This window comes from Peromyscus leucopus, chromosome 15 (genome assembly GCF_004664715.2).
Source record: "Peromyscus leucopus breed LL Stock chromosome 15, UCI_PerLeu_2.1, whole genome shotgun sequence".
Classification (NCBI taxonomy): Eukaryota; Metazoa; Chordata; class Mammalia; order Rodentia; family Cricetidae; genus Peromyscus; species Peromyscus leucopus.
The window spans coordinates 18,223,911-18,295,847 of NC_051076.1; the positions used below are offsets into that span (position 1 = coordinate 18,223,911).

At 47.5% G+C, this 71,937-nt stretch overlaps 1 protein-coding gene, 1 long non-coding RNA gene and 1 other non-coding gene across 3 annotated transcripts; all 3 read right to left on the bottom strand.

The window, feature by feature from the left end:
* Window positions 1-17,276: 17,276 nt before the first annotated feature.
* Sde2 (SDE2 telomere maintenance homolog) lies at window positions 17,277-34,376 on the bottom strand. Its single transcript, XM_028865439.2, is given in 8 exon segments — window positions 17,277-19,338; window positions 22,114-22,585; window positions 24,848-24,962; window positions 26,225-26,394; window positions 27,417-27,451; window positions 27,453-27,529; window positions 30,119-30,236; window positions 34,210-34,376. Coding segments are annotated over 8 exon segments (1,371 nt in total). The 5' UTR covers window positions 34,330-34,376; the 3' UTR covers window positions 17,277-19,074.
* Window positions 34,377-35,160: 784 nt separating this feature from the next.
* LOC119089142 lies at window positions 35,161-51,552 on the bottom strand. The gene is made up of 3 exons (XR_005092984.1): window positions 51,515-51,552; window positions 37,318-37,392; window positions 35,161-37,219 (listed from the first exon to the last, which is right to left on the bottom strand). It is a non-coding gene; the product is annotated as an uncharacterized LOC119089142 (long non-coding RNA).
* Window positions 51,553-53,175: 1,623 nt separating this feature from the next.
* LOC114690762 lies at window positions 53,176-53,279 on the bottom strand. Its single transcript, XR_003734123.1, has one exon. It is a non-coding gene; the product is annotated as a U6 spliceosomal RNA (small nuclear RNA).
* Window positions 53,280-71,937: the final 18,658 nt, after the last annotated feature.

Below are 71,937 nucleotides of genomic sequence, written 5' to 3' on the forward strand. Positions count from 1 at the left end.
CCAGCAGCCCCTAAGAGTTCTGTTGGGGAAATAGAGTAATTGGGCAATTAGCCAACAGCTCAAAGAAGGATGTGGATGTGGATTCGGAAACTTTTACACCGGGCAGATTGCTCAGGTGGGGGAGGGTAGCTACTTTTGTCATGAAAAGGCCAGACCTCCTCTCTTATTGTGGATCTGAGTGGGACAGAGTGTCTGGGGTGGGGTCAGGTCAGGTCCTAAAAGCAGAAAGCCTGTCAATAGCACCTCGGCTCCTGGAGAGCAGGGAACGCTGCTTTATAAAGCTCTATCAATCAAACCTCTCTCCCAAAGACGTCTAAGGTGGGGGCAGTCCAGACTGTTTACGAACCTCCATTCTTTGGGATGTTGAAGATGTGCCCACCCCTGCCGCCCCGCCCCCGCCGCCGCCGCCGCCGCCCCGCCCTTTGGAGCGTCTGAGGATTGTGGGTGTTCTGAGTGATGTACAAGTGCTGTGTAAAAACACAATTTCTTCACAGCTCCACGTGCGAGCCTGCTCCTTAGGACTGAGACACAAGCACCATTTTCTCCCGCCCCAGTGTGCTCCAGCCTCTGGGCCCACAGTCCAGGCCAAGCCAAGCTCAGGGGGGCATCACGGAGCCTCCATGCAAGCTACCCCTGGGCTTCAGGGCCGGCCCTGTGCCTTCCCTCTCCTCTGCTCCAGACACCATTTCCGTAGCCTACGGCAGTGTCACCTGTCACTTTCCACCGGGCAGGTGTGTTGCAGGAAGAGTCACCTGACTCTTGTGGGCTTCTGCGCCCCCAGCCTGGCCCTCGGCCTGGATTTCACCAGAGACTGGGTCCAGGGAAGGTAAAGGTTCTTCTGTTGGAGAAATAGGACAGACGGGACACTGGTGTGTCACAGCAGGCCAGCGAGGCAAATGTCTAAGTCAGACAGAGAGTCGGCACCATTCTGCTATTGATGGGAAGAAAGAAAATGATTGGGGGCGGGGAATTCGGAGGTACCACGCACAAAGCAACAACATTGACCTGAGATCTCTTCTAGGCTTTCTCTGAGCCACACCCTGAGTCCTGTCTGGAAATGGTAGAGAAGAACAGGCAAGCAAATGGTTCTTTCACTCTCTTACTATTCCCAACAGCATCGTAGTAGATCCAGAAAGTATCGCAATACAGAGACCTACCTATTGAGTTGGAATTATCCGGGGACTGGGGAACAGCTCAATGGTTGGGTGCTTACAGAGCTCTGGGTTCAATCCCTAGCACAGAGAGGGAGGAGGGAGGGAGGAGGGAGGGAGGAGGGAGGGAGGGAGGTGGCTCATGACCTCCCACACCAATTCCCAGAATTCAACTGCCTCTTCTGGCCTTCCTGGGCACCTGCACACAAGTGTTACACACCCACACAGATATACACACATACACATAAATAAAAATCAAAAAGTAAATGAAAAAGAATAATACAAATCACACAGGATTTTTAGGGGGGCTGTAATTGAGGCAGAGAGCTTGCCTAGCATGCTCAAGGTCCTGGGTTCAGCTGCCATTCTGCAGACCGAGGGGAAGAAGACATTAGCCACGGAAGTCCCTCACCTTCCTTTAAAGCTGTCACCCACCAATGTCCGCGTCCCAGACCCCTCTCTGTATCTCCCCATTACCTGTGGAACTTTCCACATCTACGACTGGGGGTCCGGTTGCTAGTTTGGAATCCTCTTTTCTTCCTTTCTTTCATCTTTACATGGTATACAAGCGTCTCTGCCATGGCCAGTCACCACCGCGGCACCTTCCTCTCCCTGTCAGAAGCCCCTTCTGCTCAGCAGCCCAGCTTCAACCCTGGTAGCCAGCCCAAAAGTTGGCATGCTGGTCCTGCTCACTTTTTCCTCCCCTGCATACACCCCCATCCCCCTCTAACTCATTTGACGTGTATGTGTGTATGTGTATGTGTGTATGTGTGTATGTGTATGTGTATGTGTGTATGTGTGTATGTGTATGTGTGTATGTGTATATGTGTGTATGTGTATATGTATATGTGTATGTGTATGTGTGTATGTGTGTGTGTATGTGTATATGTGTATGTGTATGTGTGTGTGTGTATGTGTATGTGTGTGTGTATGTGTGTGTGTGTATGTGTATGTGTGTATGTGTATGTGTGTATGTGTATGTGTGTGTATGTATGTGTATGTGTATGTGTATGTGGTATGTTGTGTATGTGTGTATGTGTGTGTGTGGTTTGTGTGTGAAAGGATGAAACGGCACTGGTGGGTCAGCGGAAGAGTCACAGCTGTGGCGGAACTCAATATTAGTTTTTAGAGCTTTAATGGAGGGAAACCGGGTGCGGGGGGGGGGGACACAGGGGAGGGAGGAGAGAGCCAGGCCTGGTGGAGAGGAAACACAGGAAGAGAGGCGCAGAGAGAGAGAAAGAGAGTGTGGGGGTGCAGGGGATGCACGTCCAGCTTTAAGGCTGGGACGCAGTCGCCCACTGATGACATAAGACATTAAATCTGGAAGAGTGAGAGCAGGATCCTAACAGTGTGTAGTGTGTGTGTGTGTGTGTGTGTGTGTGTGTGTGTGTAGATGTGTGTGTGATGTGTATGTATATAGTCTGGTGTGTGATGGTAGTGTGTGTGTGTGTATGTGTGTATGGTGTAAGGGGTATGTGTGGTGTGTGTATATGGTGGTATGTGTGGTGTGTGTGGATATGTGTGTGTGATGTGTATGTATGGAGTCTGGTGTGTGATAGTGTGTGTGTTGTATATGTGTGTATGGTATAGGGGATATGTGTGGTATGTGTATGGTATGGTGTGTGTTGGTGGTGATATGTGTGGTGTGTGTGTATGTGTGTGTGTGTATGTAGTATGTTGTGTGGTGTGTGGGTTTGTGGGTGTGTATGTATGCATGTGCTCAGAGGAAAACTTGGAGTCAGTTCTCTGCTACGATGTGGATGGTGGAGATCAAGCTCTGGTTGGTCATCGGGCTTGGCAGCAAGCACCTTTATCCACGGAGCCTTTTTTGCCAGTCTCCTTGCTCGTCTTGACCATTAAAACATTTCTCATGCCCGGCATGGCGGGCACATGCCTTTAATCCCAGCACTCGGGAGGCAGAGCCAGGCGGATCTCTGTGAGTTTGAGGCCAGCCTGGTTTACAGAGCAAGATCCAGGACAGGCACCAAAATTACACAGAGAAACCCTGTCTCGAAAAACCAAAACAAAACCAAAATAAACAAACAAACAAAAACCCAAAACTAACCAACCAAACAAAAAGCAAAAGAAGAAGAGGGCAAGGGGAGGGTCAAAAATCACTAAGTGTGAGAGCACCCAGATTCAAGGCAGCCCTCCCCAGAAGTTAACAGACGGGACTCCTTCTCAGTGCCAGGGATGGAACCAGAGGCCACACAGATGCTAAAACAAGCACTCTACCCAGAGCTGACCCAGCCTGACACCACGTTAACGTGGAAGAAGAGAAAACAAAACAGTAAGCAGAGCCCCTCCTCCGCAGACAGCCAAGTCCTGGCCAGAGCGGCCCTGTTGGCTCGCCCTTCCCTACAGTCTAACTGTGCAAGGGCAGGTGGGCGGGCGGCTTAGATACGCGATAACCAGCTCGCAGCTCTGGTTTCACTTGGCAAAAAATACTGGGCTGATTCCCTTCCTCCTCTGGGGATCTCTTTCTCCTGCCCTCACATGAGCTCTTGGCCTTTTTTCTTCTCTCTGTCTCTGTCTCTGTTTCTCTTTTCTTTTCTTTTGTTTGTTTTTTGAGACAGGGTTTTTCTGTGTAGCCCTGGCTGTCCTGGAACTTGCTTTGTAAACTAAGCTGACCTCGAACTTAAGAGAGCTGCCTGCCTCTACCTCTGCCTCTACCTCTCAAATGCTGGGACTAAAGGCATATGCCACCGCCAACCAGCATTCTACCTGGTTCTAAATGTCTATCTATCTACCTATCTATCTATCTATCTATCTATCTATCTATCTATCTATCTATCTATCTATCTATCTACCTGTCTGTCTGTCTGTCTGTCTATCTATCTATCCAGACAGGGTCTCACTTTATTGCTCTGGCTGGCCTAAAACTCCCTATGTAGACCAGGCTGGCCTTAAACTTACAGAGATCTCCCTCCCTCTGCCTCCCAAGTGCTGAGATTAAAGGTATGTGCCACCTTGCCCAGACTGATTGCAAAATTTTAAACAACTGTCTGTATCTATGGGGTAGCATACAAAGTTTTGATGCATATATATGTCCTTGTAATAATAAGGTCTGGTCACCTCAAACATGATCATTGCTTTGCAGGAAGAACATTCAAAATCCTCTTTCTAAAAATAGGCATGGTGGGTGGCTCACCCCTGTAATCTCAGAACTTGGGGAGCCTGAGACAGAGGGTTGACATGAGTCTGAGGTTAGCCTGAGCTACGCAGGAAGACCTTGTCTTAGAAAAAAAAAAATCTCTCCTCCAGCTGTTTTTGTACCACACAGTACCACCTGTTGAGCTCAGGGCCTCCCGTTCACTAAGCAGGCATCCACCCCACCACTGAGTTCTGCCTCCAGCCCCTGCGACACAACTCAGTGACCAACTATAACCACACATCTACACAGTAACACATCAGGAGGACCTAGTCCTCCGGTGCTGCTGGGACTTCATAGCCCTTAGCTACCCTTGTCCTACAGTCTGCTCCCCTGCCTCCCCAGGCTCTGGGAGCCACTGCTGCCTCCACTTCTGACAGACAAACTTTTTCGTTTCCACATATGAGTCACTCAGTATTTGGAAGTGGAAAATTTTCTTGTTTCCCCTTTTCTCCTCCCCTCCCTTCTTTTTCAACAGACATGGCTGGCCTCTGGGCCCTGGCTTGATCTTCCAGTTGTTGGGACTATAGGTTCGTGCCACTCCAGCCTGGCTAGAGAAGGGGGCTATCTCAGGCTTTTTGGTTATGGGTCCGGAGTCTATCCGTATACGGGATGAAGGCTGGGGAGAGGTTATTGGAGGATGTGGCATTGATAGTAAAGGCCATTGCCCCAGACTCTGTAATTCCCCGGGCTGGGGATAACACGGGGAGGGGAGATTTATATTCCTGACAACTAGAGGTAAGGTGTGTGCTGGGCAAACAGATACGCGATACTGACTGTGGGGTCCGTTGGGAATCACTAGGCTAAGCCGTCCTTTGGGAACAGATTCCCTCACCAGAAATGTCAGCTCACTATCAGTAGATCAGCTGCAGCTGGCAGGGGAAGGGAACAAGGGTTCGGAGAAGCCCTATCAGCTTACCCCTTCCTGCGGGCTCACTAGGGAAGGTGACATCCCAGCCACCAAGCACGTTTGCTTCCTCTGAGCTACCCTGCCGGCATTTGGCCTCCTCCTGGAGAATGCAGAGGCCCCGGTGGGAACCGTTTGGGGATGCGCCACACACGATCACACAGCGTAGAAAAAGCAATTGTCTCCCCTCCACCCTCTCCGCTCTGCAAGGACAGCCTCTGGGGGCTTTACCCCCCACCCCCAACCATAATTAGATTTTTTTTTCAACAATGGTTTCTCGACATTCTTTGCTGTGAAAAACCAGCATTGACTTCTTTCCCTCACTCTGCACGCGTCTTTCCTCTGCTTCATTTACTTGTTGATTGAGTGATTGATTCTAGGGCTTGACCCCAGGCCTCTGCACATGCGAAGCAAGGAATCTACCAGCGAGCTGCTGATTAAATGATACTGTTTGAAGACAACCCCAACTCCCTATTCAAGAGCCCTCACTCCTTCATCTCCACAGCCCCCTGCAAATTCTCCCCAGGTAATTAACCACTGCTAGCATTTCTGTATTATTCTTCAGACATTTTTCCATAAATTAACTTCTTTTTTTCTTTTCAGTCTTTTGAAATGGATAGAACTCATTATGTAACCTGGGTTGGCCACAAACTCCCAATAATCTTCTTGCCTAAGCTTTTTGGAATGCCGGTAATCAATTAGAGGTACAAACAAACATGTGTATATAACATATACATAGAGAGGGAGAAGAGAGTCTCTTTTCTTCACGAGCCTGACCTTAGGGCTCGGCTCTGCTGCCGTACCCACGATGTCCACCCCCACCCCCAGAACTATTGCATTCTTTGGCGGTGAAGGGCAGGGTCTATGCAACCCAGGCTGACCTCAAACTCACAGTCCTCCTGCCTCAGGCTCTGGAGTACAGGACCTCTGATTATCACAGTCTTTTTTTATTTTTTATTTTTGGTTTTTTTCGAGACAGGGTTTCTCTGTGTAGCCCAGGCTGGCCTCGAACTCACAGAGATCCGCCTGGCTCTGCCTCCCGAGTGCTGGGATTAAAGGCGTGTGCCACCACCGCTGCCACCACCGCCCGGCCTATCACAGTCTTTTTATGGCTGAGTCTTGTTCTGAAGCAAGGAAGCGTTCCTCTGATGAACTTGTAGATTTTTCTCCACGTTACAAACAGCACTACAGGAAAACTCTGCGCCTCTGCATGGGCATTTCTCGAGGATAGGTACTGGACACTGAGTGGAAGGGTGTTCGTTCAGATTGTATGGCTTGGCCAGCTTCTTGCTGATTACCCTCTAAACGCTGGTCGAGAGAGTCTTAATTAAGCACCTACATTTAGGGCCCTCTAGTGTGTGGGTGGAATGGAGAGGAATCGACTAGCCTTGCCTTTGTCTAGCATTCCTCTGATTAGCAGTGAGAGTAAATAACTTTCCAATGTTCCTGACACTTAGGTCGCCCCTCCCCCCCTTCTCTTTCTTTCTTGACAGGATCTCACGATGTGGACCAGATTGGTTTTAAACCTGCAATTCTGCCCAGCACGGTGTCTCAAGCCTTAATCCCAGAATTTAGAAGGTGGAGGTACAGAGTGGGTTTTAGATCAGGCTGGGCTGGGCTGCTAATTAAAAAAATAGAACAACCTGCAACCCTCTGCCTCAGTGTGGGGATTACAGATGTGCACAACTCCAGTTCTGCTTTCCTATTCCAAGTGTGTGGGGATTACAGATGTGCACAACTCCCCACTCTGCTTTCCTATTCCAAGTGTGTGGGGATTACAGATGTGCACAACTCCAGTTCTGCTTTCCTATTCCAAGTGTGTGGGGATTACAGATGTGCACAACTCCAGTTCTGCTTTCCTATTCTAAGTGTGTGGGGATTACAGATGTGCACAACTCCCAGCTCTGCTTTTCTATTCCAAGTGTTCATTTAAGAACATTTTCAGCCCGGTGTTGGTGGCATGTGCCTTTAATCCCAGCACTTGAGAGGCAGAGGCAGAGGCAGGCAGACCTCCAACTTCAAGGCCAGCCTGATCTGCAGAGTGAGTTCCAAGACAGCCAGGGCTACACGGTGAAACTCTGTCTCAAAAAATTTTTTTTAAAAAATTCAAAGACTTATTTTCTTAATTATGTGTTTGCTTGTGTGGGTTGGGGGAGGTATGTGCACATGAGTGAGTGAAGGTCAAAAGAGGCTTTCGGATCCCCTGCAGCTGTGGCTCTGAATCCGGCTCCTCCAGAGTATGCGTGTGTACTCTTAACCACTGAGCCTTGCCTTTCAAGCATGTCTTTTCCTTGTTGTTCTGCAGCTCTTTAGAGACTCTGGACGCAGATCCTTTCCTGATGACATGCATAGCAACTATATTCCTCCATGTCACAGCTGGAATCTTCTCTTTTTTTAATTACTTCTTTCCAGGTTTATAGTGCCTTTATACTTTGTTAAAGTTGAATTTATTAACCCTCTGCTCTTTGCAAAAATCCTTCAATAATTTGCAAGACAGGGTTTCTCTGTGTAGCCTTGCCTGTCCTGGAACTTGCTCTGTAGACCAGGTTGACCTCGAACTCACAGAGATCTGTCTGGCTCTGCCTCCCAAGTGCTGGAATCAAAGACATGCACCACCATCGCAGGCCCAAAGAATGCTTTCTTAACCAGAGATGGTGGTGCACGTCTAAAACCTCAGCATTCATGAGGGTTGAGACAGGACTACCAGCCTGGGTTGCACAGTAACACTCTATCTCAAAACAAATAAAGCAAAGAGTAAGAATGCTTTCTTTAAAAAAAAAAAAAAAAAAAAAAAAGGGGGGGGGGGCTGGAGAGATGGCTCAGAGGTTAAGAGAACCGACTGCTCTTCCAGAGGTCCTGAGTTCAATTCCCAGCAACCACATGGTGGCTCACAGCCATCTGTAATGAGATCTGGCGCCCTCTTCTGTATACATAATAAATAAATAAATCTTTAAAAAAAAAAAAAAAAGATGTGCCAGGCGGTGGTGGCACACACCTTTAATCCAGCACTCTAGAGGTAGAGCCAGGTGGATCTCTGAGTTCGAGGCCAGCCTGGTCTACAGAGGGAGTTCCAGGACAGGCACCAAAACTACACAGAGAAACCCTGTCTCGAAAAAACACACAACAAACAAATAAACAAACAAGATGTTTTATTTATTTATTTTTATATATGTGTTTATATATGTGTATTTATGCATATATATGTGTGTAGATTCTGTCTGCACATACTTGCATAGATTGCGTGTATGTCTGGTGTCTGAGGGGGTTGGAAGAAGGTGCCAGATCTCCTGGAACTGGAGTTACAGATGGTTAACTGTGGAGCTATTCTTCCAGCCCCAAAATTGTCTCCTTTATGCCAACATCATAAACCTTCTTATCTGAAATTCAGGTTTGTTTGTTGTTTCTTGGTTGTTTGGTCTGGTTTTATGGCTTGCCGGGTGGGTGTTTTTTGAGATTGACTACGTAGCTGATGCTGACCTAAAAGCGGTGAGATAACACAGGCTGTGCTCACACTCGAGACCCAAGCCAGGTGTAGAAGTGCAAGCCTATACACCTAGCCCTGGCAGAGGCAGGCACATCGGGAGTTCAAGGTCATTCTCTGTTAGTAAGGTCAAGGACAGCCTGGGCAGCTGTCTCTGTTTCAACACCGGGCTATCCTCTACTCCGTCATCCCAGATGAAGAACCTTGAGAGCCTCCAGCCTGAGGCTCCAGAGAGCCAGGGTTACAGGCAAGCCCCGCTCTGCGCTTCTTAGTGGTTCCTTTTTTTCTTTCTTTTAATAACATCTTTCCTGTCAGAAGTCTCTTCCCTCACCATGGCACATGTTCTATCTAGAACTGCTGAAAACTCTCTATTTCACCTTGCCTTGATCGTCCCCGAGAGACTGGCTCATGCATCCTAGGCTGAGATGGCACTGAGCCCCCTCCCATTGGCTCCGTCACATGGGCCTGAAGAGTACCAGGACTGAGCATCCCCGCGGGCTTGTGTACATCACACAGATCCGTGCCCAAGGGACAGTATCTATGATCCCTAGGCACTGACCACAGGATGGTGTGGTCCCTTCACTCTCCCCCAAGGCAGCCCCCCAGCACACACAGCTCTGTCCGGGAGCCTCTGGGGTGCACAAATCGGCAGCCGGGATGTCTTGGATGTAGAAGCCCACACGTTACCAAAAGACTATAGAAACTTTCACAAAGAAAGGAGCCATTGAGGTGAGTGAAACCGCCTCCCCCCAGGGTAGTTTAGATGCTATCTGGACACCAAAAGGATTTCACTGCGGGCCAGGTCACTTCTTCCTTAATGTACACACAGGCATCCCAGGCCTGTCTCTCTCGTCCTCCTCATCTGAGGACCACACAGCATGGGCTCAAGGCTGGTCTCTGTGAGGAGGGACAGTGGGTTTGGGTTAGTTCAGTTGTCCTAGAATGAGGAGCCATCAGCCAGCTGAGCCCCAGTCCCCTCAGCCTACCACGGCTTAGTTCATAAGCAACAGTGCAGGGTGCCAGGGAGGACCCGTGAGCGCGGTGACCAGAGAAGCGGTTTCCTGAGCAGCTGTGACCACAGGTGCACACCACCCTTTCCAACTTAAAATTTAAATATAGTGCTCTCCATGGATTTTGTTTGGCATTCATTTTTTTTTTTTTTTCAGAACTGAGGACCGAACCACTGTGCTAAATCCCCAACCCCATCATTTTGCTTTTATTTTATTTTTTTACATTTTTTTCTAGTCTATTGAAGAGGGGGTGGTAGCCACATGTGAGCCATGACCCCACTATGGAGGTCCAAGGGCAGCTTGTGGAGGTTGGTGCTCTCCTGCCATCATGTGGGCCCCAGTGGTGAAGCTAGGGTCGTAAGTCTTGGCAGCAAGTCCCTCACTGGGCCACCTTCCCTGCCCTCATTCTGATTTTTTGTTTGGTTCAAGACAGGGTTTCTCTGTGTTGTCCTGGTTATCCTGGAACTCACTCCATAGACAAGGCTGGCCTTGAACTCAGAATCTGCCTGCCTCTGCCTCCCCCCGCCCCCATCCCCCAGTGCTGGGATTAAAGGCATGTGCCAACACTGCTTGGCTTCATTCTGATTTTTTTTTTTTTTTTTTTTTGAGACAGGGTTTCTCTGTATAGCTTTGCGCCTTTTCTGGATCTCGCTCTGTAGACCAGGCTGTCCTCGAACTCACAGAGAGATCCGCCTTTATTCTGACTTTTTAATGGTAAAGTCTAGTCTTGATTACTGAGCTTTTTGGCACCTTTAAATTTTGTATCCAAGGGGAGTATCACATGGACTTCACCTGGTCCCAGTCCTCGTGGGAGGACCTAAGTGGAAGACCTCCAAATGCAAGAAGGCCAGGAAAGAAAGGCCAGGGGGAGAGGAGAGGGCAGTGCTCAGAAGGGAGGCCCGCTGGATGGGGATGCTGCTGGAGTGCTCCCTCGCTCCCTCGCTCCCTCCCTCCCTCCCTCCGTGGTGGCTGAGGACTGGATGGGGGTGGTAAGGCCAAGGAGGTGACCCCTGGTGATCTTGCTAATGCCAACACTCTTTCCTTCTCCTTTGCCCAAGACGGCGGAGTCAGGGGAGAAGAAGCCTCCTGGAGTCCAGCATGTGGTGTCCGGTTGTGTCTGTGTCCGTCTGTCTGCCCACCCACCCCACCCCCAGTCTCTGAGGTTGGAACCTTGTGATGGTGCAAAACTCCCCTTGAGGACAAACTTTTCCAGGAAGAAGGAAATCAAGTCTGGAACCCTAGCTCGGTCACCGTCCTTAGAATACTCAAAACCAGGCCAGGTCGTGGTGGCGCACACCTTCAATCCCAGCACTCCACTCGGGAGGCAGAGCCCAGCAGAACTCTGTGAGTTCGAGGCCAGCCTTGTCTACAGGGCTTCATGACAGCCAGGGATACACAGAAAAAACCCGTCTCGAAAAACAAAACAACAAAACCCTTTGCCGGGCGGTGGTGGCGCACGCCTTTAATCCCAGCACTCAGGAGGCAGAGGCAGACAGATCTCTGTGAATTTGAGGTCAGCCTGGGCTACAGAGTGAGTTCCAGGACAGGCTCCAAAGCTACACAGAGAAACCCTGTCTCGAAAACAAACAAACAAACAAAAAGAATACTCAAAACCGGGATGGCGGAGAGTCCTGCTGTTACCAATCCCAGCCCAAGGGCTCCTCCGTCCTATCCTATGTCTCTCTAGGCTTCCGGCCATCACTTTCAGTCCATTCGGACAGCCCAGCCCACGCAACAGAGAACTTTGAGAAGGGAAACTGAGGCCAGAACACACAAACTCACCTTGCCCCAGGTCACTCAGCCTTAACTGGTAAGTCTACCTCACTTGGATTTGAACCCAGACCCCTGCCGTGGGCACCCTCCTGAAGCCTTAACCTCTCAGGTTCAGCACAAGGGCTGCTCTGGGCAGCTGGCTAAGCTCACAGTTCATTCAGTCGGTCAACATCTACCCAACGGCTGTGGGTCATCAAGACACCTCGGAGCTGGGGAAGTAAAGACTGTGGTTCTGCCCTTGAAGGGTCGTGTTTGGTAAACACTGTCTCTCAACAGAACATGGACCACAGATACGGTGTCTGGGCTGGGCCACCTGATGCTAAGGCGGAGAAACGTGGGGTTCACATTGGCCTCTTCTAAGCGGCTGTTTGCTACCTCTGAGGCTGGAGCCTTCTGTGTTGACTGGACCAGACTCACAGGCATAATCCTTTGACCTGGCCTGAGGACTTGTGCCACCTCTGGGCTGCAAAGCAAGGGTCACCCTGGCCATCCCACAGGACAGTAAGTAGCCAGATTGCTGTTAAGCCCCATATATCATATCGACCAGGCTCACAGAGGTGTTCATGATTCTGTGCTCAGAACACGAAGAGAGACAGGGCCTAAGTCAGTGATGGGCCAGAGGTGCTCGGTGGTTAAGATCCCTCACTGCTCTTGCAGAGGACCTACGTTTGTCCCAGCCCCCAACAGTGGCAAACACTGGCTGTTAACTCCAGTTACAGGGGTTTTGACACCCTCTTCTGGCCTCTTATGGTACTGCACACATGGTGTAAATACATTCAGGCAAAACATACCCATAAGTAAATCATAAAAAGGAAAGAGAAATAATTGAGACCCAGGGCACGGATGCTAGCTTCTTCCCACAACAGAGATCTCTCCACCAGTCCTCACTTCTTAGGGACCCAGTAGTTGTCCACCATAGTCTTTGTGTTGTGGACCAGGTTGGCCTTGTACTCAGAGATTGGCCTGCTTCTGCCTCCGATTAAAGGCGCAAGCCACCGCCACCACCCAGCTCCACCAGAGAGTCTTCAACCACACTACCCAGCTGGTGTCCAGACCACTTGGTGAGTCAGGTGACCATGGGCCACTCGTGTGTCCTCCCTCACATCTGCAGGGAAGGTTAATAGTCTTCTTCGTGAATGTTGGTATCAATCCAAACACATTTATTTGGAGCAATGGAGACGAACCCAGGGCCTTGTGTCTCACCATGCCGCTCTGGCTAGCCCCCAAATAGTTACGTAGCCCTGGCTGGCCTTGAACTCACAGAGATCTGCCTGCCTGCCTGTACCTCCTGAGTGCTGGGATTAAAGTCGTGCACTACCACACCAGGCTCTGAACCACAGCTTTGTTTTGTTGTTATTGTTGCTGTTGTTTAATGTGGATTTGTGTTTGTCCTGCATGTACGTCTGGGTGGGGGTGTCAGATTCCACGGAACTGAGCTGCAGGCAGCTGTGAGATGCCAAATGGTCAGGCCAGTGTGTTTGTCAACGGGAAGAGTAATGGTGCTGTGGACCACGCCCATAAACGCTTTATTCGTGACCCGCAGAACGTCAGAGAATGCAAGCGTTAGAGAGGTTGGGAATACAGCTCAGAGGTGGGGCCACAGCTTAGCATAAGGATCTAAGCTCAATTCCCAGCACCTCTGCGTCAGAGCCAACAGCCCCGACGCGTCCAGGCCACTTCCCCTAACCGCCTGCTGCCATGGTGGGGAGTAGGGGTGACTGCCACAAGCTTTTAGGGGATCCAGTGCCCTGCCAATAGCTGTCCCTCACCACTGTCCTCAGGCTCCCAAGCCTCACTTCTGGGAGTCGTTCCCTCCCCTTCCCCCCCACAACCCCGCCGCCGCCGCCGCTTCGCTCGCAACTTAGCACACAGCGCCCTCTAGTGGCCACAGGAAGTCTTTTTACTCCACAGTTTTCCCCTTTTTTTTAGGGTTTTGTCTCTGTGCAGCCCTGGCTGGTCTGTCATTCACTCTGCAGACCAGGACGGCCTGGAATTCAGAGACCTGCCGCCTGTCGCTGTGTCCTGGGTGCTGGGACTGAAGGCGCGCACGCCATCGCACTCATCTTCGTTTAGTGTATTGGAGACAGGATCTTGCCTTACCTGGCCTCAGATTCTCAGTATCTCTGCCTAACCGCCCCCCACCCCCCATGCTGGGATGACAGGTGCATGCCATACATGCCACCATGCCTGGAAGCAGTAGGTTTTCCAAGGCTGGTGGTGAGCATCTCCCTTCTTGTAGCTTTGCCACGCAGGCTCTGCCCTTCGGTTGGGCTGTATTTGGTAAAATGGCTCAACACTCTTCAAAGGCACACGGGCCTACGGGAGGTTTCCAGGCGAGGGTTCTGAGGGCAAGTGCTCATCCACCCTGAAGAACAACATACTCAGAATTCTGTTGTTTTATGGAACACGGTGTTAGAATATCACAGTACATCAATCCAGTCAACAAAGATGGTCCAGCACCTTCTATGTACAGATACTAATGAACTAGAACTCTGTACTCAAGGAGCAGTCTCCATATGGAGAGAGGCCCATTTTCCTTACATAAAATAAAGATATGCATGTGGGGGGGGACACCCAAAACAGCTTGACCACACAGCTGCCATGACAGGCTTAGAAGCCCAGACACAGCTTCTGGCAAGCAACACCTGGACACCCAGGAAAAGCCATGAGCTGACCACACCCAGGGATGGCCTGACATTCCTAACATTCCAACCATTAGATGAGGATAAGATGGCCAGATGTCCCTGAGTCTAGCGCACATCTATTTCTGTTTTACAGATACCCCTAGACAAATGTCAGCCAATGAGGGTCCTGAACACTGGAAATCCTCTCACTCCAACCTCTGCTATGATAAAAACTCTGCCCCATCTGAGCTCAGGGCTCTCTGCTCTCACCAGTGTGTCGGATGGACAGAGGGACCAAGCTCAGAGCTTGAAAATAAAGGCTCTTAGCTTTTTTTTTTTTTTTTTTTTTTTGGTTTTCGAGACAGGTTTCTCTGTGTAGCTTTGGCCTTTCCTGGACTCACTTGGTAGCCAGGCTGCCTCAACTCACAGAATCGCCGCTCTGCCTCCCGAGTGCTGGGATTAAAGGCGTGCACCACCAACGCCCGGCAGGGCTCTTAGCTTTTACCTATGGGATTTAGTCTCCGTGGTGGTCTTTTGGGGGTTCCCTCGATCTGGGCATAACACAAATCGAAGAGGTAACAGTGACATCTCTGTGAACATCTGGGGAACAATGTCTGTCTCGGGTGGGAACCAGTCAGAGCTGAGCTGACTGGAGCGTCTGGTTTGTTCAAAGAACAGCCCGGAAGTTACTGTGGCAGAGGCGTAGAGAAGATGAGGTCAGATCTCCCATCAGGCTTGAGGCCACAGCAAGTGTGTGGGCTGCGTTCAGAGGGAGGCGGGACCAATGGCAGGGAGTATTCTGAGGAATGACATTATCTGGGTGCACATTATCAAGCGTTTTTTGCTGACAGTTTAGGGAGCATGGGTCCACAGAGCGAACTCCACCATAAAGCCTTTGCCGACCTTGATCCACAGCTGGAAACAGTATGGGAGCCGTCCTGAAAGATGTACTGAACTTCAAGGGCAAGGATATGACCTTCCTCCTCAGACTCACCACATTCCTATGCCGAGCCAACAGAGTGGCCAAGTGAGGCCCTTGGCAAGCGTAGAAGTTTCTAGCAGACGCTGTGCAACAGCCAGGACCACACTCCAGAGGAGCACCTGTCTACACCTCTAATTACTTCAGATTGCTTCGTTTCGGGCTTCATCCCTTGCTCCCCTTTCTAGGGAAATGAAACTCAAGGCCTCATACATTACATCCCTAGACACTATCACTGAGTTATAGTCCCAGCTTTTACTTCTTATTATTTGAGGCTTATTGGGTGTGAGACAGGGTTTCCTTTTATAGCCCAGGCTGATTTCAAGTTTTCCATCTTCCTGCCTTGGCCTCCAAATGCTAGGACTACAGCGCGTACCACCATGCCCAAACCCAGCGAGATGTGTCAGATTTAAGTGTCCCCGTAAATCATGTCAAATTTCTGCTATCCATTGACGCTCCGTTCCCAAAGGGAAACTGCCGTCACAGACAGTTTTCTAAGTGAGGTCACCCAGGCCTTCTCTGGCAAGGCCAAGACTGTATCTCACAGGCCACAGCTCTTGGACGTGTTTCTGCCATTTCAACAGTGTTTGTTACGTCTCTGGGAGAGATTCTTCCGCCTTGCAGGTGGCACCTGACTGCTTCAAGACACACACCATTTAACCTCCAGAGACCCCGGTGGAGACAGACAACAAACACCCTGAGGGCCCCCTGTGTGGACAGACCACACCCTGAGGGCCCCCTGTGGGGACAGACCACACCCTGAGAGCCCCCTGTGGGGACAGACCACACCCTGAGAGACCCCTGTGGGGATGACACCCTGAGGGCCCCCTGTGGGGACAGACCACACCCTGAGGGCCCCCTGTGTGGACAGACCACACCCTGAGGGCCCCCCCCCGTGGAGACAGACAACACCCCGAGAGCCCCTGTCCCCTCAAGCTGCTTTGGCTTCTACATCTAAAAGGAACTTAGCATTAGTTCTTGAAATTGAAGGTGAATGGACCCACAGCAGAAGCCTATTTACACCCCGCAGGTACAGGGACAAGGGGCGGGATTTTAAGAGAGCTGCGCAGTAGAAGGGACCGGCCAGCAAACCAAGCCCTCTTCCACACTGCAGGGACCATCAGGATGATGACCTCCTTACATCACCACTTACATCCCACTTGCCTGGGAGGAGCTGACCACAGGCTGCTCACACTCCCATTCTAACGAAACTCTGGCAACCTGAAGGAACAAGCCATTAGGAAAGGTCACTGGTCCAGCAACCTGTGGCCACGGAAATTCTTCAGGTAATGCTGCCCAACTGACCTGCGGGAGCTCAAGGCACTTTTAATCCCACAAAGCAGATTCCACAAACTCTAAAGGTCTGAACTGCTGTGGGATAGTTGACCGCTCTGTGACACCCCAAGGCTGTGTCAACAAAATTAACCTGGAATCAGGGGTGGAGCCAGTGACTAGCTGACCAGAATCAGCCATAGAGAAGCCAGGAAGAGAGATAGAGAAGACGCACAGGAAGGAGTAGGGCGGGACTTAGAGCTTTCAGTCTCTTCTGTCTGGGAAGTGAGGAGAGACCAGCTGGTTGCTCCTCCACCGCTTCTTTGAACTCTCGGGTTTTCACCCCTATTTGACTTCTGAGTCTTTACTGGTAACAGAACTTAGATAAACCCATCACTGCACCCACGATTTCTTTGGGGGGTGTTGGCTATGTTGCCAAGGCTGGCCTCCAACTTGTGGGATCAAGCAATCCTACCTTGGCTCTTCAGCACCTGGCATTACAAAGTGCACGCTACTGTCCCTGGACCTTTCAAATGTCCTTTTAAGGTTTGAACAGCCCCATGGTACGGAAGCAGGGTCCAGCTACCACACTAGAAAAATGACCCTCCTAAACAACAGAAGCACGTCTCTCAGGTTCCTGCTGTGGGGCACCACTGAGAGTCTAGGCGGCTCCTCGAGAGCCACATTCTAGAAACTACATGTATCAGGCGGGATCCTGAGGCTCGCAGGCCCCTCTACCAGGCAACTCGGTTACATCACAGAAACTGGACAACCAGGGGGTAAAAATGTGTGGGTGGGAGTGGAGGATGATAACCCTTGGTAGCTTAGGGGAGGCAGTCACATGGTGGGCTAGCATATCCGTATCATTCCCAGAAGGAAAGCAGAGAAAATGTCAGAAGGGGGAGGGGGAATGTGAAGAAACAATTGCTTAATTTTTTTCCAAATTTAATTAATGGCATAAATTTACAAAGTTCCAACTCCAAGGTAAAAATGAGTAGACAACATCTGGGCCCATCTGAGGACAGCCCCAAAGAACACGCTATGATAGAACAACTGTGTGACTCACCACCGACCTGTCATCAGAGACAGGGACCAGCCGATGACAAGACAGGACAGACAATGAGAGACGATACATGGTGAGGGTAGGAACCCAGTGTAGACAGAAAGGGCAGGGGGAAAATAACTGCACAAAGGCTGGAGGGCTGGACTTGAGATAAATACATGTGGAACAGGAAACTGTTACCAGAGATGAAGGGAACTGCGTGACACACTGTTCAATATACACAAGAGTGAAACCCAGTAACGGTTTTAAAATATACAATAAAAACAGAATTACAGAAGTAGGATGCGGTGGACATGATCAAAATACACTGTATACACATGGAAAATTGTCAAAGGTGAAATAAAAAAAAAAAATCCAAAACCAACTAGAGCAAGACATTTTAAGGCAATGCAGAAACTTATATGTAAGATCACTGAATTAATTTATAATCAACTCAACAAATGCTAACAGTTATTTTTATCTCAAAAAAGGCGATTTCAACCATAATTGAGATTTTAATATTCTTAGTTCCTTGTGAAAACAAACCAGCCATATAACGGGTATTCCAGAACACACTCCCCTGCCAGCTGAGTGTAAGTGCAGCCCGGACTGTCCTGGATCTCACTCTGTAGCCCAGGCTGGCCTCGAACTCACAGAGATCCACCTGGCTCTGCCCCTGAGTGCTGGGATTAAAGGCGTGCGCCACCGCCGCCGCAGGCTTGTGTTTGTTCTTTTCAACGAGCACAGCACAGCAAGGTGTTTTCTGACCTGAACAGTCACTGTCAATAAGGCATTTGGAGAAAACACAAATATTTGCTAACTGGGCAATACACTGAGAGAGAGGGAGGGAGGGAGAGAGAGGGAGGGAGGAGGGAGGGGAAAGGGAAAGGGAAAGAGAGAAACTGAGACTCTACAGTCAGTGACCTGGCCCTCAAGGCGCTGAAGCATGAAGAGCCCCAGGCGCACAGGAGGAAACCGACAATTGCCAGTGAGGTGGACAACCGAGAAAAACTCACAAGGCCGAAAAACCGACTCTTTGAAAACCAAACAAAATCGGCCCCTACTGGGATAAAAACCCCCAGTGTGAGAGGCCTGGGAGAGCTAGGTCCCACCCCTGGTAGCACACACACACACACACACACTCAGTATTGGGAAGAGAAAGAAGTTCTTACCAGAAGTTATGAGTAACTGAGTCTACAAATAAATTTCCTGAAACCACCACCAAAATGACACAATATAAAGCCAAAGAGATTTATAAACCTCTGACAAAACAGGTGCAGTGGCTTATATCTGAGGCAGGAGGATCCCTGCAAGTTTGAGACCAAGCTGAACTACAAAGTTCTTGTCAGTCCAGACTACAGGGTGAGTCTCTCCAAACTTTTAATTTTTTTTTTCCCCTCTGTGTACCTCTAGCTGTCCTGGATCTCACTCTGTAGACCAGGCTGGCCTTAAACTCACAGAGATCCACCTGACTCTGCCTCCCGAATGCTGGCATGCTAAAATCTCTGTCCGGCTAAAATCTCTCAAAAACATCAAAAGAAAGGAAAATACCCTACAAAGTTTTCTTCCTCCGGTGAAAACCTGAATGAAGCCCAGGTACCAATGAAAAGAAACCAGTTAGAACCGAGTTATTAAAAAACTGGCTTTTAGTATCAACAGGAGGAGCACTGGCCACAAGTCCACATCAAGCCAGAGTAATTGTCAAAAGCATGAGAGCCTGAGGGAATTCATTTCTTCCCCCTTTGGAAGGCTTGGCAAAGAGAGCTGGGTCAATGTGCTCCTTTGCCAGGCCCCTGACAGAGAAGAGTCTGGCTGCGCGCTCCTGCAGGGTGCCGCCACACTTCAGTCCCAGGGCCATCAGTTCACACTTGAGCCTCTCCAAGCCCAGCGACTCCAACTCCGAAGCAGAGCTGAATGCCAGCAGGTCCACAGCTTCCCGACCGAGAGCCTGATGGGAAAAAGCAAAGAATTAAAGCCAGCCCCTTCCTCTGCACGAGGACTGTAATTACCAACTGCATGCATTTCCAGTGAAGTGCTCCTGACTGCACATCACCCTGCTATTGGCCTGTCATCCAGACGCCATTCCACAGGAAGTTCTGATACACACAGGAAGCAAATTCTGATCTATGTATCTAGAAGCAAACATTCAAGACAGCGACATGGATAGAATCCCCTCACAGATCCTCCCCTTACCGCCCCCCAAGATGGGGTCTCATACAGAAGTCAAAGCTAACACTGAACTTGCTTATGTGGCTGAAGCTGACTTTGAACTCCCGAGTCTCCCATGTCTGCCCATCAAGGGCTAGGATTACCAGCATGTACCACCATACATGGCATTGGCATCTGTTTTTGACAGCATCTTGCTATGTAGCCCTGGTCCCAAACATTCAGTAGTATTCCTGCCTCTGCCTCCCAAATGCTGGGGTAGTACAGTTGTGCACCACCAACTCCAGCTTGCAACATGTTCTTCTTTTCTTCTTATTTTTTCGTTTTCCTGTTTTCTCTATATAATCCTGGCTATTCTGGAATTAGTTCTGCAGACCCAGACTGGCTTCAAACTCAGAAATTCACCTGCCTCTGCCTCCCAAGTGTTGGGATTAAAGGCGTGCGCCACCTCTCTCAGCTCGGAACACTTTTTTTAATATTTAAAAATGATTTCTTTTATGTGCATTGGTGTTCTGCCTGCGTGCATGTCTGTGTGAGGGTGTCAGATCTTGGAGTTTCGGACAGTTGTGAGCTGCTATGTGGGTGCTGGAAATTGACCTGGATACCTCTGGAAGAGCAGCCGGTGCTCTTAACTGAGCCATCTCTTCAGCTCCCTAAAATGTAACTTTATTACCGTGTGGGTATGTGTGGGGGCATGTGTGCCATGACATGCACATAGGGGTCAGAGTGCACAGAGGTCAAAGGACACCTCTGGAGTCAGTTCTCTCCTTCGACCTTTACAAGGGCTCTAGGACCTTGCTATGTAAGGGCTGAAGAAATGGTTCAGTTCTTAAGACAATCAGGGTCCCAACCAAAAGGACAGATAACAGAATGTGAGATTTAGATTTAATGATAAACTTCAAAGGATGGGTTTTTCTCTTCTACAGGAAAGACCTTCATATCCAGCTGACAATTTTTCAATTTTGTCTGACATAGAAACAAAATGAGGATTGGAGTTTGGATATCAGCACCCATGTCAGGTTACTCACAAACTCCTCTAACTCCAAGGGATCGATTCTGGCCTCTGTGAGCACCACAGACACTCATAAATATACACACAAAGGCAGACAGACAGACAGACACAATCACACACAATAAATCTAAGCCAGGTGTGGTGGTGCACACCTTTAGTGTCAGCACTTGGGAGGCAGAGGCAGGCAGATCTCTGTGAGTTTGAGAACAGCCTGGTCTACACAGAGAAACCCTGTCTCGAGGGCCTTCGCTTCCTTCCCCAGCTTCTTTCCGATATAAACTGCTGTTTTGGCCACACACTTTCTTGGTTCTGTTGGTCCACTGGCCCTTCTCCTATCCTGTTCCTGTTCCTCTCTCTCTTCCTCCTCCTCCTACACACACACACACACACACACACACACACACACACACACACACACCGCCCCCTCGAGACCCTGTTCAGTCTGGACTCTTCCAGATGCCTCTGACTGTACTCCTCATATCTACAATAAAATCCTTCTCCTCAAACATCAAACAAACAAAGCACTAAAGATAAAGAAAGGAAATCTCGGCCAGGCCCGATGATGCACACCTTTGCTCTCAGCGCTCGGAAGAGATGGGTCTCTGTGAGTGTGAGGCCAGCGTGGTCCACACAGGTGGCTCCAGGCCTGCCAGGGTTATATTGTGAACCCTGGTCTTACACAACAAAGAAAGGCGCTCAAGTGAAGCCTGTCTTAGAACTGATGAACCATGGCATCGAGGGCACCACCTAGTGGTAAAAGGTTAATTCCAGCACTAACAGGGGAAAGAAAGAGCTCCATGTCATCTGCACTGTTCAGAGGAAGTGTTTTCACTCTTCAGATGAAATGTTTTCACTATTTGCACATTTTGAAAACTCACAGTGGATTGCTTTGTGACCACAGATTTCCAAGGCTGAGACGGACTGCTGAGTTCAAGGCAGCCTGAACTACAGAGTGAGTCCAAGCCAATCACAGAAGTAATACCCTATCTCAGAAAACAAAACAAAACAAAAACCAAACTAAACTAAAAGGGGCTGGAGAGACGGATGGCTCAGTGGTTAGGGGACCTGGTTGCTCTTCCAGAGGACCTGGCTTTGATTCCCAGTGCCTATAAAGTAGCTCACAATCATCTGTGACTCCAGTTTCAGTGGACCCAATGCCCTCTTTTGGCCTCCATGGGTACCAAACCTGCACTTTTAATGCAGATATTCATGCAGACAGACCATCCACACACATAAAACAATAAAAATTGAAAAAGAAATGGAAAGGGCTGGGTTGGTGGCACATGCTTGTAATCCCAGCATTGGAGAGGCACAGGCAGGAAGATCATCTTCAGTTTGGGGCCAGGTCACCAAGAGCTATATATTCTTTATATATATATATTAATTTTTTAAAAATTATATTTTTCCCCCAGAGCTGAGGACCAAACCCAGGGCCTTGCACTTGCTAGGCAAGTGCTCTACCACTGAGCTAAATCCCCAACCGCCCCCCCCCTCTTTTTTTTAAAGAGGGAAAACAAAATAAAACAAAACCAAACCCCAACATACTGTGTCTCCTGAGTGGCTTCCCTCCAGGTCAGCAGCAGGGACGCTTTTCCTATCTTCTCCAGGCTCTGTCATGGCAGCTCTGTCCCCACCAGTCACTCCTGTCTCTTGGTCCTCTTGTGTGGGTTTGGGACTCTCTGTCCCCTTCTTTGCTGGGGTCTCCTCTGTCTCTGTGACCATCTGCCATTTGCTGTGCTCCCTGGAAGATGTCTCTCCCAGCTCAGTCTGTGTGTTCTCCAAAATGTCCTGCCCAGGGTCGGTCTCGGTTTTCGGAAGCTCTTCTGGCGACTCGGAGTCTGCACTCAACCCTGAGCTCTGAGGACTGCAAGGACAGTCGGCTGCCACCTCCACAGCCTCACTACCACTTCCTGGAGCACAGCAGCTCCGCTCCGAAGTACCAGGGGCTTCCTCACTGTCATCGTCCGAGCTTCCAGCGCTGGACCCCTCAGCGGCCTCCAGTCCCTCCATGCCCAACCTGTGGGAGCAGCAGAAAGAACGGTGTGACTCTCTTTCCAACCTGCCCCTCCCTGTGCTGGACTGTCTGTCCGGCAGAGGAAGAGCATGGGCTGCCAAGATGGCGAGTCGGTAGATTTCAGAAAAGAGCACTCCAGAGGCGTAAGGAAGGGACTTCAGTCAACCCTGTAAAACCCAGCAGGAGTGCTCGTCCTCAGGACACACGCTCTTCCTTGTTTGTTCTCTTAGGTCATGTTTAAAATTGTGATTCTTTTAAAATTACACTTGAAAGTTCCCCTTTCTATATTAATTTCAACTGTGGACAATTGGACACAGTAAAAAGCCATAAAGAAAATCTTTAGGTCTGAAGGTGAAGCTCAGTGGTAGAATGCTTGTTTAGTATGTGTGAGACCCTAGGTTCTGTTTCTGGTATCATCAAGAAAGAGGGAGAACACCCTATGCTTTATTCATAATTGCTGGGCTGGACAGTTTTACATCAACTTGACACAACTAAAGTCATCTGAAAGGAGGAGACCTTAATTAAAAAAGAACCTCCATAAGATGGGGCTGTAGGCACGCCTGTAGGGCATTTTCTTAATTAGTGATTGATGGGGATCGTCCAGCCTACTCTGAGTGGTGCCATCCCTGGGCTGGTGGTCCTGGTTCTATAAGAAGTCAGGCTCAGCAAGCCATAAAGAGCAAGCCAGCAAGCAGCACCCCTCCATGGCCTCTGCATCAGCTCCTGCCTCCAGGTTCTTGCCCAGCTTGAGTTCCCATCCTGACTTCCTTCAATAAACAGTTATGTGGAAGCATAAGCCTAGAAACTCCTTTCCTCCCCAAGCTGCTTTGGTCATGGTGTTCACTGAAGCAGCAATAACGCTAACTAGACAACAGCCCTAACTACAAACTCTCCAAGGCATCTAACAAGTGGAGAGTGGGTACAGAAACGGGAATCTCAGGCAACTTTACAATAAAAAGCAGGAAGGGCTTGGCAGGGTAGTGCATGCTTGTAATCCCAGCACCCAGAAGGGGAAGGCAAGAGGATCAGGAATTCTTTGTTCTTGGCTACACAGCAAGACCCGAGTCAAGAAACACGGACAAACCTTAAGAAACATACATTAAGGGCTGGGGATTTAGCTCAGTGGTAGAGCGCTTGAGCGCAAGGCCCTGGGTTTGGTCCTCAGCTCTAAACAAACAAACAAACAAACAAACAAATATTTTTAAAAAAATGAATGAATGAATGAATAAATAGAAACACACATTAAACAAAAGAAGGCAGAGGAGACCTGACACTCTAGAAAAGGCTAAAAGAACACCAACAAACATCGAATTGGTGGTAACTGGCTGTCCGAGTACCTTGACTACAGGACGTCTGAGGGCACATAAGGACTCCTGCCCATAAGAAAATTTTCCTCTTGACTGTACTTCAGGCAGAACATCCATACACATAAAACAATAAAAACTTGGAAAAAATGAAAAAGCCCATTTTATGTGATGTTCCACTATGAAGGGAGATGGGGAGACAGCTCAGGTGGTGACGTGCCTGACACACACACACACACACACACACACACACACACACACACACACACACACGCATGAGGACCTGGGTTCAGAACCCCACCCAGGTAAGAAGCCAGGTGAAGAGGAGCATCTGAGATCCCAGCACAGGGGCGGGACTAGGATCCTGGCACTCACTGGTTAGCAAACCTAACCTGGTTAGCAAACCTAACCGAATGGATAGATCCAAGGTCAGTGAGGGACCATGTCAAAGAGATGGCAAGACATCAATGCCGACGACCTCTGGCCTCCACACACAGGCACAGACAGGTACACATGCAAACTTATCAACACTACTGACATGTACAGGGTGCCAATCAACAAAATCTGAAGACTGAAGCACTCTGGAAATGAGCTCTCATCAATGCTACTTAAAAATGTATTTGTTCAAGCCCTGGGTGTGGTGGCCCGTGTTGGTGATCTGAGATCAAAGCAGCAGGCTGATGCAGGAGAATCCAAGGTTGAAAGGTAGCCTGGCAGACAGAGCAATGCTCTATCACTCACACACACACACACACACACACACACACACACACACACACACACACACACAAAAGAAAGAAAAGAAAATCAAAGAGGGGAGGGGAGGGGAGAGGAGGGGGAGGAGAGAGGAGGGGGAGGGGGGAGAGGAGGGGAGGGAGAAAAGGCACTTGTGCAAACAGACAAGATGGAAACATCAATCAGGTCCTCAAGGACCAATCAGGAGGAAGCTGGGGAGACTGACCAAAAGCATTTCCTTTTCTTTGCACCAGCTCCCTGCTCTGTCTTCGACTTGATAGGCCGTTTCCGAGTTTCACTGATTTCTGCTGACACCATCTTGCTGGAGGCGGCCTGCATACCTGAGTGGAAAATTTAATCAGTTTTTTGTAAGGATATAATCTGGGTTGTAAAAAGTGCTATAATCTCTTAAAATTTTTTTTGTTGTTGTTTTTTTTTTTTTTTGAGACAACGTTTCTCTGTGTAGCCCTGGCTGTCCTAGAACTCACTCTGTAGACCAGGCTGGCCTCGAATTCAGAGATCTGCCTACCTCTGCCTCTCTGAGTGCTGGGATTAAAGGTGTGCCCCACCACTGCCACAATCTTGTTTATTTTTAAGGGACAGGGTTTCTCTGTGTGGCCTGGTTAGCCTGGAATATACTGTGTAGACTATGAACTCACTGAAATCCATCTGCCTCTGCCTCACACTCAGCCCCTAGAACAGTATTTTCTGATCGATCTATCTATCCGTCCACCCACCTACCCACCACCCACCCACCTACCCACCCACCCACAAACCCATCCACCCATCCATCCATCCATTCATCCATCCATTCATCCATTTTTGGGGGAACAGGGTCCCTCTATTATGTAGTTCTGCCATTCCTGGAATTTGCTATGCAGACCAGGCTGGCCTAGGACTCACAGAGATCCCTCTGCCTCTGTCTCCTGACTACTGCAATTAAAGGCATGTACCACCACATCCAGCTTAGAACAGGTTTTTTGTTTGTTTGTTTGTTTTTTGGTTTTTCCTGACAGGGTTTCTCTGTATAACAGTCCTGGCTGTCCTGGAACTTACAGAGATCTGCCTGCCTCTGCATCCCAAGTGCTAGGATTAAAGTTTTGCGCCACCACCACTTGGCTTTAGAACCGTATTTTCAAAACACCAATATGCAATTTGTAGCTGAGGCTGAAGGTTCATATCTAACAGCTATTTACATACATTTGTCTTTCCTGTCCTAGCACAGCCTTGTTAATGAAAAGGGCCCTTTAAATCAACTACATTCATGACAGGTCCAGGACACTGCACTGGAGGCTTAAAAGAATATGCTGAGGTGTAGGCCAACTCCTGAAGGCTTTCCTTACAGCCCTGCACTGCCCAAAGACAGACAAGACGCTCTTCCCTGGGGCCCAAGAGCCTAAGAAACTCGGGGTTCAACGTGATGTGCTGGGTGTGGGGTGGGGTCAGCGTGTGACAGAAGGCTGTGCTGACTGTTGAAGAGAGAGGTTCCAAGGCTTCCGTCATCCTCTTCCAAACCGCTCAAGAGCCGCTCCTCCCAGTGGAGTGGTCTGAGGGCTCCCGGCTCCAGGGCCTGCAGGGCACACAGGACTCCGGCTCTCCTCACCTTTGAGGACGGAGTCTTCCAGGCGCTCAGCCATCTCGTGGCACTGCCTCTGGTAGTCGGGGCTGCTGAAGCAGTGTTTGGGCTCCGCCAGCTTCCGCTGTAGCCTCTCCAGGCGCCTCTGCTCCTTCTCAGCCTCGCGCTCGGCTTGCTGTTTCACCCACTCGGCCATCCTGGGGAGGGGGAGATGGAACAGCGTTTAGATCAGCGGCAGACCACACACACAAGGTGGTCCCCTGCTACAACATAATTGAAAAACTCTTACTGCTTAATGACACTGTAGTCATGTAACATTTACTCACCTGCTTATGCTGATGTGTTATTAAAACAACACCAAACAAAACAACCCTCCAGCTCTGAGTAGCATAAAAGTACCGAACAGGGTTGGAGAGATGGCTCAGAGGTTAAGAGCACTGGCTGCTCTTCCAGAGGTTCTGAGTTCAATTCCCAGCACCCACATGGTGGCTCACAACCATCTGTAATGAGATCTGGTGCCCTCTTCTGGTGTGCAGACATACATGCAGGCAGAACAGTGTATACACAATAAATAAAAAGCACAGAACAGTCATGCACATGACATACTGCTTGCTAATAACTGCCGCTGATTTAGATGGCTACTGCACTGTTTTCTGGGGTGGCGGGGGATCACAGGGATCAGACCCAGGACCTGAAGCAAGTGCTCTACCACCAACTGCGCTGTTACTCTGCGACTGTTTCACCCATGCTCCTACTTACTGAGTTAAGTTTACTTATCCAAGGCCCAGTGGTACGCACCTGTAATCCCAGCACTGGGAGGCAGAGGCAGGCAGAGCCTGTGAGTTTGAAGCCATTCTGGTCTACAGAGTGAGTTGAAGGACAGCAAGGGCTACAGGGAGAGACCCTGTCTCAAAAAACAAAAACCTAACAGACAGACACAGACAAGTCAAGTTTACTGTGAAACTCCATGTCATGTCTCATAAGCAACACCTCACCATCAGTCCACAATCTCTTCACTGCATCAGGTGACTGATTATACGTCTGGGTTTACTAATGGTAACGCGATTTCTCAGAACTCACCAAGCATTCTGACTACATAAAAACTGCTCCCTAGACAATGAATGGACTCCCAGTCATACTGTGACACTTCTCCTGAAAGGTGTGTCCTGCCTAATGTTACCACACTGTAAGAGACTTAACTACAAGGTGGATATCTTACGCTTTCTCGTGATTGACATCTCGTAATCTCCTTCCCACTGAGGTCCCGGCAGGCTTCTCGATTGGTTGTTTTCTCTATCTGAGCACCAAGAGCTCGAAGCATAGACCCAAAACCTGAAACCAACATATAGACAGATTAAGTGGTTAAGGATGCCAAGGATGGACACAAGCCAGATTAATGAGAATAACCTATATCACAAGACTAAAAATAAACCTCACACTCTTTTTCTTTTTGAAAAGGAGATGGACATGAAGGTTTCTACCCAGGAAACAAAGGTATTGATCAATTGGATTAGCTTTGTGTTTGCTGCCTTTCACATTCTGAAATGCTGTACTGTACAGGTAGGATCAATGAAAAGCTTTAGTCAATGCCAGAGACTCCAAGATGCCTAGATGGAGAACTATGTAATGGGACTTCGGAGGCAGCTCAGTCAGTTAAGTGAATGCTGAGTTCTGGATCCTCAGCATCCATGCAAAAGTTGGACACAAGACATGTGCTTATAACCTCAGCAATGCGACTAGAGGATCCCTGGAGTTCATTAGCCAAACTGGTAAGCTCCAGGGCCAGTGAGAAATCCCATCTCTACAAATAAAATGAAGAGTATCTGAGGAAGACAGCCCATCTCAACCCACAGCCTCCACATACATGTGCTAACTCACAAATATGCACTCCTACACACATGCACAGGAACACAAACACCAGACATACAGAACTAGAATTACGTGTTGATTTAGAAGGTGGCTCATTGTAAGAAATCCTGTGCCTTTCCCCTTGGAGTACAAATTTGCTGTAAGAAGCGCATCAGATTGGCCACCAGTACATCTACACCACCTATGGCAGGTTTTTTGTTTGTTTGTCTGTTTTTTGAGACAGGGTTTCTCTGTGTAGCCCTGGCTGTCCTAGAACTCACTCTGTAGACCAGAGTGGCCTCGAACTCAGAGATCTGCCTGCTTCTGTCTCCTGAGTGCTGAGAGAGACTAAAGGCGTGTACTACCATTGCCCAGTTACATCACACTGTATTTAAAAACCAAATAGAGAGGAAGCAGAGGCAGGAGCATGTCTGTGAGTTTCAGGACAGCCTGGTTTACACAGGTAATGGTGGCTCATGTACTGTGGGAAGGACAAGTAGGAAAACTGAAGTGAATTTGAGCTACATTCTGAGTTCCACATAAGACTAGCTACAAATTAACAAAAAAAAAACAAAACAAAAAACTTCAAAATTATTAAGTGAGCCTGGCAATAATACCACCTACCCTATAATCCCAGCATTTGGGAAATTGAAGCAGGGAGATTGGCACAAATTCAAGGTCAGCTTGACTTACTTATCAAGACCTTGTCTTAAAAGACAAATAATAGTTGTAATAATGTGGTGTTCGTCCCCTCACACTTCGGTTTTTCAAGAAAAAGCTTCTCTGTGTAGTCCTCCCTGGCTGTCCTGGAACTCCTCTGTAGACCAGGCTTGCCTTGAATTCAAAGATTCCCTGACTCTGTCTCCTGAGTGCTGGCGTTAGAGGTGTGTGCCACCACTCCAGGCATTTCTTAAGTTTGGGGGGGGGGGCAACTCTAAGCTGCTGGCATCTGAGAACATGCTGCTTTCTTATGGACACATTTCAACAGGCAGGACAATTAGTCTGAGATGTCTGTCCTCTGAAAACAAACGACATCAGACTCTAGAGAAAAACTGAGAATATGCTTGTACATCAGAAGAAACAACCACCGATGTTCATGTTCTGTTTTCATTCTTCTGGTTTCTTTGCTTTTGTTGGGCATGGTTTCTTTGCTTTTGTTGGGCATGGTAGCTCATGTCCAGCTGGGAATTCCAGCTGGGAAAGCAGAGAACTCATATCTCTATGAGTTCAAGGTCAACCTGGTCTATAAAGTGAGTTCCAGGACAGCCAAGGTTCTGTTACACAGAGAAACCCTGTCTTGAAAGAAACAAACAAAAAAATTTATTTATGTGCACTGGTGTTTTGCCTGCATGTATGTCTGTGTGAAGGTGTCAGATCTTGGAGTTACAGACAGTTGTGAGCTGCCATGTGGGTACTGGGAATTGAACCCAGGTCCTCCAGAGAAGCAGACAGTGCTTTTAACCACTGAGCCATCTCTCCAGCCTTTTACCCTCCTCTTTATTTTCTTGGTTTTCCGAGACAGGGCTTATCTGTGTAACAGCTCTGGCTGTCCTAGAACTCACTCTGTAGACCAGGCTGGCCTTGAACTCAGAGATCTGCCTGTCTCTGCCCCCCAAGTGCTGGGATTAAAGGTGTGCACCACCACTGCCTGGCCTTTGCCTCACCAGTATAGCCAGGACCTTAGTCCACCTGGGCTGGCAAGAGTTGTTTCCTAAGGTGACTTTGGTCATCCTTACAAGTACAGCAGGAGACAAAATCTTGATAGCAACAGGCCTGACTGTTTTAAAGCCTGACCTTCAGCAAACAGGAAGGAACAATGATCACCTTTCATCGCTAACCCTCCCTAAAGTACTGCAGCCAACATTCTCAAAGAGCAGCCTGGCGGGAGAAGCAAGGCTTTGTCCGAGTTATTTATTTTTTTTCTCAAAAAGAATAACCCCCCAAAATTACCCAAAACTGAGTAAAAATGGTTCCACAAGGCAAAACAAGGCTGGCAGACCAGAGACCAACAAGTGTGTTAATTTCCAACACACTAAGAACCACAGACAACAAGCCACCAACGTCATGTCCTACCTCCTTTCCCCCCACAGAGCCTGGGCTCCAAACTGTACACAGCCCCGGGCTGCACCGTGTCGCTGGCGCCAACGAGGACTCCATTGCACTTCACAAAGAAGCGGTCCGCAGGAACTCCCTAGAGACAAGAGTAATATTTTTTAATGCCTTCAAGACAGGACACCAGACGAGACCTAACTTCTTATTCTTTTATTAGTCTCGTTAACAAACAGATAAAGGTTTGGTTACTATTTGTTAAGCTGAAAACAATGACTACACCAGTCCTGCTCTGTTTGGGTGCAGTTTCCACTGGGACCCGAGCATCTCCCTCCTGTCTCACAGGTCACCTGAACCACGGTAGCAGGATACACAGGGCTCAGAAGCCTCACTCGCTTCTCCTGACTGGTTACAAAAAAGTCAATATCAAAACTGATCCAAAGCCTCAAACTGCCAGCCATCCTGACATGTGTAGGTAGGGAGAAGGGAGAAGGCAGAGGCAGGGGTACATCTGGGGAGTTTTGGGGGAGGTATTACTTCACTATGTAGCCTAGATTCTGGACTCAAACTTGCAATCTTCCTTCCTCAGTCTTCAAGGGCTCAGATATCAGGGCATGCACCAATGAGGATTTTAGTTTTTACTCTAAATAAAACTACTGGCCTGGCAAGGTGACCATGCCTTTAATCCCAGATGAGAGGCAGAGGCAGACAGATCTCTGTGAGTTCCAGGACAGCAACATTATATATGAGAGAGACCTTGTCTCAAAAACCAAACCAAACCAAATCCCCCCCCCACACACACACACAGAGCTGTCAATATGCTAATGTCACTTGAAGCCTTGTGACGGCATACAATCACATGAGAGGAAAAGTTATCAGGAAAAAGATGAGAAGGTAAACCCCAGTGACTCCAAAGTTAGGGTCTGGGGGAGGAGGCGGCAGTGGAGGACTAGAAGGGAGGCCAGAGGGAGGGACAGGGGAGATGGTGACGGATGGATGCGTGGGACAGCCATGGTCAACTGTGTCACACAATAAACACACAAAATAAAAAAATAAATACGGGATGAAAACTCAAAACTGACTGCTCTTCTGTTGTGCTGAACACCGTGACCAAAAGCAGCTGGGGAGGAGAAGACTGATGTCAGCTTACACCCCCAGGTCACAGTCTGGCAGGAACTGAAGCAGAAAGCATGGAGAAATGCTGCTCACTGGCCTGCTCTCTCCGGTTGTTCAGCTAGCTTTCCTGTGCATCCCAGGCCCACCTGCCTGCGGTGGCACCACCCACAGTAACTCTGGCTTTCCTAATCAATTAGCAATCAAGAAAATGATTCCCAGACAATTCCACAGGCCAGTTGGGTAGAGACACCCCCCAACTGAGAATCCCGTGGACAACTCTTAGCTATGTCAAGTTGACAGCTGAACCTAACTGTGCAAAGAAGGTAACCACAAATCACTTGTAGAATGACAGTTCATCTACAGCAGAGAAGGCTGAAAGGCAGAGGCGTGAGTGTGAAGACAGCAACAGTCTGTCACCTTCGCAATGAGGAAAACACCAGAGCAAACAAAAAGGACAAGGGAAGAAGAGCTAGGGAGCTGAGGCCATCCCCAACAAAAGGATTGGTATCAAATGCTATTCTTGTCTGTGAAACTGTCTACCTCAAGGTGTAAAGATTCACCTCATATTAGTGCTTATAAACTAAAATCCACTCTAACATCTTTATATGTAATATACACAGTCTTTCCAAATTTTTTGTTTTGTTTTTTGAGATAGGGTTTCTCTCTGTAGCCCTGGATGTCCTCAAACTCACCTGCCTCTACCTCCCAGTGTGGGATTAAAGGCTCTACCACCACCGACTGGCTGCAAAACTTTGAAAGACATTAATGTGAAGGCAGAAACTATTATTTCCAAACAAAATTGCTTTTGTTGTTGTTGTTCTTTGAGGCAGGGTTTATCTGTTTAACAGTCCTGGCTGTCCTGGAACTTGCTTTGTAGACCAGGCTGGCCTCGAACTCACTGAGATCCACCTGCCTCTGCCTCCCAAGTGCTGGGATTAAAGGTGTGCACCACCACTGCCTGGCTGTTTAAAACAAAACAAATCAAAGCTGTGTTTTATTTTCTTTTTTTACAAAAAGATTTCCTTTTTATTACTTCTAATTATGTGTAGGTGTATTCTGTCTGTATGTAGGTGTGGGCATATCAGCACAGATGTCCTCAGAGGCCAGAGGCACCTAGTCCCCTGGAGCCAGAGTTACAGATGGTTGTGAGCTACCCGACAGGGGTGCTAGGGGCCAAATTCAAGTCCTCTGGAAGAGCAGCAAGTGCTCTTAACCACGGAGCCGTCTCTCCAGTTCCCTGCATTTTCTATTGAAGATTCTTGTCAGTTAAGTCTCGAGCAGAAAACAGAGTAAGAAGATAAATCTCACAGATGTGTGGGCAAGCGCTTCAAGCACAAGGCATTTACTCATCCCCTTGTCTGGTTAGCCCGAGTGTCAGGACAAACTGTGGGTAAACGTTCTGATTCCTGCAGTGAGGAGGAACAGTAACAGGAGAAATCACGGGATATCTCCCCAGCCCCTAACAGAAAGCAAGCATTATTACAGGATGGAGTTTGGGGAAATTTAAATAAAGCAGTATTCTGACAGGCTTAAAACAAAGCAGGTGTGTAAGGACCAACATCGGGTCTGGACCGTTGAGTATACCCAGGCTCCTCTTCCCTTGGAACTGCAAATTTTAGATGTACAACTATTCAGAAGCCCCTAATTGGAAGCTGCAGACCTGGGCTAGAAATTAAGTGTCCTAGCTGGGGAGTGGTGGCGCACACCTTTAATCCCAAGCAAAGGAAGACGGATCACTAAGTTTAAGGTCGGCCTGGTCCACATCGTGAGATCCAGGACAGCCAGGGCTACACAGAGAAACCCTGTTTTGAGGGGGGAAAAATGAAGTGGTGTTCTTCCCTGCACCACCACTGCCTGGGCAGGTCTGCATTTTTTACTGGACTTCAGTATAGAAAAGAAAACAAAAGGCCAGATGTGGTGGTATACACAAAGAATCCCAGAACCCTGGTATGTTGAGACCACACTGGGCTGGGATACAAGACAAGACCTTGTGGGGTTTTTTTCCCCTCCTTTTTTTAAAGAACAAACAAAGAAATTAGAAAATCACATCATGACAGCGATGGTGATGCACATCTTTAATCCCAGCCCTCGGAAGGCAGAGACAGGTGGATCTCTGTGAGTTCCAGGCCAACCTGGTCTGCAGAGTGAATTCTAGGGACAGCCAGGGAAACTCTGTCTTGAAAAAACAACAACAACAAAAGAAATTCACATTATTTACAAGCACACACTGCTTCTTCATGGAACTAGATTTAGTACTTTAACATGTGTTAAGCTTATACATAACAAGCAGAGAAAACAGATTCCAATACCACAAAAAAAAAAAAAGGTGTGGTCATAAACAAAAAAAACGTTCTAGACCAAATGTCCAGATTAAAATTAGATTCAGGGAGACCAGAAAGCTCTTTAGATAATCGAAGAGCTTTAGAATTTCATAGTCAGTAAAAGATTGTTTATTTGGGGATTAAAGTGCCCAACTTTAGAAGCCCTTGACCAGGGTTTCATAAATTCATATGGACAAAGGGAACAGGCAGAGTCTAAAGCGGACCAAGAGCCTGTGGTGGTGACTGGCCGGGACCAGTGATCAGATGAATCCGTGTCCTTCTCTAAAGGTCCTTTGGTCTGGGTCTGGCTATGGCCTGTTCTCTAGGTTGGAACTAACAGGGTTTCCAGATGGGTGGATTAAAAAAGCATATTCCTATCCATAATACGAATGTAAGAAGTCTTAACGGCATCATTTAGGGATAAAGAAACAGAACCGAAGAGTTTCTAATCAAGGTTGGATGAGTCGCAACTGGATTGTTTTCTCGTATGATGTGGGGGAAAAACAACTACCGCCACAGAACACCAGAGGAAGGCCCCGACACCGATCGGGAGCACGTGCAACGGAGACGTCTCAGCCTCAAAAGCCTGAAACGTCCAGAGAACAGAGGCACCCACGGCAACCCCAGCCTGGCCGGGTGAGCCTCCTTCCCCCACCTTCCGGGAACCGCGATCCTCACCCGCTCCTGGCAGTGTCGGTAGATAACTTCGCGCACGGGGCACCTCGCCGGGGCACACGGCAGCGCCTCGCACCCGGTTCCGGGGCCGCGAACCCACGCCCGCACCGCAACCTCCGCCATTTCGCCCGGTGACGGAAGCTCCGGGCGGTGGCAAACACTAAGCGACGCAACCATCTGGTCGCAGCCTGGTGACGCAAGGCCTCCGCTTCCAGCGCCCCGCCCCGCCCCGCGCGGGTCCACCCACCCCGCCTTTCCGGAGGGCGGTCACGTGGCCCGGCGTCGCCAGGCCGGTGTGGGGGGAGGGGACAGGAAAGGCCTGCGGGAGGCCGATAAGACCGCAGAGCGCTAGGGCTAGGCGTTGCTAGGGGCGGTTGCTAGGGCGGGGCTCCAGGGACCAGCTATAAAGGGCCAGCTCCGGGTGCGGCGGGAGCGCTGGGGCTGTGAGCGAAAAGCCCCGCTCTGGCTCCGCCCAGCGCGGCCCGCCAGAGCTCCGCTCGCGTTTTGTGTAGCTATTTTTGGGTCTGGGAGGACTGGGGCCCGCCAGGCCCTGCTCCCCGATGCTGCGGGGAGAAAGCAGGCTCGATGGCGCCTTCCTCCACCCGCCAGGCCCCCCAGCTCCTGGGGAACGGCCGCACCACCGCGTCGGTCCCTCTAGGTTTACGTTGGTTTCCTGAAGCTGTCACTCCCTCCATCGTCCATCACGTTCCGCTCGTTTTTTTTTTTTTTTAATTTTTGCATGTTTGCGCTCTGCGCCGTCCCCGCTTCAGCTGTGTTTTCAAAATATTTCACAGCAAATGGGCCCTTGTGAACGGCATGGGCGGGAATGACGTTTATAGCCATGCTGCTTCCAAAAAACCTCGCTGCAACGTTCATTCTGCACCATGGAAACCACTCGCGCAAATTTTTACAGAGAATAACTTTCAAGGTTCGGGCGCCGAGGGAGGCCCTTAATATTTAATATGCGGGGGTGATGGTGTTTCTAAAATACTGAACAATTTAAAGCTGCTAATGTGAGGCTAGGAGGATTATCGGGAGATAACTCCGTCTCCTGAACACAGATGCCCTGGCCCACAGAACCGTGTTCTCTGCTGTTAAGATGCAGGCAGATGGAACTAATCGCTGAGGGGGAAGCGCAAAATCTGAAATCTTTTAACTGTGAGAATGAACAAAATAGGATTCTACGTCCTGTGAAGTTATAGATCTGTTGTTATTACACACAGGCGGGAGACAGGGCCTCCATGAGGATTCCAGGATATGAGGAAAAATCACACCAAGTATGTTGTACCGGTGGGCGCCTCATCAATATGTAAGCAGGACAAACCGGGGCGCACATGACCGTCAATCTTTTCCCATTCCATCCTTTAGAGTGTAGATCTAACTGCTTATTTATTATTTCCACCTTTTGGGAATCAGAAATGACCATTTCAACAGTCTGGCAGCTTCTGCCTCTGCAAGCGAATAACCAGATAATGGTCAGTTTGGGGTTATGTAACATTTCCTTGTCAGGATAGTGCTTTGTAAGCTGGAAGGTTCCAGAAGGATTTCCTTCTAACAAGGAAAGTCCACATCATTTATTACTAACATTCAATTTACTGCTCCCCAAACCTCAAGTCTGAATGAGTTCACTTCTTATCCCTTGGTTGTGCTTAAATTCCTATTACAAAGAAGTCCCAAGTAATAAGCCAGCATTTTGTCATTTAAAATATGAACTAATCATCATTAACTTTTCAGGGATACGAATCTCCTGAGCAATCTGTTAAACCTTCACAGCGAGCTCCATACACTGTGACATACACAAAATAGATGTTACATGCATATTAGTTGGTTATTTGATGAATTACTATCTAGCACTTAATTATTCCCAGTGTGCATATGAAGAAACATATTTCCCACGAACACAGAACAGTCCATGCTGAGAATACAGAAATCACCTTGAATTGGTCTTCTATAAATGCATTTAAGTAATGGGAGAAAGTGAGGCATCAGAAGTTAAAGGTATGGCCAAGAACAACGATGCATATTAACTGAGGAAAGAGCTGGAAAGACAACTGGTTAGCTTGGCTGCTGGAGCTGTGTTGTCATGTCCAGTGGCCAGCGCTGTGGGGTGAGGCCAGTCGGTGATTGTGTAAAAGGAGAGTTCCTGCTGCCACTTTCCCAATCTCAAGGTGTCAGATGAAGAAATGACAGGAAGGCACGTGTGTGGCTCTGACAGGTTAATGGCGGGGGAGGGGGGCCGTTCCTCAATTGGGCTGCACAGTTGGTGCTCTTCCAGAGACGCCACACTGGCTTTGTTCCTGCCTGTGTTCCCAAAAGAACGACTCCAGCTGTACAGCTGCTTTTTTGAGGGCTGGTTCAGCTGCCGCGAGAGGGACATGATGAGAGAGAGCATCCTGAGGCAATGGAGAGTGATTGTTCACTGCCAGGAAATGACAGCACAAGACAGGCAATGTTTGTGTGGCAACCCATGACGGGAGCTTGATTGAGCCAAATGTCATGCTGTTCTGTGAGGGCAGGAAGCAGAGCCAGGTTCTGGCACTTTCCACAAACAACAGCAAGGCTCCTAAGCCAGTGACTTTCCAGGTTGTGTCCATGTGCGACATGCCAGGCACTCTTCTGTGTTTTCAGCCATGTTTGGGCTCAGCGGAAAGGAAAGGCTATTAATATCGTTTTCGTGACAAAGGACAATGGAACAAGCTGGCTCCTCTAGTGCCACAAACGCAAAACCGCCATCAATCCCAAATTGGCAAGTGTTGTCTTATAGGATGGCTTCAGCCCTAGGAACAATGAGGTCGGCTCCTGGGATGGAAAAACAGCATCTGGGGAAGAGCCTAGGAGTCCACACTGGCGGTGGACGTGTGGGAGGCGGAGCCTGGAGCAAGCCCCAAGATGTTTGGCTGCCAGGGCAAGCAAAACTCCACTCTCCTTCTCTTATTGGATGGGAAATCACGGGAAGCATCCAGGGTGAGATGGAAACAGAGGTAGAGAAGAAGGCTGTGTTCAAGCACTGATGCTGGGAAAGAGACAGCAGAAAAAAGAGCAGCGATGAGAACTGGACCCACAGCTGATGCTGAATACAGAAAACAGCCCAAGCCCACCTCTTTGTACTACCGACAAGCGCTTCCTTCACGGTGGAGGCCATAGATAAATCCTGTGCCCTCCTGTGGCTGTAAATGTCACCGGAGTCTGCATTAGAACAGAGACACGAGCTGACAAACAATTCTATCATTGTTCTCACCAACACCATCCAGCGATTTGTTTCACTGAGAAATCTGAAGGCAGGTTAGGGAAATCACTCGGTGTGGAAAGGTGCTTGCCCCCAAGTCCCAGCCCCTGGACTCACAAGGTGGAGAGAGACCTGACTACTTCAAGTTGTCCTCTGACCTCCACACGCACACCATGCCCAAGAGCGCACATAGATACATACAAATAAATGTAAGTTTTTCTTAATAAAAAGAAATCTGAGGGTCGAGGAGATGGCTCGGTGGCTAAAAGTCTTGCCACACCGGCATGAGGCCTGGAATGTGGCTCCCCAGAACCTAATATGGGTAATGGTAGCACAGCTGTAATTCCAGCACTCTGAAAGCAAAGACCAGGGGCTCCCCAGAGCAAGCTAGACAACCAAATTAGCATTATTAGTGAGTTCTAGTTTCAAGCGAGACAACACACCTTATAAACAAGGAAAGGTGCCTCGGGATATGGGAAGATTCCCGAGACCATTATTAGTTTTACACACACACACACACACACACACACACACACGAGAAACATAAATCTGAGCGAAGGGCCTGGGGTGCAGCTTGGTTGCCATGGTGTTTGCTTAGCATTCACGAAGCCTGGGTTTGATCTCACGTGCTCCATAAATCCAGCATGGCGACATGATCCCAGCATTCCAGAGGTGAAGGCAGGAAAATCAAGGTTATCCTGGGCTGCACAGAGCTTGGCACCAGCTGGAATATATGAGACCTTGACTCAAACTAATCAGTCAATCAATTTAAAAAAAAAAAAAAAAAGAAGAAGAAATGGGAGCCAGTCAGGCATCATGGTAGACAGTTGTCTATGCCTGAATTCATAGCACAGAGTAGTGAGAACCAGAGGATCAGTGTTTAGCTGAAGAAGATCTTGGACATCCTCTGGCATGTGTGCACACTCGGGGACACACACACACACATACACACCTGTTCACATGCATGGCCTTGAAGGGGATTGTGGGCCCTGACTTCTTCTTTTTGTCCCCTGGCCATAGTGTGGGCATACATTTCCATCATTACCACCCTGCACCCTGACTAGAGGCCAACAAACAACGTTTGGAGGCTCTAAAACCACGAGCCAAAAATGAGCCTTTTCATTTGTTTGTTTGGTTTTCGAGATAGGGTTTCTCTGTGTAGCCCTGGCCACCCTGGATCTCGCTCTGTAGACCAGGCTGGCCTCAAACTCAGAGATCTGCCTGTCTCTGTCTCCCGAGTGCTGGGATTAAAGGTGTTTGACACCACCACCCCACTGAACCTGTTCTTTTTTATCAGTTGATTATCTCACATCTCTCATGTAAAGATGGTCTGCACATGGTACAAGCACGTAGAATTTTTTTTCCACACACACCATCCACATTCTATTTCTTAGTTACCAGGACCAGTTGGTGAGTGGGGTCTTACTCTGTCTTAGGGTTTCTATTGCTGTGAGGAGACACCCTGACAATGGCAACTCTTACAATTTAATTGGGGCTCGGCTTGCTCACAGTTTCAGAAGTTTAGCCGAAGGCAGACACTGTGCTGCAGAGATAGTTGAGAGTTCTACATCCAGATTAGCAGGCAGCAGGAAGAGACAGTGAGTCACTAGTCCTGGCTTGAGCTCCTGAAACCTCAACGCTCACCCCCAGTGACACACTTCCTCCAAAACGGCCACATCTACTCCAACAAGGCCACATGTCCTAATCCTTTCAAATAATGCCCTTCCCTATGACCCATTCCCTATGAGCCTATGGGGGCTATTCTCTACACGCTCCCTTCTACCACTTGAGGACTAAGGTAATAATAGCTCAACATAACATCACGATCCTCTCAGGCTCATGTGCGGAGTCAATAGTCACAAAGGAACTTAGAGTACAAGGATGAAAGTGTGAACTGTCACAGCACACCATGAAGATTCAGTCAGTGCTCAGACCCATCACACCTCCCTCCTCCAGGGCTGATGCAGTGGCCCCTCCGCTGTCTTTGAACCTGAGAGTCTCGGGGAAGGTTCAAGCCCCTCGCCTGTGTCTACACCTTCCCTGGGCTCCTTCACCACTCCGTACTTCAACCACACCGACCACAGAGCTGCTCTCCCGTGCCCAGGCCGTTCACACTTCTGAGCCATTGCTTTCCCAGCACCCCTCCCATACTTGCCTTCCCCCACCATCCCCGTCCCCCTGCAGGCTCCAGGAATACTCTTGGCCATGTCCTTGGCTTCCTGTGAAACACTGTACCCTTTTTTTTTTTTTCCTTTTAAGACAGGGTCTCACTGTGTAATTCTGGTCGGCCTGGAATTCTCTATGTAGCCCAGGCTGGCTTCTAACTGGCATTAAAGATGTGTTCAGCACACATGACACTCAGAGGTTTTATGTTTTGTCTTTGATATTTAAGGACTTAGTCCATTTGGTACTGAGTTCATTTATAGTTAGAGATTTCACTTTCATCCAACAACAATTTTTTCTCCAACTCCATGTATGGTGCTTTCTTCCTTCTTTCACTGGTCTCAGATGCCATCGCTGATGGAAATGCCATCACAGGTCCCTTCCACTACATTCTGTTCCACTGTTCAGAATGTGGCTAGGAGGATACTTCATTGGTTTTTGTTTGTTTCAGTTTTTTGTCCTACCCCCCACCCCCTAGACAGGGTTTCTCTGTGTAACAGTCCTGGCTGCCCTGGAACTCAATTTGCAAACCAGGCTGGCCTTAAACTCAGAGATCTAATTGCCTCTACCTCCCGAGTCATGGGATTAAAGAACTGTGCCACTACCACCTGGTTCAATCACTTTCTTAGTTGATTTTTTTTTTTTTTTTTTTTTTTGAGACAGGGTTTCTCTGTGTAACAGTCCTAGCTGTCCTGGAACTCACTCTGTAGACCAGACTGGCTTTGAACTCACAGAGATCCACCTGCCTCTGCCTCCCAAGTGCTGGGATTACAAGGGTGTGCCACTACTGGCCGGCTCTTAGTAGATTTTGTTGACAATAGAGCAGGCTCTTCTTCCTTGGTTATCTTCTACAAGCACGTCTCTTTGATCTTAGTAACAACTCAAAACCAAGCATGGGGCTGCATTGTGCAGCTCAGTGGCAGAGTGCCTGCCAGCATAGTCAAGGTCCTGTCTCCATCTCCATCACTGAAAGGGAAGGATGGATGGTAGAAGGGGAGAGAGGAAGGGAGGAAAGGGAGCAGGACCCAAATATTTACTGGGAATATTTGGAAACATTGTGTTATGTCCTCAGTGGAATATGATTCAAAATTATAACCTCTGAGGGGCCAGCAAGATAGCTCAACAGGTAAAGACACTTGACACCACATCTGATAATCTCAGTTCTGTTCCTGGGACCCATAGCACCACACACTGTGGCACACAGATGCATATTACAATCTGTTGAGCCTCAGAAGCATGATATTAAATGAACTGAGGCCCTTCCTTCAAGAACTCAGTTGAATTTTTCTTTTCTGTTTTTTTGTTTTGTTTTTTGTTTGTTTGTTTTTTGAGACAGGGTTTCTCTGTATAACAACTCTGGATATCCTGGAACTTGCTTTGTAGACCAGGTTGGCCTCAAACTCACAGAGATCTGCCTGCCTTTGCCTCCTGAGTGCTGGGATTAAAGGTGTGCACCACCATGCTAGGCTCTCAGTTGAATTTTTATTTATTTATTTTTTATTTATTTATTTATTTATTTTTGGTTTTTCGAGACAGGGTTTCTCTGTGTAGCTTTGCGCCCTTCCTGGAGCTCACTTGGTAGCCCAGGCTGGCCTCGAACTCACAGAGATCCGCCTGGCTCTGCCTCCCGAGTGCTGGGATTAAAGGCGTGCGCCACCACCGCCCGGCTCCAGTTGAATTTTTAGAAGGTAGAAAAGCAAATAATATGTCACTGTCTCTGTACATCTTGAGCTGCTGTAATGAAACACCTGACATTATATACACAAAAGGAAGCTCTATTTTGGCTCACGGCTCTAATCCAAGGTCATGAGAGCCTACTGCTAGAGATGGCCTGCTTGCTGGCAGAATCCTACAACAGGGCAGGTGTTAGATGGCCAGAGATGGCAGACCCAAGAGTTCCAGCCACACTGGGGTTTAGAGCTGACCCACTCTTGGGATGGCTCATTAATCCATTAATCCCTTGGGCGGGTTAATCCACTCATTTATGCAGAGTCCTAATCAGCTCTGCAAGGTCCCACCTCCTAATGTCTCATAATTACAGTTTAACACGTTCTTCAGGGGCACGAGCCATATCCAAACCTTCATGCTCTGCCTTTCTCCGGAAGAACCAAGAGCCCTATCTGCACACCCTCACCAACTCTGACAAGGTTAAAGAGGGGGTGTGTCCACTTCTGGGCTCTGGTCCTCAGCTCTTCCCTGTGAACTGACCTACCAGGTGTTGCCTGCACCGCCAAGCTCCCCTGACTGGACCAGGTCGGACTGCTGAGCCCAGGGAAAGATTTCCTCCTCCCAGGCAGGTGGCCAGGCAGTCACATCCCCTGTGTCAGCTGGCCCAGGCTGCTGCAAACAGTGGAACAAGCCCCTTGCCTTGTGGCCGCAGGGCCGAGAGGCCAGGGGCTGGCAAGAGCACCCACCTCAGAGAGGAATTTGGACTCCAGCAAGAGATGAAATACAGGTAGAAAACTGCAATATTACCAGTTGTCTCTTGGGGAAGAGGGAAAAATGAGAGAATTTCTCATTTCTAAATACAAAATCTGGGATGCAAAGACAAGACGGGAGACAAAAGCAGCTTAAAAAAAAAAAAAGGTTCCACTCTAGCCCATGGTGGCCCTGACCTGACTAAAAGTAGTCCAGGTTGATGTCAAACTCCCAGCAATTCTCCTGCTTCAACCTCTGAAGTATTAGGATTACAAGTGCATGCCACCATGCCCAGCTAAGAATAGCAATTTACACTAATATTAAAGCACACTCATAACAGACGGAAGCATGCTCCCGATTTCCCCCACCCGGTAATAAGCTTTCCCCTTGGACCAATGGCTGTCAAGTTTTAACACCATAGTCCCAGCAATTCTCCTGCTTCAGCCTCTAAAGTATTAGGATTCTGATCCTACAACATACTCTTGCTAGAGGGGTTAAAATAGACCCTAGGCCCGACCCCCACCGAGTCTCTGACTCTGTGCTTCTGAGACATTTCTGTGTGCATTTCTGACACGTTCCCTGGTGACGCTGCCACTTGCCAGTGTTCGGGGATTCAGAAGGGATGTTCAAGACCAGGAGCAAGAACTGTGAGAACCCCTTGAAGCTCATTCTGGTGATTTCTGAAGAAAAACTACAGAAACCCAGGAGCTAGAGAGAGGGTTCAGTCAGTAAAAGTGCCTGCTTTGCAAACACGGGGATTTGAGTTCATACCCTGAGAAGGCACCCAAAGAAAGTAAACAAGGTCTCATGCACCCGAAAGCACAACCCAAGGGAGGCAGAGAGACAGGCAGATTCCAGGACTCACTGGCGGCAGATCTAACCATTCAGTGAGTACTGGGTCCAGTGGGAGACCCTGCCTTATCAATAGATAAGACAAGGTGGCAAGCAATTGAGAAAAACACTCAAAGTTGATCTCTGGCCTCCATTGACACCAGCGTGTACACTATTGTGTACACATACACACACACACACACACACACACACACACACACATACACACACAAGAGCAGCAGGGACCAATGTCAGCGATGAGCCTCTGAAGACAAAGCATTTTGGCCAATTGAGAGATTCCATTTCAAAACCTACCCTGTCTGCCATTTCTGCTCCTTGGTGCTGTTGTTCATGGCACTGGCCACCATCTTCTCTGGCATCCCAGCTACACTCAGACCTCACCTAAATCTCAAAATCATCAAAATCCCAACCAAGAAGTGTATTGGCATCAGTCAGACTCATGAGTCAAAATGAAGGATGCTGTGGGACTCCAGGGCACCAGCAGCACCCTGCAGAGAAGATCCAAGATCAGGGTCTGGTACCCAATGCGGTTATGTAAGCAAGGACAAGGCAAAGGACACACTTCACGGTGGCTTCTATGAGTTCTTGGTCCATAGCATCAAGGAGCTGGAAGTTCTCTGCTGATGGGCAACAAATCATTGTGTCAAGACTTCTCACAGGGTTTCCTCTCACAACTATGTGGACAACGGAAAGGTCAGTTGCTGCTGGTCCTGATCCACCAACCCCAACACCAGACTATATAGCAAAATGGGGGGAAATGTGACTTTGTGTGTGTGTGTGTGTGTGTGTGTGTGTGTGTGTGTGTGTGTGTGTGTGTGTGTTTCAAGACAGGGTTTCTCTGTGTAGCCCTGACTGTCCTGGAACTCACTCTGAAGGCCAGACTGGTCTCAAAATCATATTCTCCTGCCTCTGCCTCTAGAGTGCTGAGATTAAAGGCGTGTGCCACTACCATCCTTGGTGACGTAAGTTTGAGACCAGCCTGGCTTGTATGAGACCCCATCTCAATGCAAACAGATAAAAACCAACTTATACCTTCTAGGTTAGGGTCATGGATGGAATCTTTAGTGAATTTGATATTGTTCTTTTTATTAAATCACAGGCTTTCTGGGTATTCGAGCCACCCTAGCACCCTAACCCCACACAGCACCCTAACCAAAGTTGTCCCTCAAAAAACAGGAAATGACTGGCCCTATCTGCTGAGAGATGAACATTTAGTGTGAACACTGTCTTGGCTCATTGTCTATTAATTCCCACCCACCCACTCACCCCACCACCCCACCCCAAGCTGACCCAGGGTCTTGGGCTTGCTAGGCGAGCACTCTACCACTGAGCTAAATCCCCAACCCTGTCTATTAAATTTGTTTGTTTGTTTGTTTGTTTTTCCGAGACAGGGTTTCTCTGTGTAGTTTTGGTGCCTATCCTGGATCTCGCTCTGTAAACAAGGCTGCACTCAAACTCACAGAGATCTGCCTGGCTCTGCCTCCTGAGTGCTGGGATTAAAGGCGTGGGCCACCGTCCGACTTGTCTATTGAATTTTTTTTTCCCTCAAAATGCAAAGCAAGGCAGAGGCAGGCCAGGGCTGTTACAGAGAAACCCTGTCCCAAAAAAACAAAACAAACAAACAAAAGAGTAGCTTTACCATCACACCAGGCATAAGGCCTGTCTGGTTAAGCCCTTCTTGCCTACTTTCTTTCCTTCTCTCCCTCCCTCCTTCTTTCCCTCCCTCCTAGCTCACAAGTGAGGACATTTGATCTTTTTCCAACCCATCTGAGACACACCCTAACAGCATCGTATGATTTACTGCTACGTTATAACTCTGTCTGCCTGGGCCTGCAGAAGTGTTGGAATTCTTTTCTTTCCATGTAAACATGGGCAGCCACAGCTTTTGGACACAGAGATGTTGTTCATGGTTAGTGAACTGTTGCTGAAGTGGTACCAATCCAAGTCTCCCAAAGCAAGGATGCGGGAATAGAGCAAAGATGAAAGGAGAGAGAGAGAGTTTGTCTCCAAGTAACATGGAGGGAAAACCTAAGCTTAAAGGCTGAAGCAACAGACTCTAGTGTGTGTGAGTCACAACAGAATGTCAACTGCTAATCAGGAAAAGTGCTTGCCACCAAGCCTGAAGGGCAGAGTTCAATCCCTGGACCCACACTGGGAAAGGAAAGAAGTGATTCACACAACTTGTTCTCTGCTCTCCACACATATCTTACACACACACAACAAAACAAGAGAGAGAGAGAGAGAGAGAAGAGAGAGAGAGAGAGAGAGAGAGAAAGAGGCAGAGGCGGCACACGCCTTTAATCCCAGCACTCGGGAGACAGAGTCAGGAGGATCTCTGTGAGTTCGAGGCCAGCCTGGGCTACAGAGTGAGTTCCAGGAAAGGTGCAAAGCTACACAGAGAAACCCTGTCTCGAGAAGAAAAAAAAAAAAAAAAAAAAGACAGGGTTTCTCTGTGTAGCCCTGGCTGTCGTGGAACTTAGCTTTGTAGACCAGGCTGGCCTGGAACTCACAGAGACACAGAGACCCACCTGCCTCAGCCTCCTGAATGCTGGGATTAAAGGCGTGCGCCACCACTGATCAGCAATAAAAATGTTTTAAAGAGATCAATTGTATTATCCAGAAGGGGAGGGTGAGAGAGTTAGAGAGGAGGGAGAGTTAGGGACAAGGAGAAAGAGGAGACTGGTGTCCATACAGCTTTGCAAGGATCACGATTCTCAAGTCTGCATCCTTAAACCAAAAAAACACTTTGAGCTGTGATGACTGAGTCCAGGTAAGCCCAACCTGACTCTCACATCAGCAGCTGAGGCCCACACAGGACGAAGATGAAGGATTAGGAGCAAGATAACTTCTCCAGAGGCCAACAACTCCCTACCTCAGGATGCCTCACAGCATCTCCAGTTCACTTTTGCTCAGGAAGCCAAGGGTTTGTTTGGTTTGGATCCTCATTATCTCCAGCTTTATTTTCAAATTTGCTTTCCCTGAACACCAGTGTTGGGAGGCCACCTCTCAGCCACTGTCGGAGGAGGCGCCTTGGCTTCTTCCCAGCCTGCAAACCCTGGAAGGTGTATGAATTGTGTTCTGAGGCTTTGAGTCATGGCAATCTTGTAATAATTCTAGACTCTCTGGATCCTTTCATCTGAAGATCTCAAAGACATGGGCAAACATTAATTATTCTCACGGTACTGCTTAGAAGTAAATAGATATTAGAACTCTAGCTGCTCCTCACGGAGAATTCTTTGCCTGTATCTACACACTTCGGGTTCCATTCCATCATTTACTGTAGTGATGTATCATGGTACTAGGGATGGTATCCAGGACGGTGTGCGTGCCAAACAGGTACTCTCCACTGACCTTTACCCCCAGCCTCACATTACTTACTCTAAAAAAAACCCACCTCCTCTTCCCGCCCCTTGCGCACGCCTTATCCAGCACTCAGCAGAGGAGCGGATTTGTGAATTGAGAGCTCTACAGATGAGTTCAAAAGCGCAAAAAAAGAAATTCAAAAAAAAAAAAAAAAAAAAACCACCTCTTTCCAGTTAGCAGGGGGAATGAAATTGCCGAAGTACACAGCAATGGGTGGGAGTCTGGGCTGTACCAAAAGTTCTGTGCGCAGCGCAGCCTCTGCCCTCAAGGACTTTACAGTCTAGACGGAGTATGTGCCATGTGTCTGTAATCTCGTAATCCCAGAATCTGGGAGGTAAAGGCAAGAGGGTCAGGAGTTCCAGTCTAGCCTCTGCTGCATAAGGAGTTCAAGGCCAGTCATGTGGGGCTAGACAAGAGCCTGTCTTAAAAAAAAAAAAAAAAAAAAGGCCAGGCATGGTGGCGCACGCCTTTAATCCCAGAACTGAGGCAGGCAGATCTCTGAATCTGAGGCCAGCTTGGTCTGTAGAGTAAAACAACAACAACAACAAAAACAACACTATCTCAAAAAGCCAGAAACAGGGCTGGAGAGATGGCTTAGTAAAGAGCACTGGCTGTTCTTCTAGAAGACCCGGGTTCAATTCCCAGCACCTACGTGGCAGCTCACAGCTATCTGTAACTTCAGTTCCAGGGGATCCAACACCCTCTTCTGACCTCCTTGGGCACCATGAACACATATAGTGCAAAACATCCACACACATGAAGTAAAAATAAATTTTAAAAAAGCCAAAAACAAAAAATCGAACAAGCAAAAACAAAAATCCAAGACTGGGACAGAGGGCTCAGCAGCTGAGAGTACTCGTTGTCCTTGCCGAGGACCAGGTTTGGGTCTCAGCACCACACAGTCGCTCACAATCACTCATAACCCAGAACGCCAATTCTTTCTTGTTGGTTTTTTGTTCGTTTGTTTTGTTTTTTTCAGACAGGGTTTCTCTGTGTAACCCTGGCTGTGCTGGATCTCGCTCTGTAGACCAGGCTGGCCTCGAACTCACAGAGATCCGCCTGCCTCTGCCTCCCGAGTGCTGGGATTAAAGGCGTGCGCCACCACTGCCATCACCAGAACTCTAATTCTAATCTGATGACCACTTATGGTTTCCAAGGGCACCAGGCACACATAAGGTTTACATGCATACACAGTGCAAGCCAATACTAATACACATAAAATAAAAACACATTAAAATAATTTTCAAAAAAATTGAACAAGAAAGATCAAAAAAGCTGTTCAGAATGTATCAAAGTGATAAAAGCAAGTGTATGACAAATAACAATATACAATTTTTCCATGACTAGTGTAAACTGAAATGGAATCGTTATGGGTGCTGATATCTGTCCTTCAGGTAGTCACACATATTGCTCCCTCAGTATCTTTGTGCTGTCCTTCCCTTCTGTTGGGGAATAGTATTTTAAAGTGTGTTACTTTTGCTTATGTTGTATTTGTTTACCTCTGTGAAGCTGTGTTACTGTGCCCGTCTAAAACACCTGATGGGCTAATAAAGAACTGAATGGCCAATGGTGAGGCAGGAGAAAGGATAGGCAGGGCTGGCAGGCAGAGAGAAGATGTAGAAGAAATCTGGGAGGAGAGGAAGAAGTAGCCAGAGAAGGAGGAGGACTCCAGGGGCCAGCCACCCAGCTACACAGCAGGCCACGGAGTAAGAGTAAGATTTACAGCAAGAGAATGAGAAAAGCCACAAAGTCAAAGACAGATGGGTTAATTTAAAGTTAAGGAAAGCTGGCTAGCAACAAGCCAAGCTAAGGCCAGACATTCATAATTAAGAATAAGCCTCCACCAAGAGACAAAGAGGGGAAACAGGAGGTGAAAAATGTAAGAGAGGTAACGCCACATGATAGAACACAGATTAATATAAATAGGTTAATTTAAGTTGTAAAAGCTAGTTAGGAACAAGCCTAAGCTATAGGCCAAGCTTTCATCATTAATAAGAAGTCTCTGTGTCATTAGTTGGAAGCAGGCTGATGGGACAGAAAGAGACTTGTTTTACATTTTCCAATATGGCAGCAGGAGCCACAGAGAGCTCCTAGCTTCCATATTGGATGGGACAGTCCAAGACACCACCACCACCACCACCACCCATGCAGTGAGCAAAGCTACCCCTTGGTAGGTATTTCTGTACCCTTTCCTGTCCTTCCATTCTCTCACACTGTTGGGGAAGCAGGCTTAAGAGACCTCATCCCTTATTGTGATTCCAGGTGCCATTAGACAATGTTGGTGGGCTTGAATTTCATGTAAAACAAATATGTAAGATGCCTTTGGGGGCTAGGTATGTAGCTCAGTTGGTACAGTACTTAATTAGCATGCATAAGTCCCAGAGTTCAATCCCTAGCACAACATAAAAAGACATGGTGGTACGTGCCTATAATCCCAGCATTCAGAAAAGTGGAGGCAGGAAGATCAGAAGTTCAAGGTTATCCTTGACTACACAATCAGTTTAAAGCCAGCTGAGCTACATAACACACTGTCTCAAAATAAATAAAATTATTTTTTTGGGGGTGCGGGGGGTGGCTGGAGAGGTGGCTCAGAAGTTAAGAGCACTGCTTGCTCTTCCAAAGGTCCTGAGTTCAATTCCCAGCAACCACATGGTGGCTCACAGCCATCTGTAATGAGATCTGGTGCCCTCTTCTGGCCTGTAGGGATACACGCAGACAGAACACTGTATACATAATAAATAAATAAATCTTTAAAAAAAAAAAAGAAAAAAAAAAAAAAAAAATTTTTTTTCTGTGAAAAAAAAAAAAAAAAAGAATAAGCCTCCATGTGTGATTTGTGAGCTGGGTGGCAGGCCCCCAAAAGAGCAAAAACAACCAAAACCAGCTTCTAGAATGCCTTTGTGCATGCACACAGACACACTCAGTTCATGGAGGACTATAAATTCAAAGTTTAGCTGGGCGGTGTTGGCACACACCTTTAATCCAGCACTAGGGAGCAGAGGCAGGCGGATCTCTGTGAGTTCGAGGCCAGCCTGGGCTACCAAGTGAGTCCCAGGAAAGGCGCAAAGCTACACAGAGAAACCCTGTCTCGAAAAAAAAAAAAAAAATCAAAGTTTATAATGGACTTTGAATTTTTTTTTTTTTTTTTTTTTTTGGTTTTTCGAGACAGGGTTTCTCTGTGTAGCTTTGTGCCTTTCCTGGAGCTCACTTGGTAGCCAGGCTGGCCTCGAACTCACAGAGATCGCCTGGCTCTGCCTCCTGATGCTGGGATTAAGGCGTGCGCCACCAACGCCGGGACTTTGAATTTTTTAATTTCTGTTTTTATGTGCATCGGTGTTTGACTGCATATGCATGTGAGGGAATAAGATCACTGGAACTGGAGTCACAGACAGTTATGAGCTGCCATGTGGGTGCTGGAATTGAACCTTGGTCCTCTGTAAGAGCAGCCAGTACTCTTAACCGCTGAGCCATCTCTCCAGCTCCCTAGAATGGACTTCAGTTCAAATTGTGTAACCCTCCTCCCTCCCTTCCTTCCTTCCTTCCTTCCTTTCTTCCTTCCTTCCTTCCTTCCTTCCTTCCTTCCTTTCCTTCCTTCCTTTCCTTCTTTCTATGTCCTCTTCTCCATTTCTCTGTCAGATGCTGCCGTAAGCCTGAGTCCTTGGGGCTTGCTCTTTCTCCTAAGCCTGCTCCCCTTCCACCATGCAGTGGCCTGGCCCCTCCCTGCTGACTCCACCTTCATTTTGGGACCCTGACTCTGCAAGGCATGACTTTCCTTCTTCCTCTTTCCCATCTCCTTCCTCTGGTTATCAGCTGAAGTCTCTAACTTGCTTGCCATGTTGTTTTTCTCTTAAACTTCCATAAAATGGTCCTCAAGCTTCCACAAAGTGCAGATTATTAAGACCCTGTGAAGACCTAGGGAATGAAAAACAGGAAGGATCCTTGTGGTCAGCCTCTTTTTTTATCCTTTTTTTTTTTTCTTCTTCTTGTTTGGTTTTTTCCAGACAGGGTTTTTCTGTGTAGCCCTGGCTGTCCTGGAACTCGCTCTGTAGACCAGGCTGGCTTGGAACTCAGAGATCTACCTGCCTCTCCCTCCCAAGTGCTGGGATTAAAGGTGTGCGCCACCACTGCCCGGCTGCCTGCTCAGGTTTAAGGATCAGTCTTTGAAGCAGGTTAGCCCAAACACAGTAAAGCTTTCTTCTCTCCATTCAGTTGAGCTCTACATGTTCAAACAAACAAAGAAAACACACCAATTGTTAGAATTCAGTTTTAAGATTTTTTTTTTTTTTTGTTTTTCAAGACAGGGTTTCTCTGTGTAGCTTTGAGCCTTTCCTGGAACTCGCTTTGGAGACCAGGCTGGCTTCGAACTCACAGAGATCCGCCTGCTCTGCCTCCCGAGTGCTGGGATTAAAGGCGTGCGCCACCACCGCCCAGCCAGTTTTAAGTTTTTGTCATGTAAAAAAATTAAATATACACACATAACACACACACACACACACACATATGCAGGCAAAGCAAAACGATAAACCATCATCTCGAGATGAACACAAGACTTTATAACTCTCTTCCTTGCTGCGATTCTAGCCAGCAATTTTACCACACCCAGCTCTTGAATTGTTTCTAGAGCATCATAAATTATTCTAATTCACTCCTACACATTTCATTTTGTAGCTTTTTTTTTCTTCCATGTAACTCTGGCTGACCTGGAAGTTACTATGTAGACCAGGCTGTCCTCAAATTCGAAAATCTGCCTTCCTCTGACTCCAGGGAGCTAGGATTAAAGACAAGTGTCACACACAATACCCAACTAACCATCAAGGAGCCCCTTAAACATATGTGTTTTGTTTGTTTGTTGTCTTTTTTCTGGGACAGGGTCTCGTGTAACCCAGGCAGGCAGGGGAGGGTAAAGTTTAACTTTTTACCTTCTTGCCTCTACCTCCTGAGTGCTGGCATCACAGGCATGTACACTGTGCCTGATTTTATATAGTATTAGGGACTGAACCCAGAGCTCGGGGCATGCTAGGCACTCCACCAACTGAACTACATATGTCCCCGGATTCTCCTCTTATTCCTCCCCCTCCTTCTAAAGTCCATGTACATACGTGTTTGCCTGCATGTCTGTGGACCACCCCTGCCTGCACAGTGCCCACAGAAGCTAAAGAGGAACTGGAGTTATAGATGCTTATAAGCTGCCCTGTGGGCGCTGGGAACTGAACCCAGATCCTCTGGAAGAGCAGTCACTCCTCCCAATCACGGAGTCACCGAGTCACCTATCCAGCCCCTCCTCACCTCCTCTTCAGCCTCCTTTTCTTCTTCTTCTTCTTCTTCTTCTTCTTTTCTTCTTCTTCTTCTTCTTCTTCCTCCTCCTCTCTCTCTCTCTCTCTTCTCCTCTCTCTTCTTCTTCTCCTTCTCTCTTCTCCTTTTCTTCTTCTTCTTTTCTTCTTCTTCTTCTTCGACAGTCTATGTAGCAAACATAGACCTCAAACTCTTTTTTGAAAAGATTTCATTATTTGTAATCATGCATGTGTCTCTGTGTAGTTAGGTGTAAGTGAGCTACCCAGGAGGTCAGAGGGGTTGGGTCCTCCAGGCTGCCTGATGTGGGTACTAGGAACTGAACGCAGGTCCTGTGAGTGACCTTCAGATGGCACTTAGCCATCTCTCCATCCCCTTCAAACTCTTAATCTTCCTGCCTCAGCCTCCCAAATTCTGAGATTACAGGTATGAACCACAAATTCTGGCTCTTTTTCTCTGAACATTTTCAATCCACAGTTGATAAGATCTGTAGATGTAGAATCCGTCGATATGGAGGGTCAGTCTGTATGCAGTCCAGAAAAAGACACTAAAAGAATTAACTTAAAACTCACTTTCCCTGCTGGGCACACACTTTAAATCCCAGCACTCGGGAGGTAAAGGCAGGCAGGTCTCTGAGTTCAAGGCCAGCCTGACCTACAGAGAGAGTTCCAGGACAGCCAGGGCTCAGAGAAACCCTATCTTGAAAAACAAAAACAAAACAAAACAAAACTTCACTTTCCAGTATATTTGATTAACTATCTTCTTAAGATTTCAAAAATGGCTGGATGGTGATGGTGGTGCACACCTTTAATCCCAGCACTCCAGAGGCAGAGCCAGGAGGATCTCTGTGAGTTCGAGGCCAGCCTGGTCTACAATGTGAGATCCAGGACAGGCACCAAAACTACACAGAGGAACCATGGAGGAGGCGGATTTCAAAAATGTAGGGCTGATGAGATGGCTCACTAGGTAACTGTACTTGCCACCATGGCTGACTGTTGTTTATTCTTTGGTCTTTTGGGAGGGCCCACTACCCAGCTCCCAAATTAATTCACACACAGAAGCTTACTTATTATTACTTATGAATACCCAGCCTTGGCTTGGCTTAGTTTCCAGCCAGCTTCCTTTATCTTAAATTATTCTGTCTACTTTTTGCCTCTGGGCTTTTCCGGTTCTCTTATTTCCGTAAATCTTATTCTTACTCCTTGGCTTGTCGGTTGTATAGCTGGGTAGCTGGCCCCTGATGTCCTCCCTTCCTCTGGCTTCTTCTGGATCTGTCCCTCTCCAGATTTCTCCCTCTATATCTTCTCTCTGCCTGCCAGCCCCGCCTATCCTTTCTCCTGCCTCACTATTGGCCAGTTCTTTATTAGACCATGAGATGTTTTAGACAGGCACAGTAACACAGCTTCACAGAGTTCAACAAATGCAACACAAACACAAGTAACACACCTTACAATGACATTCTACTACAGCTGACAGCCTGAGTTTGGTCAGCAGGACTCACCTCTAGAAGAGAACCAGCTCTCACAAATCATCCTCTGACCTCCACATATGCCCTGGCTCCATAAAAAAATGAAAACATTTCAAAAAGTCAATATCCTAGGACATCTGGTCAATTATCTTCTTTTTGAGAAAGATTTTTATTATTATTATTATTAATTTTAAATATGGCATGCTTCACAAATTTGTATATCATCCTTGAGAAAGGGCCATGCTAATTGTCTCTGTATCATCCCAATTTTTAGTATACGTGCTGCCAAAGCAAGCGTTATTATTTTTAATTATGTGTATCTGTATGTGGGTATGCGCCCGTGAGTGCAGATGTCAGAGGAGACCCCCTGGAGCTGGAGTTACAGATAGATGTGAACAACGCCACTGCTCCAGCATGGCCAGCCATTCTCTAAGATTTCCTTTGTCACCGGGTGGTGGTGGCACATGCCATCCCAGCACTCAGAGGCTCTCCGAGTTCAAGGCCAGCATGGTCTACAGAGAAGTTCTAGGACAGCCAGGGCTGCACAGAGAAATCTTGTGTGTTAAGGGTGGAGGAATTTCATTTGTCCTCTTCCATCCTGCAGCTTTGGTTTGACATTATTTAAGCACGTTCTCCTCCCCCCCCCCCACAGGGTTTCTCTGTGTAGTTTTGGAGCCTGTCCTAGATCTCACTCTGTAGACCAGGCTGGCCTCGAACTCACAGAGATCCACCTGGCTCTGCCTCCCAAGTGCTGGGATTAAAGGTGTGCACCACCACTGTGTAGCTAGAGTTTTCCTTCCTTGCCCACAGTCAGGACAAATCTTTGTCACCTGCCAGTTCCACAGCTGCTCAGACCCAACCAAGTAAACACAGAGACTTATATTGCTTACAAACTGTATGGACGTGGCAGGCTTCTTGGTAACTGTTCTTATAGCTTAAATTATTAATCCATTTTCATAAATCTATACCTTGCCATGTGGCTAGTGGCTTACCGGCATCTTCACATGCAGCTTGTCATGGTGGCAGCTGGCAGTGTTTCTCTGACTCAGCCTTCCACTTCCCAGAATTCTTCTCCTCCTTGTCCCGCCTATACTTCCTCCTGCTTGACTACTGGTCAATCAGTGTTTTATTTACTAACCAATCAGAGCAACACATTTGCCATACAGAACATCCCACAGCACCACCGCCTGGCAGGGAAGTGAGTTGTTTTGTGGGTTTTTTTTTTTTTTTTTTTTTGGAGCTGAGGATCGAACCCAGGGCCTTGTGCTTGCTAGGCAAGAGCCCTACCACTGAGCTAAATTCCCAACCCCAGGGAAGTGAGTTTTTAACTTAATTCTTTCAGTGTTTTTTTCTGGATTGCATACATGATTGACCCTCCATAGGTTCGTACCACATGCATAACTAGTATAGATTTTTCTTGTCATTAGTCTCCAAAAAATACATAACAATCAGCCTTCTGCATTACATTTACATTGTATTTGATATTCACATTAATCTAGAGATGATTCAAGTACACAGAAGATTTGAGTGGATTCCCACAAAAAGTCCCTCATGGATATTGAAGGATGACTATGTATGTGTGTACACACACATACAAAGACATACATACATATACATACATGTATGTTCCCACACATATGTACATGTGTATATAGACATACATACATATACATAAACACATATAGTCCATTGCATTTGACTTGTCATGTGTAAAATAATAGCACCTTTTTGATACATATAATGAATTTCATTAGTGTACACACATGTTGGTGTATAATAATATGGTAAACTCTTACAATAATCATGTTTGTTGGAAGACATAACAAAATGAAAAAGCAAACTTAAGGCAAATTAAAATGTACTATCTCTCAACTTGTGATCCAAAGGCTGTGGCTTTAAGTTATCTCATCCTTTCCCTTAATCATTTTTTCAGGAGAAAAGCTCTTTTTCTCTTGTTCTCACCTCCGTCTGCATTTCTTCCCTGTTTACTGTAAGCCGTTTCTCAAATGTGTCAATTTATGGTATTTTATTTAGGCTGATGAACGGTAAGTAGTAGATACACTGAAGATAAGAACAATTCCAAAAATAGTTGTCTGCCTCTCTGTTTTTTGTTCTCCCAGTAACAAAGCTCCCTGCCTTTAATTATAGCTTGGGATGGTGTGTTGAAATATTTATTCTCTGAGTAATGACTGGATGTTCATTTCCTAATTGGCATATGTATTTAGTACCTCTGCCAATACCCCAATCTGAGAATGAGAAGATCTGGGCTCTACGTAGAATACTTCTGGTACCTGGCCCCAAAGCCTCAGGGCAGCAATGTTACAATAAACAAGGGAAGGACAAATACTGTATATTTAAATTCCACATATTTAATGCTTGACCAACAATGTTAAACCATAAATCTATGTGTGATCTGCAGCACATAGGGAAGTATAATTGTGGCCCCAAAGAAGCCTTCAGTTTGGGAACATGCCTTACGTCTTCTGAGATGGAATGTCAGGTCCTTGGGAGCAGTTCCCACGAGATAATGCTCCACCCACATGGGTGACTTATGTGAGGCTGGCTTGCAAGGACTGGGAGAGTAGGTTAGATGGAGAGATTACCAGCCTGAACACCATCTGCCAAGATGCATTTGTGTTTTCCTAAGTGGGGAATCCACAGAAGTATTATTTGGGCTCCCCCCCACCCCCACCCCCCCTTATCATTAGCTTCGTGTTTTTGAAACAAGACACCACCTTTCATTTGCAACACACCTCTTTTGGGAACCCAAGAAACACACTGTGGGTGTGAGGCCCTGTGAGTGCACTCCCTAGATAATGCCCATTCCCTCGGGTCCCTTTGGTAGTGTTTATCTAGTCTGGCCTTGAAAGTGGAGCAAGAGGCAGATGTACAGAGCCCAGCTGTTATCCAAGAGGCCACATCACAGATGCTGACAGGCTCTGTAGGTGACCGAACAGAATCACTCCTCCCGATGTGGAGAGGGAGGAGAGTTAATGTGGGAAACAGGCTCTCTTGATACCTAACAGCAGTATCTTGGGGCTTCAACCGGAATTCAGGACGCAATCCATCATGTGATTGAAGCACTGGGTCTCCACATTCACCCAGAGACCATGGCATCTGTCCCTAGTCCTCCGAAGGGGAAGGTGCACCCACCCTTTCTCACGTAGGAGAAACACTGCACGGCTCTAAGATCAGAGCCCTTGGAGGTGATGTGCGGAGGTGACTAAGCAGGCCACGCCCAAACACACGAGCACACATGGCTTACTCATGAGGACCCAAACAAAGCCAGTTCTCCCGGGCCAGGCTCATCAGCCCCAGAGCACTGCGGAGGCTGGGGTCTGTGTTGACTAGTGCGGCTGCCCAGAGCTATTCTGGTCTTAGTCATTCCCAGGCACAAGCTAGAGCGGCAACTTGTACCACATCCAAATCTGAAGAGGATGCACCAGGCGCCTCACACATCGCTGTGCTTTCTCCCACAGCTCCTAGCAGTTGGAAAAGGGCTTTGTTCCCTCTTAGGCCCATGGTGTCTCCGGATGCAACTACCGTGGGATTTATTGAGCCATGCCCTCTCACAACCGAGGGGAAAGGGAGAAGGCCTCATCATTTCCACACCATTATTACCTTCAGTGCTGACAGCTTGGAGGCATTCTGAGCCGCTAAACCCAAAGCTTCATTTACTCCTTTGACAACGCCGGGTGAGGCTCAAGGAGACCGGAAGTGTGGGCTGGAAGTGAAGGCAGGAAACACAGGCAGGAAGTAGACTATAAGTAGAACTAATACAGCCACGGGTCTCTGGGACCAGGTGGGTGTTGGAGGCTGAAGTCCCTGCTCACCTGCTCTTTTGTTTACCTCTAGCCCTGGGTGGGATGTTTCTGGTGCATTGTGGGATTTTGTTTCCCTAGTCCCCACGGCTGGCCTGCTCTCCTCTGGTACTTGGAGGGACAATGGGAGAAGAAGATAAGCCATTTTCTTTACAGTTAGACAAAATGAAACTCCCTTTGCATCCCTCCTGAATCTACCCCACCCCAAAGGAACAAGATATTTTTGCTTAAATGAAATCTAAGTATCTTGCCTGGCAGTGGTGGCCCACACCTTTAAGGCAAATCTGGGTTCAAGGTCAGACTGGTCACAGAATGAGTTCCAGGATAGCCAAGACTACATAGTGAGACCCCTTCTCAAGAAACCAAAAAGAAAATAAAAGAAAGAAAAAAGAGCAAGAAAGAAAAAAGGGGGGAAAAAGGAAGAAGAAGAAGAAATCGAAGGCTCTTAACTGCAAACACCTGGCAGCTGATTTGGGGCACTGTAGGGGTAGACCACCACCTTCAGGGTAAAAGGGAGCTCCTAGTCACCCCACCAAGGACATGCTGGGCACCTGCTCCTGAGAAGCATCATGGCAGCTGCCGATTCCAGAGTCAGAACACACTCTGTTCTAGCTTGTTTTTCTGTGGCTCTAATAAAACATTCTGTCTGACAAGAAGCAACATGGCGAGGAAAGAGTTCATTTAGCTTACATTTCTAGGTCACAATCCATCATTAAGGTAAGTCGGGGCAGGGACTCAGGGTAAAAACCTGGAGGCAGAAACCACAGAGGAATGCTGCTCACTGGCCTTTGTGTAGCTTAGTTTTCTTACATAACGAAGGCCCACCTGCCTAAGAATGATGCTGCTCACAATAGGCCGGGCCCCTCCACACCAATCATCAATGAAGACCATCTCTCAGAGCCACAGGCTAGTCTGATCTGGGCAATCCCTCAACCGAGACTCTCTCAGATGATGCTAAGACGGTGTCAACCTGACAGGAAGTGCTAACTCGGACACTCTGGTTCTGTCCTTGCATGGTGCTGACAAACAAGTAGAGAGAAGCATCCATCAGATGAGTTTTCAAGGATAATTTATGAGGAAAGGTCAATTTATAAAGTTTAAAAACAAGGGACACATTAGGGTTTTTTTGGTTTTGTTTTTCTACTGGTGGTGTTGGGTGCCAGGAGCTGACACACATGCTAGATAAGCCCTCTACCACTGAACTACAGACATAGCCCTATAACCAGGCTGCCTGTGCATCATAACGAGACCCTGCCTCAGTAAATTCACAAAATACAAATATGCACAGTGTTGAACAACCGTCCTCACCATCTCCTCCATAACCCTTTTCATAAAATTGAAACTATACCACATAGAATACCTCCGTATTTCCCTCTCCTTTAACCCAGCTTTTAATTTTGTTTTGAGACAGGGTCTTTCTATGCAGCCTGGGCTGGCCTTGAACTCAGAGAAATCCATCGGCTTCTTCTGTCTTCAGCGTGCAGGATCACAAGTCTCACCATCACACAGGCTCTCAATTGTTTTTTTAGGAGGTGATCGTAGGAGGACTAGAAGGAGAGAGAGTCAGGGAGGGAAAACCGGCTGAAGGAACAGCATGAAGCTGCAATTGGGGAGGATGTCCCTCTGGGGTCTCTGAGGGACAGCACAGAGCAGGCATCTGAGTGTTCCTATCCAAAAGAAGGAAGTTAAGAGGCCTCCAATCCCCACCCATCATGAACCAAAGCCTACTCATAGGGCTTTAGTTCCCCAGCATATCTATCAAGAGAGGAATCACTGGTGTTTACAGGACGGCTACTGGAATGTACTGGAAAGGAGAGCAGTGGATACAGATCCTATAGGAATCTTTTATTCTTTGTAGGCATCAGCCAATGTGGTTTCTACAGTTCCGACCCCCTTGTCACCAAAACTCCTTTTTGGTGTGAGAAGACCTTGTGACTGCCTCTAACCAACATAACGTGGAAAAGTCAGTGGGGGCCGACCTGTGGTGAGGTCATGCTATGAAAGATTCTTTTTCTATTGTTTTTGGTTTTTGGAGGTCGGATCTCACTCTGAAATCCACACTCCTTGAACCCATGGCAATCATCTTATCTCTACCTCCCAAGCACCAGGATCATAGTCCATAGACACCAAGCCTGGCTTCAGATTCTGTCTAGCTCTTTTTCCCTTTTGGCTTCTAATAACTGCTGCCACTTATTAAAGGGCCGCTGCAGGAGTCAAGGGGCAAGGAACTGTGAGCATCCTCGGAGTTAAAAGCAGTGTTCTTCCAACAGTCAGCAGGTAGCCAGGCCCCTGGTCTGACAGCAGCAGAACCGAGTTCTGACAACAGTGTGGGTCTGGAGGCAGAGCCCTTCCTTTCCTAGGCAGGCCTTGGGGTGATGTGAGCTCTGACAGCAGAGTGACAGCCTGTGATGTCAGGTCTGCACCATGGTTAGATCTCTGACTCAGTGGCTGTGAGGTTGTAAATAGATGCTGCTTTAAACCCCTGCGCCTGGGGAAATTTGCTACACAGCGTAGAAAAAAAACCACACACGGACCCTCTTGTCCTACAAGCTTCCAGCCTCGGCACCTCATCTTTTCTTCTTGCCACCTTAACGCTGCTGCAGTGTTTATCCATCGATGTATTGCTTTTCTTACTACAAAGGCAGGGTGGCTAATCTTGATTATCAACTTGATTGGATTGAAAAGCACCTAGGTAATTAGTAGAGTGCACACAGGCTGTGCCGCTGAGGGCATCCCCAGAGACAGATCCTGAGGGCTCCAACCTGATGAATTAATCCCTCAGTGGGTCCCTCATAAAATAATACTAAGAAGTGGTGAAATGCCATCACCTGTACAGCTCCCGGACTGACCTAACTGGAGTGACAGGGAATGAAGAAACATACCCATAGAAAAGCTGGGATCAGGTGGGCTGTGCGCTCTGATGGAGATGCACCAGCAGCCCTGACACTCAGCGCATTTATTTTCTACATGTGAACAAGGAGGCAGGTTTATTGTATACAACTGAACAAGAAGATGGGCTAATTCTCGCAGTAGGAATTCTCTATAGGGGAGCAGTCTCAGGCTGTAAACTTCACCCCGAAGAGGAAGCTGTGGTTTGTAGTTTCTGCATACACTGGTTTTAACTAAAGGCCAACTGTTTGTAACATCTATACACGGACCAGAGAGGCTCTACCGTTCCCAAGACAGACCTGGAAAGGCTTCGCCATTCCCATGGGAAGGAGCCATGGCAGTCCTTGACATGGCTGTGTTCATGTCAACATGCATCCAAGACTTCACCTGCTTCACACACACTCAGGGCTTCCTCCGCTCCCCACACTGACGTTAAGAGGTAGGCTTAGCTGGAGGAAGTAGGGTACTGGGGAATGTGTCCTTGGGACTGGATCTTACCCTGGCTCCCTCCCGGCGGATGTAAACTGACCTTCTCTACTATGCCTTCTCCACCAGGATGGCCTGAGGCCTCCGAAAGTGTGAGCTAATGCAATTCCTTTAGTTGTCAGGGATTTTGTTATACCAGTGAGAAAAGTAATAAATACAGAAGACATAAGCACTTGCTTGGCATGAGCAAGGCCTAGGTTCCACATCCAGCACTATAGAAATGAACACCTAAAAACTAAAGCTGACTCTCTCCTATTTCCTATGTTATCACATGGCATGCTAGAGGCTCCTGACACCAATACCATCCACCATGATCCTCACCAGAACTAAGCAGATACGCCATATAACCTAAGACCTCTAAAATTGTGCTTTAAAAAACAAAAGAAAAAACAAACAAACAAAAAAAACCCTTTGGAGGGGGCATTTCAAGACAGGGTTTCTCTGTGTAGCCCTGGCTGCCCTGACACTTGCTCTATAGACCAGGCTGGCCTTGAACTCAGGGATCCATCCACCTGCCTCTGCCTCCCAAGTGCTGGGATTAAAGGCATGCGCCACCACCGCCCAGCAAACCTCTTTTCTTTATAAATATCCAGCCTCAATTATATGGTTATAGCAATTGATACTAAAACATATAGCTATCCTCCAAAATAACCAGGAGGGGTCTAGATCAAGAGCCAGTGAGAGGTGCCACCCAGCTCTTGGAGACTGAAGCAAGCAGGCACTGGTTCTTGGAAATGTCTGTGTGTGAGAGATGTTGGTAAAAGTCACACCTAATTCCCTCCATGTTCTCAGTGAACAGGGAAGTGGTGATCTGTTCTAGGCTCTAGAATTATATCTACAATTGTTCCTCCAGAAAGAGAGCCTTGTCCTTTTCTGAAGGATAAAGTTTTCTCTGCTCTCTTATGCAGGCTGCTGTGCATTGCTGGGTTTTATTATCATAAAAATAATGAGAGGTTCAAAATGCCAAGTCTGGAGCCAGCCTGACGAGTCTGAATCCTTATTATCATTCTTCTGTGACCTTGGTCAAGTAACTTTGTCTCTGCCTCAGTTTCTCACCTGCAAAGTGGGAGTGATAATCACAGGATGTTTCATAGCTGTTGAGGATTAAAGGAGCAGACAGGCCCTTGAGGACTCCAGCTGAAGAAGTTCTCGAATCTTAAAAGGTCTTATTAATAAGAACAAATTTAGAGCCAGGTATTGGGGTGAACGCTGAAAGATCAGAGAAGCAGAACAAGCCACAGCCAACCTCATCTCGTCAGTTCCTCAGCTGATCCTGTTTCCCAAGACTGGATGCCTCTCAGCTGAACTGCTTCAAAAGCCTAAAAGCTTAACCAGCTCTAGTTCCTGGTCCTCAGGCCTTATATGCCTTTCTACTTCCTGCCATCTCTTCCTGGGATTAAAGGCGAATCACCATGCCTGGCTGTTTTCAGGGTGGCTTTGAACTCACAGAGATCCAGAAGGATCTCTGCCTCCCAGGTGATAGGATTAAAGGTGTGTGCTACCACTGCCTGGCCTCTATGTCTAATTTAGTGGCTGTTCTGTTCTCTGACCCCCAGATAAGTTTATTGGGGTGCAAAATATATCAACCACATTTCTCTTGCAGTGTGTCTCATCTTTACTATTGCTTTGCCTTTTTAAAGTAATATTTTACATTATTTATTTATGGGTGGGTATGTAGGCGGGCACACACACACCATAGACAACTTTCAGGAACTAATTCTCTCCTTCCATCATGGGAGTCTCAGGGATGGGACTAAGGTTCTTAGACGTGGCAGCGAACGCCCTTCTGGGCCCCACGCTACAGGTTTGCCACCTGACAGAAAGAGAGGCTGCTGAGGAGAGAGGCGGCAGCAGTGACCTGAGCAAGTGCCAGAGCAAAGCCAGGTGGGAAACGAGGTGGGTGTCAGCACAGTTAACACTTCCTTAGAGAAAGCAGCGAGCTCTGCGCGTTTCCTTTCAGACACGAAGTGTTTATGTCAGGAATTACAGGGGGTAAGAAGAAAGCCAAGGATCCACTTCAGTCTGAGCAGACGCAGTGTGGGTAGGTACCGGGCAAAGGTAGTCTTTCCTGCTTTCCTCGGGTGCCCCAGAAGCCAGCCCAGATGAAGGAGAGGCGCTAGCAGGGGGTGTTTTGGGGACACAGCTGGCCATCTCGGGTTATTAAATTCAAAGAACAGGAAACAGAGCCAACTGATGGAGCCCCAAGGGACCGGGTGGGACAGGAAGAAAGGTTCCTTTCAGCTTTCTGAGCTTCAGGGTCCCGCAGCTTCAGTCTCCTCTCATCTCTAATGACTTAGTGGCTTCGGCTGGTTTTATTTTTACTTCTGTGGTACTGAAGATGGAACTCAGGACTCTGTGTATGCTCAATAAGGGCTCTGCCATGGAGTTACAATCTCCATGGCTGGGGACACAGTTCAGCTAATAAGAGTGCTTGCCTCCATCACTCACCATCAACAACCAAGGCTGACAGTTTTGGGAGAAGTCACATGTTAGTGTCAATCCCCCTTTCTCAGTGGGTGATACACAGGAAAATAGATGTTGATTTGAAGCTGATGAATTAAGGAGGGGTAATGTTTATATTTTTGGTTGTGAGCCTAGCCTTTAACGGCCGAGCCATCTCTCCAGCCCAAGGGGTAATGTTTAAATTGCGGAGGATCTTCTTTCTTCTGTAGTGGTGGTTGTCTTTCTCATAGCCCAGGTTAGCCTGGAACACAGTATGTATCTCAGGCTAGTCTTAAGCTGGAGACAATCCTCTCTCTTTACACACACACACACACACACACACACACACACACACAGAGGCTAGTCTTGAGCTGGAGACAATCCTCTCTCTTTACACACACACACATACACACACACACACACACACACACACACACACACACAGAGCTCCAGGATGCTAGAATTACAGGCCTTTGCCATCACACCCAACTTCAGTTAGTTGGCTGTTTTTTGTTTTGTTTTGTTTTTCAAGAAAAGAAGCTGCTGGCAGTGGTGGCAAACACCTTTAATCCCAGCACTCAGGAGGCAGGTCTCCGTGAGTTCGAGGCCAGCCTGATGTACAGAGTGAGTTCCAGGACAGCCAGGGAAACATAGAGAAACCCTGTCTGGAAAAGAAGAAGAAAAGATGATGATGATGATGATGATGATGATGATGAAGAACAACAACCACAACTTCCATGACACTTCCAGCTGGTGCTAGCCCTCTGGTATCATTTGGTAGCTCTGAAAACCATGTGCAGAGGCAGCAGAGTGCCTGAGCTCTAGGACCCCATGGCTGGGTCCTCCACTGGAGTCAGCCTGTCCACGCACACCTCTGGTGCCTGTGGAATAGTAGCCCCTACGTGTCAAGAAGGAAAGAAGTCAGGGATGTTTACCAAGTACCAATACTTTGGACCCATGGAAAATGTGTTGTTATTCACCCTCTTTATAGGACGGTTCTTCTGTCTAGGTACTATCCCTTTTTAAAATCACTGCAGGCAAGTAAACACAATTCCTGCAGCTTTTATTCCCCTGATGTGAGGGAGTGAACCCGGGCACACACTCTACCACAGCTTTTAATACTGTGCACCATCATTTCTATTCTTTAGGACATGGGTTCAAGGGCTGGGGAGATGGTTCCGTCTGTAACATACCACACAAGCATGAGGACCTCAGTTTGGATCCCCAGTACCCATGCACAGAGCTGTGGAATCCAATCCCTAGGCTTTGCTGGCCATATACTCTAGCCAATCCGCAAGCTCTAGCTTCAGCCAATGACCCTGTCTCAAAAAATAAGGTGGAGAGCAATGGAGGGAGATACTGGATATTGACCTCTGCCCTCCATGAACACCTACACGTGCACACACGCACAAAGATATGGATATATTTTGTTCTGGATTGTAACTCTAGTTAGCCATGTAGACCAGGCTGACCTCCAACTCACAGAGATCTGCCTGCCTCTGCCTCCTGAGTACTGAGATTAAAGGCGTGCGCCACTATGCCTAGCCTGTGAAGTTCTTTACCATATTTATGTAACACATTAGAAAAACTGAGCCGGGTGGTGGTGGTGGTGGCAGTGGCGCACGCCTTTAATCCCAGCACTCGGGAGGCAGACAGAGTCAGGTGGATCTCTGTGAGTTAGAGGCCAGCCTGGGCTACCAAGTGAGTTCCAGGAAAGGCGCAAAGCTACACAGAGAAACCCTGCCTCGAAAAACCAAAAAAAGAGAAGAAAAGAAAAACTGGCCAATTAAAAAATTTGGCTAGCATATAAAGTAATGAGTCTCACTTATACATACATACACACACATATATATATATATGTGTATATATATATATATATATATATTAAAGTTTCTTTTTTATTCGACCCCACTGCCTCCCCTATCCCTATTTCTTCTCTTAGTAGCCCCCTTCCTCCCCTGAAATAGTTCCCCCTTCTGCTTTCATGACATAAATATCCTATTACTCTCTCTAGTTCCTCCTTCCCCCTCCATTCAGACCCCTTCCTCTCTTCCTATAGTTCCCTTTTTACTTTTATCTATACATTTCCCTGCCTCTCCATATAAGCAGCATAAGATGACCTGTGAAAATGCCTCCCTACTCTCTTGACCTAGAAAACCCTATAAAATGATGCAAATCAAGAAATTCAAATTATGCCAGGCAGTGGTGGCACACACCTTTAATCCCAGCACTTGGGAAGCAGAGACAGGCGGATCTCTGAGTTCAAGGCCAGCCTGATATACAGAGCCAGTTCCAGGACAGTCAGGGTTCAAATCTATGGATTCACCTTAAGAATATCAGAGAGCTTTGTGTTTGTGGTTCACAATGTGAGCATTTTGTTTCCTGCTCCGGCCACTCACAGGCTACCTGCTGGCGCCACCCTGCCATGATGGACTCTAACTCTCGAGCCAAAATAAACTTTCTTCTACAAAAAAAAAAAAAAAAAAAAAAAAAAAAGAGTATCAGAAAACCTGCTGAGGCCAACAAGGGTATGCATATCTGAGAAGCTACCAAAGTGCCTGAAAGATGTCACTCTGGGGACATAATATATGCCATTCCAGCAGTGTATGGCCAAGTTTCCAAGCATGCAAGACAAAGAGTGGGGCTGGACACAAGGCTGGTGGTCCCAAGAGTGCTCAGCTTGTTCCACATGCTTGGAAAGGCAGGGGGTCAAAGGGCAGCCTCTGGGAGTTCGTTCTCTCTGGGGATAAAACTCAGGTCCTTGGGCTAGGCAGTCAGTGCCTTACCCATTGAACCACCTCACCGGCCTTCCAAACAGCTTGAATTTGCATTTCACTGGTGACTAGAGGAGCTGAGCATTTTTTTTTCAAATATTTACAAATTCTTTTTTTTTTAAAGACTTATTTATTTATTATGTATACAGAAGAGGGCGCCAGATCTCATTACAGATGGTTGTGAGCCACCATGTGGGTGCTGGGAATTGAACTCAGGACCTCTGGAAGAGCAGTCAGTGCTCTTAACCTCTGAGCCATCTCTCCAGCCCCTAAAAATTCTTGTTAGGTAAAAAATATTGAATGTGGTCATTTTTAAGATTTAAAACATGTATTTATAGTAACTTTGATCAACCTTAATCAAATAAGAGCTTGTAAAAAGCCAGTTATGGTGGCACAAGCCTCTTATACTAGCATTTTGGAGTCTGAGGCAGAAAGATCTTGAGTTCTAAACCAGCCTGGGCAACATAGCAAGACTCAGAAAGAAAGGGAGGGAGGGAGGGAAGGAAGGCTTCTTAATACTATGGATAGATAATGTGCACTAACACAGGTAGTCGTCTTTCTTTCTTTCTTTTTCCCTTTTTTTTTTTTTTTTTTTTTTTTTGTTTTGTTTTTGTTTTTTCGAGACAGGGTTTCTCTGTGTAGCTTTGCACCTTTCCTGGAAAAAACTCTATAGCCCAAGCTGGCCTCATAGAGATCCACCTGGCTCTGCCTCCCAAGTGCTGGGATTAAAGACGTGCACCACCACCACCTGGCTCAGGTAGTCCTTCATGTGCATGATAGACATGTGCATCTGTGTACAGGGGTGAGTGTAGAGGGCAGAGCCACCTCTCCAGCCCAAGACTTTATTTTCTTAATTTATTGTATTATAGTGTATTACAGAGACAGGAGGAGGAACTGGATCCCCCAGAGCTGGAATTACAACAGGTGGGAACCTCCTGATATGGGTGCTGGGAACTGAACTTGGGTCCTTTGGAGAAGCAGCAAAAAAGTTCCTAACCAAGCCATCTTTCCAGTCCTCATTTTCTGTTTTGATACTAGAAAAATGAGGACACAATTGCTTAGACTATTGAAGAAACCAATGCCAGGTGCTTTTGAGGTTCCAGGTAACCCAAGTTCTTGTTTCTGTGGCTGCTGATCTCTGGTTTCACTCTCAAGTCTACCAGAGAAACTCAATTCCTCCTTTCTACACAGGAAAAGCCAGCACTTTCCCTCCCTCCCTCCCTCCCTCCTCTTTCTTGGCAGTACTGGGATAGACTCCAGGAACTCCTGCATTCTACCTAAGTGTTCTCCCACTGAGTTACACCCCTGCTTTTCTTGAACTTGGACAATTAGTCTGATTCTTGGATAAGAAATACTTGAGCCAGGAGGTGCTGGCACAGGCCTTTAATCCTAGCACTCAGGAGGCAGAGGTGGGTGAATCTCTGAGTTTCAGGACAGGGCTACACAGAGGAACCCTGTCTCAAAAAACCAATACCAACCAACCAAACAAAACATTTAGTCTGTTTTTCAATTATTTATGTGCTTTGTCTGTGTGTATATTTATGTATCACATGTGTACCTGGTGCCCTCGGAAGCCAGAAGATTGGATCCTTTGGGACTGGAGACACAGACCGTGATCTGACATGTGGGTGCTGAGAACTGAAAACAGGTCCTCTGAAAGAACAGCCAGTCCTTTCAACTGCTGATCTATCTCTCCGTCCCTAACTATGTAGCCCAGGCTGACCGAAAACCCATTTTCCAGCTTCTTGCTTCCCTAGTGCTGAGATTATAGATGTGTGTCATCATGCCAAGATCAAGAAGAATACTTTTTAAAAGGGCAATGGAATGCCCACGACAGAGACAGAAGGGGCACCACTGGAGAAAGGAGGACAGCAGGTGAGGAAGGTGAATTAGAACAAAGCGTGATGATACATACATATGAAAATGCCACAATTAAAGCCATTCCTTTCCATACTAAATTTTTAAAAGAGGAATACTTGTTTGTTTCAAGGTCTCATGTACTGGGGGATGCCTCTACCCACGAGTGCTGGGATTACAGGCAGGTGCCACCACACTCAGTTTAGAGAATGCTTCTTTTTTTAGACAGGGTCTCTCTACATAACTATGTCTATCTTGGAACTTTCTATGTAAACCAGACTGGCCCTGAACTCACAGAGATCTGCCCGTGTCTGCCTCTTGTGCTGGGATCAAAGGCACGTGTCACCAAACCCTGCTAAGGGAATACTTTTTTTTTTTTAAGTATTTAATTAATTTCTCATGATACTTTTTCCCTGTAGAGTTTTGCTTCTTTTTAATTTGTAGGTTAGAAAACAAAGTGATGCTTACCTGCTTCCCCTTTTTAAGCCATTGTCAAGTTCAGTGGTAGAGCCTGTCTAGTGTGTGTGTGAAGCCTTGGGTTTCATTCTCAGCACCTAAGGAGAGGAGAGGGAAGAAGGGCTTCACTGGAACCCTGCATGTGTACGGACTCACTACGGTCACGGTGGGCATGGTGGGCACACCTATAATCTGAGCACTTGAAGCTGGGAGCTGGATGCTAGCTTGGACTACAGAGAGTACCTGTCTCCACCTTTTTTTTTTTTTTTTTTAATTTTCATCACTCATTCCTCAAGACAGATGCACACTTACCTAGTTTATCAAGATGTAAGCTGGGCCAGGACAACCGCCATGTCTTCATTTAGAGAGTCCTGGAGGGTATCTCCAGCCTACTCAGTGGTCAGTTACTATCCAAGCGTGTGTGAACTGGGAAGAATGGCAAGAGCAGAAGCCATCAGTCACTTCATGAGTACTGAGATTCATGGAACATAAATGGTGATGGTTAGACCTGTACAATGGTCTCTTCCATTTCACTTGCTAATGAAATACACCAGACTCAAGCCAGGTATGGTGGCACACACCTTTAATCCTAGCATTCAGGAGGTAGAGGCAAGTGGATCTCTGTGAATTTGAGACTAGCCTGGTCTACAGAACGAGTTCCAGGGCAGCCAGGGCTACACAGAAAAATTCCGTCTTGAAAAACCAAAAAGAAAAAAAAAAAAGGAGAAAGAAATACAGACTCTGAGGGGCTCCGTTTTTCATGTTTGGATATCCTAGGGGAGGAGAAGAGGCGCACATTACGACTGACTCCATACCCAGGTATGGATAAGATGACCGAGAAAGAACAGGGTTTAAACCTGAGGAACCTGTTAAGTTCACAATCCAGAGAGATCACAGTCCAGCTAACACACACACCAGCTGTTACGTTTCTGTGAAGGAAAAAACATGAAAGTTGACAGAGCATAACACAGGAGAGGGGTGAGGAAGGTAAGGATGCAGACTGAGGAACGACAAGAAACCGGACACAGCAGCCCAGAGGACTTCACTATGGGACACACAGGTGCCAGGAGATGGGACCTCCTCCTTCCTTGGACTGGTGTCCCTGGTTGGGAGAAGCCCCATGTGGGGCTCACTGGAGGTCAGCCTGAACAGAGGTGGCATACTCTTGTGTCCCTTGGTCCTCACTGTGCTGAGCAGACAAATGAGGGGCAGCTCCTGCTGAACCCACATGAAGACTGAGCACCACCAAGAAGAATCCTTGTCCTACTTCATCACAACCCACCATGGCCAGGGAGTCTGAGGGATACCTCCGGTGTTGGGGAGGAGGGTCCAAGGAGCCCTAAATGAAACCAGTCAGGGCTGCTTCAGACCCCCATTTCCGACTTCCTACTAGGTAAGCCTATCAATTTGTAGTGTGGGCCCACTTCCATAGTTTCCAAAGAAGCTGCAGGGTCTGCTTAACATTCTGCAATATGACCTACATCATTATTTAAAAATATCCTTGAGGGGGCTGGAGAGATGGCTCAGTGGTTAAGAGTACTGGCTGTTCTTCCAGAGGACCCAGGTTCGATTTCCAGTATAACCATCTGTAGACTCCAGTCCCTAGGGGAATCCGATGTCCTCTTCCAGACTCTGAGTGTAGCACGAATCTTAAAGATCTTATTAATAAAAACAAACCTGAAGCCAGGTATTGGGGTCAATGCTGGAAGATCAGAGAAGCAGAACAAGCCACAGCCACCTCACCTTGCCAGTTCCTCAGCTGATCCTGTTTCCTCAGACTGGAAGCCTCTGAGAATGAATCTCAGCTGAACCGCCACTCAAAAGCCTAAAAGCTTAACCAGCTCTAGTTCCTGGTCCTCATGCCTTATATACCTTTCTGCTTCCTGCCATCACTTCCTGAGATTAAAGGCATGAGTCACCATGCCTGGCTGTTTCCAGTGTGGCTTTGAACTCACAGAGATCCAGACGGATCTCTGCCTCTGGAATGCTAGGATTAAAGGCGTGTGCTACCACTGCCTAACCTCTATGTTTAATATTATGGCTGTTGTGTTCTCTGACCCCCCAGATAACTTTATTGGGGTGCACAATATATCAACTACATCTGAGGGCACTGCATACACAGTGTACTGACATACAAGCAGGCAAAACATCAGTACACATAAAATAAAAATAAGGGAAAAAAATTTAATATCCTTTAGGTAGTTTAGTAGGTGGCTGAGGATGTAGCTCAGTTTGTAGAATGCTTGACAGACATGCAAGAAGCTCTGGGTTTAAGCTCCATAATCACATAAAACTAGGCATGGTGGGCACACATTTGTAATCTTAGTTCTTAGGAGATGGAATCAGGAGGATCAGGATTTAAGACAAACCATCCATGGTGGCGAACGCCTTTAATTCCAGCACTCAAGAGGCAGAGGCAGTTGGATTTCTGAGTTTGAGGCCAGCCTGGTGTACAGAGAGAGTTCCAGGACAGAGAAACCCTGTCTCCAAAAAACAGACAAACAAAAAGACAAACCATCCTTAGCTATATAACAAGTTCCAGGCCAGCCTAGGCTACATGAAACCCTGTCTCAAAAAACAGTTTAACTGTATTTAGAGCACACTTAGAAAATGTTTTGTGGGGAATCAAACTCAGGGTCTTGGCATTCAATCCCATCCCATCCCAGGATTGCATTTGCTAAGAAAAGAAAGGGAAGGCAGAGCAGAGGATGTAGCTCAGTTGGCAGAATGCTTTCCTAGCACAAAGGAACGAAGCTCTGGGGCTGATCCCTGGCACCATACAAAACCAGGTGTGTTGGCACATGTTTCCCAGCAGCTGGGAGGTGGAGGCAGAAGGATCAGCAAAGCTGCTGGGCCGACAAGAGACACTGTCTCAAACAAAGTTCACAGGAAGGCAGAGGACCACCTAGGAGGTGGTCTCCACTTTTTGGATTGAGCACTCATACAGATGACTACTATTTTCTGGGCGAGACAAAAAGAGAGTTTTGGAGAAAGGTGAGGATCTGAGGTCACAGGACAAAAGATCCATGTTTTTCAACAAAGTGTGAGCACAGGAGAATCTATAGGTTATGATATCCAAAAGGTTCATTGGAGCTGGGTGTGGTGGTACATGCCAGAAAGACTGAGGCAGAGGGTCATGAGTTCAAGACCAGACTGAGCTATACAGTGAGAAACTGTCAAAACAAAAACAGTGCAGATGGAACACAAGGTTGGTCATGAGTCAATAAAATGGGTACACAGGAGTAAATTACACTATTTCATCTACTTCTGTATATGACAACCTCCATGGGAGTGGGTGAGATTTCCTAACATTTCCAGCCCGCAGAAAGGGGGCTCCAAACCAATGTGGTAGTGTGTATGCCATGGGGTAATGTGCCATCAGTAGAAGACACAGACAAAACTATTTCTATTCTAGAGCTTATATTCTTTCCAGCAGGAAAGCAGACAATAAGCAAATAAACAAACGGTAGATTTAAATCAACACAACGAAGAGGGTGTTAAGTGTCCAGAGACATCCTCCAACAGGCAGTATTCTTTGTGCTGGTCAACAGCAGACAAAGGAGAATGAATATTGATTGACATTGTTTTTGTATTTTTGATAGAACCTATGTAGTCTTGGCTGATTTGGAACTCCTTATGTAGACCAGGCTAGCCTTAAACTCCCAACCATCCTTCTGCATCTAATTCTGGACTTCTGGGATTACAGGTATGTACCATTACACCTAGCTTTGGCAATTCATCCTACCCTTCATTTATAAGCAACTATTAACTAGTGATCATAATTATTCTATTCCTAGGAGAAATATTTTAACTCAAAGCTTTTGCTCCCCTCCTTCCCATTATTATAAACTCCAAATGTTGAGGCCATGAACTGATCTCTAGAAGTGGATTCTGGTAGCTGGGTGTGGTGGCATGTAGCTTTAATCCCTGCACTTAGGAGGCAGATAGAACTCTGTGAGGAGGGGGCCAGCCTGCTGGTCTACATGTCATTTCCAGGCTAAGTCAAGAGCTATCCAGGGAGAGCCTCTAAAAGAACAGCAAAGATTAGTACCTTTAAGAATCCTTTTTGAAAAGAAAAGGGCTTTTTTTTTTTTTTTTTTTTTTTTTTTGCAGTAGCAGGTCTTCTGCCCTCCATTAACTGGAAACATGTCTCCATTTCCCTTAACTACAGTCTTTTGCCACTCTTGGGGCTCCAAGGCATCCTAACCCCTGGCTAAGGCAACGCTT